The sequence below is a fragment of the Prionailurus viverrinus genome, chromosome D2, assembly GCF_022837055.1.
Source record: "Prionailurus viverrinus isolate Anna chromosome D2, UM_Priviv_1.0, whole genome shotgun sequence".
NCBI classification, from domain to species: Eukaryota; Metazoa; Chordata; class Mammalia; order Carnivora; family Felidae; genus Prionailurus; species Prionailurus viverrinus.
Window position 1 is genome coordinate 68349048 of NC_062571.1, and position 71147 is coordinate 68420194.

At 51.3% G+C, this 71147-nt stretch overlaps 1 long non-coding RNA gene across 2 annotated transcripts; it reads right to left on the bottom strand.

Annotated features, from left to right (window-relative positions):
• Window positions 1-27749: 27749 nt before the first annotated feature.
• On the bottom strand, window positions 27750-34224 carry LOC125147964 (uncharacterized). Of its 2 annotated transcripts, XR_007145362.1 has the most exons (4): window positions 34052-34224; window positions 33557-33678; window positions 29587-29865; window positions 27750-27980 (listed from the first exon to the last, which is right to left on the bottom strand). It is a non-coding gene; the product is annotated as an uncharacterized LOC125147964 (long non-coding RNA). The 2 variants fall into 2 exon arrangements; XR_007145361.1 differs by lacking the exon at window positions 34052-34224 and having other exon boundaries at window positions 33557-33756.
• Between the last annotated feature and the right edge of the window lie 36923 nt (window positions 34225-71147).

Genomic DNA, 71147 nt, shown 5'->3' on the forward strand with positions numbered 1-71147 from the left:
ATACACCCATCCATTCTTTCACTGGCTCAACAACATTCAGACCCATAGCGGCTACAGGGACATAGCAGGAAAGAGAGCCACATCCTGGTCTCGCAAAGATCACAGACTTTTAGGGGCGCCTGGGTGGCTCCGTCGGTTAAGCGGCCGACTTCGGCTCAGGTCATGATCTCATGGTCCGTGAGTTCAAGCCCCGCATCGGGCTCTGGGCTGATGGCCCAGAGCCTGGAGCCTGCTTCTGGTTCTGTGTCTCCCTCTCTCTCTGTCCCTCCCCCGTTCATGCTCTGTCTCTCTCTGTCTCAAAAATAAATAAACGTTAAAAAAAAAATTAAAAAAAAAAAAGATCACAGACTTTTACACACCTTGCACGGTTAGGCCAGGTTCACTTGAAGGCCTAGGGCTGTCTCGTGAGCTCAGTGATGGTGGGAAAGGACAAATGACTTGAGTTTTCTGGACCTTTCCCTCATCTGTGGAGATAGCTCACAGGGTTGACTGGAGGAATAACAGCACGTGAGATCATGATGGAAAATATTTACCATTCCCTGAGTGCCAGTAAATGGCAACTATTTTATTGACATTCATTCATGTATGCTTGAAATTTTAATAACTCAATACAAGTTTTTCTAAAGAAACACTTCTGTGTATGCACGAAGAGAAATGTATGCCTAATTGTCTACAATAGTCAAGTACTGAAAACAGCCCAAGTGCCCAACAGCAGGGGAACGTTTAACTGTGACGTGTGCATAAAGGACACACAGCACAGCACCTTACAAGAATGAGGTAGCTAGGGGCGCCTGGGTGGCTCAGTCGGTTGAGCCACCGACTCTTGATTTCGGCTCCGGTTGTGATCTCACGGTTCGTGGGATCGAGCCCTGTGTGGGGCTGCGTGTTGAGAATGCTAAGTCTGCCTGGGATTCTCTCTGTCCCTCCCGCACTCATCCTCTCTCTGTCTCTCAAAATAAATAAACTTTAAAAAAAAAGAAGAATGAGGTACCTTACATGAACTGACATGGAAAGATCTGCAAGAAATGGCATGAAGCATAAAGGGCAAGTTGCAAAATAGAACAGAATGGTTCCATTTCTGTAAGCCTACCAAAGACGATCTAGAAGAATTCACACAAAGTGATTTCACTGTGGTTACCCCCGGAGGAGGGGATGTGGTTAAGGAAGGTGGCCCAAGGGGGGTTTACTTTGTCTCCATCATTTAAGTTCAAGAATACCTGTTACCCTTCAGACAGCAAAAATGATTTGAAACGAATGGCTTTATTTTATTTTATTTTTTGCACCTCTCTGGGCCTCCGTTTATTTTTCTGCAGAATGAGGGCTTTGCACTAGGAAATAGTTGATGTTCCTGCCGTTCAAATTTTGTCATTGTGGTTAAAATACACAGCATAAAATTTACCGTGTTAGCCATTTCTAAGTTTACAGGTCAGCGGCATTAAGCACTTTGGTGCCGTTTGCTGTGTGACCGTCACCATTGCCCATCCTCAGAACTTTTACGTCACCCCCAACTGAAATTCTGTGCCCAGTAAATACTAGCTCCCTATTCCCTTCTCCCACCAGCCCCTGGCAACCACTATTCTACTTTCTGTCTCTATGAATTTGTCTGTTCCAGGTATCTCTTAAAATTTTGTAATGTTTTGGGAATGCAAGCTGGGGCAGCCACTCTGGAAAACAGGATGGAGGTTCCTCAAAAAACTAAAAATAGAACTACCCTACGACCCAGAAATTGCACTACTAGGCATTTATCCAAGGGATACAGGTGTGCTGTTTCGAAGGGACACATTCACCCCCATGTTTATAGCAGCACTATCGACAATAGCCAAAGTATGGAAAGAGCCCAAATGTCCATCGATGGATGAATGGATGAAGATGTGGTATATATATACAATGGAGTATTACTCGGCAATCAAAAAGAATGAAATCTTGCCATTTGCAACTACGTGGATGGAACTAGAGGGTATTATGCTAAGTGAATTAGTCAGAGAAAGACAAAAATCATAGGACTTAACTCATATGAGGACTTTAAGGGACAAAACAGATGAACATAAGGGAAGGGAAACAAAAATAATATAAAAACAGGGAGGGGGACAAAACAGAAGAGACTCATAAATATGGAGAACAAACTGAGGGTTACTGGAGGGGTCGTGGGAGGGGGGGATGGGCTAAATGGGTAAGGGGCACTAGGGAATCTACTCCTGAAATCATTGGTGCACTGTATGCTAACTAATTTGGATGTAAATTTAAAAAGATAAAAAAATAAAATTAAAAAAAATTTTAATGTTGCTTTATTTTTGAGAGGGAGTGATGTGGGAAGGGGCAGAGAGAGGCTGAGACACAGAATGCAAAGCAGGCTCCAGGTTCTGAGCTGTCAGCACAGAGCCTGGCGCGGGGTTCGAACTCACAAATCACGAGATCATGACCTGAGCCGAAGTCGGACACTTAACCAATTGAGCCACCCAGGTGCCCCAGGTATCCCTTATAAATGGAAACATATTTGCCCTTTTTTGTCTGGCTTATTTCCCCTAGCATAATGTCTTTAAGGTTTGCCTATGTTGTAGCAGGTGTCAAAGTTTCATTTCTCCTTCAGGCGGAATCGTATTCTATTGTATGTGTAGAGCAAATAGATAATCTATTCCTCCGCCAGTGGACGTTTGAGTTGTTTCCACCTTGGCTCTTGTCAGTAGTGCTGCCGTGCACCCTGGGATACAGATATTCTGTATTCTTTCATGTCTTTTGTGCATACACCCAGATGTGAAATTGCTGGATCATATAATTCTATCATTAATTTTCTGAGGAGTCTCCATACTGTTTTCCGTAGAGGCTACATTCCCACCAGCAGTGCACAGGGTTTCAATTTCTCCACGTCCTTATCAACACTTGTCATTTTCTGCTTCGTAAATAATTTCTCCCACCCTGTGAGCTGTCTCTTTGCTCTGTGATAGTGTCCTCTGACGCACAACGTTTTAAGTTTTGATAAAGCCCAATGTACCCGAAGGAACGATTTTTAAAATACCAACAATAAAAAGAGAAGAAAAGAAAGAAAAGGAAAGAACAGGAAGACGAGGCAGAGACGGTGGAACAAAACACAGACTCCGTGGGTCTTAGCCGTTGTTCCTTGGGCTACATCACCGGCCGGTCAGATGCCCCGGCCCAGGGCCACAGCCCAGGAGAGCAGCCCAGGAGGGCGAGGCCGGGTGGGCTCCGGGAAGCCCCAGCTCGGCCCGGCCTGAGGCCTGATCACAGGGAGTGGGCGTGTGTGGATGAGCCTGTTGTTGCCCTGGGGTTTCCCTGAAACCGATGCGTAGGGGACAGGTGGGTGGGCTCAAAGGCAGGAAGTCCTCAGTCAGGAAACCTGTGGGCGTGCCCACCTGCCTCTCTCAGCCTTGTTAACTGAAACTTAAATTCCAGGCCCCAGAGCCGTGGTTCCTAAAGAGCATGTATCTCTCTGCCCTTTGCTCCCCGCAATAATTCCCCACCTATCACTCACGGCCTTTCTTTGGTTTCAGGAGGGTTTTTTTTGTTTTGTTTTGTTTTTGTTTTTTTCAGATTCTAAAAATACTATGCCTCTCGCAAACGGACCAGAGTACAAAAGCTAAAAACTAACCACAAGGCCGGCACCCTGTGGTGATAATGGTTCCTTGACACTGCGAACCTCATGCCAGGAACCGTGCCTGGACTCCCCCAGCACCCCCTCCAGCCCCCAGGCCTTCCGGTAGACACGAGCGCCGTTTGAGGACAGAAGGAACTGAGCCATCAGTGAAGGGGTAGTGTGAGCAGAGTGGGGCTCACCTCGGTTTTTCTGGTTTGAAAGCACATTTCTACATTAGCTTCTATCCTGTTGCTGTTAATATTGGGGCTTATTGTTTTCTAGCCTTAAAAAATAATTGTTTTGGGGCATCTGGATGGCTCAGTCAGTTAAGCGTCCAACTTCGGCTGAGGTCATGATCTCGTGGTTCATGAGATTGAGCCCCACGTCTGGCTCTGTGCTGACAGCTCAAAGCCTGGAGCCTGCTTCGGTTTCTGTGTCTCCTCTCTCTGCGCCTCCCCCACTTGCACACGCGCATGTGCTCTCTCTCTCTCTCTCTCTCTCAAAAATAAATAGACATTAAAAAATTTTTTTAATTAAAAAAAATAATTTTACATTTCAAAACTCCCCTTGGATATATAGAGTCGTTTAGGTATTTTTGGAACAATAAGACATGCTATTTATAACATTTCCTCATAAAATGATCACATCAAATGTTATTTAAAGTTGTTTTTAAAAAATCGGGTGCTGTTTGCTCCTGCCCCAACCCTGCTGTACTGGGCCTTGTGGGCAGTTTCCTTCTTCCTGCAGGTCTCAAGGGGGCAGCTCAGCCAGGTCTGAGGACCTTCATGTTCTCTAGATGCCAATCACTAGGTAAAGTGTCCTCACCCTTCCACGTTCTGGAAAGGGGTGGAAGTATGGGTTTCCCAGAGGCTGCTGGGAAGGTGCCCCATTGGTCTCTTGTGGGTCTATTCCAACTTCCAACTCTAGACAAGGCTTAGAGACACCCCAAACACACTGGAGTCCCTACCTGGTCACCCGGGCTTGAAACAGGGCTGAAGATACCACACGTCCAAGACTGTAGGACCGGAGATGGCAGCCAGTTTTTTTCTCATCAGATCAATAACGTAACATGAAGCTGCAGGGAAGCAAAAGTAAAATAAAATTCATCTGCAATCTCATGACCTAGGAAGGATGACTAACATATATTTTCTGATACATATATATGTGAGGAGGTGGTGGTAATGCCTGTGTTTTTAAACAAACAAAAAAACGCAATTATACTAACTGTACTGTGTTCTTACCTTTCTTCTCTTAGCAATATGTCATGAACATCTTACTGGCTGTGTGACCTTGTGAAAGTTAATCAAACTCTCTGCCTCAGTTTCCTCATATGTGAAATGGGGATGCTCTGAGGATTAGAGAAGTTATGTCAAGTTCAGAATTGAGCCTGATACACAGTGTGCTCTCAATAAGTGTAGTTGCAATTTTTCTATTGTTAGTCATTCTTAACGGCTGCATAGAATTCCATCGTATAGACCAGTGGATGTGGTTCTCAACTGGGTGGATTGTAACGTCTAGAGACATTTTTGGTTTGTCACACCGGGGTGGAAAGTGCTATTGGCATCTAGTGGGTGGAGACCAAGATGCTTCTAAATATCCTACAGGGCACAGGACAGCCCCCAACAAGAAATCAGGAGTGCCAAGGTTGAGAAACCCTAGTCTGGATGATTCCTGGTTTGCGTAACCCTCTCCCTATTGTTGGACATGTACTTTGGACTGATCTCGCTTATTCTGCACCACACTGCAATGAACATGCCAGTGGAGGCTTTAGGCAGGAGGGAGAAGTGATCCTGGCCTGCCTCGTGGGGAGTAATTTGGTGCTTGGGGAAGGGTACAGAGTGGCTGTGCCCATACTCAGCCCACGACAGTGGGTGGGAAGGAAGTCTGATATGCATGGCCCTCAAGACCTCATGCACCTCCTGTGACCCCACTAACAATGACTGATGGGTCGTGTCAGTGGCAACAGAGGGACAGAACTCACCAAGAGCTGTCTGGCTGAGATAAGGGAGAGAAATGCAGGGCTCATATATGTTACGCTTCTGGGTGAGCTGTGGCGGGTGGGGGCAGGGAGGATGAGTTGGGGATGTCTTCCTTGTCTCCAGACTATGAACTAAAATTTATAAACTTTGTCTGGACACCAAAAAACCCCACATTTTAAAAAGCACTTCTCTGCTATTAGTTCTCATAAGGGGCTCCCTGGGTCCCGGAGGTTTTGACAGGCTGAATGCCAGGCTTCCTGGGCTATAGCACTCAGTCCCTTCCTCTGATCAGGCTGCTGCCTGCCTCCCTCCTGAAGGATCCCAATCTCGCCCTCCTGAGTCCTCCCCACGCCGGCAGCCCCCCGGTGGCCCCCAGTCTTTATTTTTTCAGCCTTCTCTCCACCAGGCACTGGGACCAAATGAACAACACAGACAGGGCCCCTGCCTTCACAGGAGCAGACCATACACATGGAAACGAGTCAGTAAGCAGGCGATTCTGAAAGATGGGGTGACACACGGAGCATCTTCTCTGAGGAGACCACTGGGCTGCTGTGACCCAATGATGAAAAGCCTGTGAAGATCTGGAGGAAGAAGTTTGTGGCAGAGGGAGCAGCAAGTTCAAGGACCTGTGCTCAGTCGGGGAATAGACGCATTTTTTTTTTTTTTATGAAAAAAAATTCTAATTATTTATTTATTTATTTAGAGAGGTGGGGGAGAGAGCACGTGAGCAGGCGAGGGGCAGAGAGAGAGAGAGGGAGAGAGAGAATCGCAAGCAGGTTCTGCGCTGTCGGCCCGGAGCCCGACGCAGGGGTGGATCCCTCGAACTGTGAGATCATAACTGAGCCAAGATCAAGAGTCGGCCGCCCAATTGACTGAGCCACCCAGGCACGCTGGAATAGACACATTTTATAGCAGAAAGTCTCAACCGCCTTACCCAAAGCTGCCATTTTGTGGACAAGCAGGCCGGGGCCAGAGGAGCTAGTAGGTAGACGATTCCTCTCCCCCCTGGGCCAGGCAAGTCTGCAACCCCCCCTCCAGCTTCAGCACACCCACCCTGGAGGCATAGAACACAGTCCTGGGAGGATCCTCTCTGGCTGGGTCCTCTCCCTCCTCTGTCTCAGCTGGAAAATGCATGCAGACGCGGGTAGGTGAGGGCAGCGTTTCGAGAGACCCTGGAGCCCTTTCTCCTTGTCTGTCCATGGGGCACCTTAACAATCACCAGCTGAAAAAACAAACTTGGGGGCAGCTCACCTCACAGCAGGTGCAGAGATGCCAAGGCTGTGAGGGTCACATGGGCCCCGATTCTCCTCTCAGGGTGAGACAAGCAAGCGTGACCTGGAAGAATAAAAGCATTTGTGGTTCTGATTGCCCCGTGTCCCAGTTTCCACATTAAAACCCCAACATTCTGGGGCGCCTGGGTGGCTCAGTCGGTTAAGTGTCCAATTTCCGTTCGGGTCATGATCTCTCAGTTTGAGGTTTTGAGCCCCGCGTCGAGCTCTGTGCTGACAGCTCAGAGCCTGGAGCCTGCTTTGGACTCTGTGTCTCTCTATCTCTCTGCTCCTCTCCCAGGCACTGTTTCTCTCAATCTCTCTCCAAAAAAAAAAAAAAAAAAGTAAAAACCCAACAAACTAAAATCTTTTAGGTCTTCATCTGGTCCTTAAGGAACCAGAATTCTAATTAACCAGTTTAAAGGTGCGATGACAATGCTTTCACCCAATGGTTAGGCAGGTTAAACAAGAAAATTCCTTAAAGGGGCAAGTGGAAATCCCGCACAAAACACCATTGGGTCTTAAACAGAGAAACGGTGTGCATCCATCTCCTGTTAAGAGAAACGGATAGTAAAACTGCTCTGAAACACCAGGCTTCCCCTGTCCATTTGAGAAAGACTGAAATGTGCTAACACGGGAGGGTGGGGTGTAGCCTGTACAAACTTGATGGAGGGCCAGTTGGCTTTATGTTGTAAATGTATGAAAGTTTGTACTCTGACCTGGTGACTACTTCCAGGAATTTATCCCCCAGCTAGACCCACAGGTGTCTTGTTTGTAAAAGCAGATGGCAACTTAAACGTCCTAGTGTGGGATTGGCTAAGACATCATGGGATGTCCACACATCAGAGGACCACGCGGCTGTGAAAATCATGAAGAGTGTGGCCACCTCTTCCTCCAAAGACTGGTCTTGGAGACCACAGCCTGCGAGGGCCCCCATCCACAGCGTACTCTCTAGCATAGCCCCACACCGCTGGTTAGAATGCCGGATTTGCCTACAGAGCAAGCGACACTGGTGCCCCAGTGACAGACCACGGGGACCTCAGCCCGATTTAGCTCTGCAGAGGGCGGCTGTTCCAGGGTACTCCCTCAGTGGTCAACCCCAGGCCCTGAACCCTCAGGCTGCTGGTCCTTCCCCGCTCATCCATCCTGACTTGTATCCTCAGGCTAAGCCAAGACTTTGCTCCTTCCCTCGAGGGGTATCCGCTCGGGACACAGCTCTTCCAAAATTATGGCTCTGCCAGCTCAGGGAGCCCACCCTGGGGTGGAGCTAATTCCCCAGGAACACTTGCCCTGTGGCTCAGCTTCCCTGGGATGAATCACCCAGGCTCCTCTGTCCCCTCCTCCCTGCATTTCACAAACCTATATTTTCTTGAGAAGCTGGGTGGCCTGGTGGTGAAGTGCAAACGCTCTGCTAATTAACTTCCTGGGCTCCAATTTGGGCCCCAGGATTTCCTAGTATGTGTGCGCTTAGTAGAGTCACCTATGCTCTCTGTTCTTAGCAATGGAGCTGCTAATAGCTTCTCTTGAAGAGCTCCTTAATAGCACTTGGCACAAAACACGTACCCAATAAATGTTACTATTATTTTATGGGCCACTGGGAAGCTAGCTGGAGTCAATCCACAGTGTATTGAGAGGAAATTTGTTTCCTCACTGTTTCCCTCAACGGAACTCAGGAGGAGAGTCATTGGGCAATGCTCCGCCCAGCAACCAGCAACTGTTGGGGGAGGTGGCCCTGGCTGCCATGTTGGCCTTTGTTCTTAAGAGGTGTGGCTGGAATCCAGATAAGGCCCAGCCGGCACTCCCTGCCCCCCACACCCCCCTGGTGTGAGCCAGCCCTCCTGGATGGCCAAGGAGCGTGGGGACCATTCTCTGCTGGGGTCTCTGACCGATGATGGAGGAATTAGGAGGAGGTGGGGCTGGTAAGGTCCCAGCAGCTTGTGTCACCCAGTGGGGACTTTTAATTCTAGCCTTACAACCTCCACGCAGGTAAGAGCACCTGAGAGGGACTTGAGTGGGAGAGGAAGCCCTCTCCCCTGTCCTCTCCCACTTCAGCTTCTTGATTGAGCATACAGGACCCCTCAACCCTTCACCCAACCCCAAGCTTCTGCTCCCCCGCTCCGGGCCCAGAGCACCTCTGGGCCAGCCTCTCCCATTCACCAGCCTCACCTCTGCTCCTTCCCCTCTCCTCCCCCTGCCTCGCTTCCTCCCAGCCTCACACAAAGGCACAGGCCCTCTCAGCCATATGGCTCCATTATCTAATATTCTCCAGATTTATGACAACAATGCTGAGAAGTCAGCTGCCCCAAGGCACCGTCCGAGGCTTGAGGACACATCTGTGATGGAAGCCGCTCTCTGGAAGCCAGGGATGGAAATCTCAGCAGCAATCTTCCTTGTAAAAAAGTGGCAACTCCACTCAGGGGATGTGTGCTACCAAGCCCTCTGCAGATTCCTTTGCTCTGAAAAGGCCTAAGGGGTGGCACCTTCAGCACCCCCAGGCTGAGGCATTAAACAAGTAGTGACTGGGCATGAACTGAGGACAATGAGCCCTGGGACGGGAACTCCTGCCCTCGGGGCAGTCGTGAGCACCTGACTCCGTGCACGGCCTGACCCTGAGTGGACACACTTTGCCCATCCGCTCAATGGGCCCGCGCGTGACACGCTTCTTTCACATCACTGTGGGGACTTGCCTGCCCAACCCACAGGGCGTCGACACACGCTGGATGCACACATCCCGCAGATAACCCACCTATTCACACACGCTCATCACTCACATCTGACAAAGCCACTTCGAGTTCACACTCAAAACTGCTCCCTTGGGCAACAGATATATCATTCTCCATTCACACCTCCCACGTTCTCACTTCCACCTACACCTGCACGCTCCCCCTCGCAGATGCAGAGCTGACTCCCAGCCCCCACTCTCGAGTACACCCGCCACTTTCAGAGCCTGCCCTGACCCACATTTTCAGACCCAGACCATGACTCACAGCTTCACGTCAGACACTCGGCCACACACACACACACACACATACGGAGTCATCCCCATGTAGCCACACACAGACACACTCCTGCCCTCCCTCTCAGCCCTCCGAATGCAAGCCCTGCAGGGGTGAGGATGGTCTGGGCTTCTAGGAAATTAGCTCCCACCCTCCTTGGAGGCAGGGGGATTCTGATCCTGATCTTACACCTGCTTTCTTACCCCACAACCACTGCCAGCCCCAGGGTGAGCCCTGGAAACCTCAGGGAATAGGTGACCATCCCACTCTGATCTGCCAGTGTCCCAGGAACCCTTTCTGCCCTGAGGAAACCCGCAGGGCTAGTTACTGTCTGCGGGAACCCAGTCTGGGCCTGGCTCGGTAAAGGAATACCTGACCGTCAGCTTGTGCCTGAAGGCCACTCATTTCCCCTGAGTTTGCCCCCCATTTACAAGCCTATAAAATGTCACAAGGCTTTTCCTCAACAAGTGGCCTTGGGTCCCAGCTGCTGTCCTCCACCCCTCCATTCCTCTCTGCCTCGAGGCAGGGACATGCTCAGGCAATCCCATACCGAGATGATCCCCCGTCCCCCAGGTTGATGGAGCCCAGAGCTTTCAGCAAGAAGCCTGGAGGCACGGCAGGCCTGACTCCAGGAGCAGGACACTGCTCCCTGGATATGCTTTGAGGGGAGCATTTAAGCTGGACTCCTTGCCCCAAATACCACCTACTATCCGTCATCCCACAGTTAAAGCTCCAGTCCTTTGGGTTTTGAAGACATCACCTGCCTGGTCAGACATCCCCTCAACTTCCCCCTGCACAGGTCTTCACATCCCTGGGCTGCCTCCACCCTGATCTTCAGGCCTAGGGAAGGTGAGATGACTAGACAGGAGAGGCAGGAAGGAGCCAGAAAAGAAATCCTCCCTCCCCCCCCCCCCCCCCCCGTTTTGCTGAATGTGTCGAACATTTTCATGGCAACCCTGTGGCTCACAGGACAGAGCCAGGCTCTAGGCCTTGCCTTGCCACTTGGTAGCCGTGGTACCTTGGGCAGGTGTCTTTATCTCTTTGCACCACTCTTCATCTTTAAAATGGGGACACTGTGCGGTACACGGTACGTTTGAGTGCATGTTCAGGTGGTAACTGGCCCACGCAGGAAGTACTCGGTAGCATCTGTGGTTCTAGGCATCCTTGAGGTTCAGGGTGGGAAGCCCCAGCCCTGGCCTTTTTCCAGAGCTTCAGGGACGCTGGATTTCCACCCAGAGCCCAGGCTGGGAGTGCCAGCCCAGGCCTGAGAGCAGAAGGCGGGGCCTGAGGGCAGCCTCGGAATTGGCCAACTAGAGCCAGGTGGAGACTAAGCCCCTGGAGGTGTGGCCCCTCTGTTGGAGACCAGATTCTCGTGAGTAGGGCTGGGAAGGCATGGAAACCAGGGGGTCCTATCTGCGGGGAGGCTTCCCTATACCTCACCTCCAGGGCCTTAGCCTGCAGGGACCTATCTCCTCTCCACCAGGAGGCTGCAGATTTCCCTGTTTTGCAGATTTAAAGGGATTTTCTATCCACTGTCTCTCCCAATTCTCACTGCAGCCCTTTGGAGGTAGGAATTTTGAAGCTCCCATTACAGATGAGGACCAGAAAAGCGAAGGGACTCACCAAGATCACACAAATCTGAGTGATCGCGCAAGTGAGATTCCAACCTGGATCTTCTGGCTATGATGCTAACCCCCTGCCCATCATGCCAGGGCGTCCCCAGAGTTCCCAAGGGCAGGGAGCACAGCATGGGTATGATTTGTCCCTCAGGAATGGCAACCTTGGATATCAGCCTTATTCAGTAAAAAGATGCTCCCCCAGACACCCTGGCCCGTCCCTTTCACCGTCAGTTCCTTTGGGCCCACACAGGGAAGAGGCTGGCCATGGAGTGCCAGCTTTGCATCATTGTCACCCACCAAGTCGTCCACTTTCTTTGCCACCTGGCCTCTCCCATGCCCTGTGCTTCCTGAGAATGTCTATAGGACCCTGGGCCCTTCACATTGCTTCCTGCCTCCCTGCCTTGGCTCATATGCTTCCCTCTGCCTGGGATACTCTCACCTGCACTGCTCGCGTGGTAACTCCATTGTCCTTCAGAGTCAGCTCAAGTGCCACCTTCTCCAGGGAGCCTTCCCTGACTTCTCTCCCCCAACGAGCCTCACTCTATTGGGGCATTACCCACTCACCATCATAATGGGCCTTCTTGTCTTCCCCTGGAGTCCACAAGGATGCAAATCTTGCCTTGCCCTCAGCTCAACAGCACCACGGAAAGGAAAGCTCTAAGTGTCAGCAACCCATTACACACTGGCTTAGGTAAAAGGGAATTAGTTGGCTTATATGGACTGAAAAGCCAAGAGGAGTTGAGTTGGCTTTGAACAAAGCTAGAGATTCAAAAGATGTGATCAAGAATCTTCCTCTCATAAGAGACTCTTAAAAACTGAGAATAAACTGAGGGTTGATGGGGCATGGGAGGGAGGGGAAAGTGGGTGATGGGCATAGAGGACGGCAGCTGCTGGGATGAGCACTGGGTGTTGTATGGAAACCAATTTGACAATACATTTCATACTAAAAAAAAAAAAAAAAAAGAATCTTCCTCTCTGGAGCACCTGGATGGCTCAGTCGGCTGCACATCCAACTTCGGCTCAGGTCATGATCTCACAGTTCGTGAGTTCAAGCCCCTCAACAGGCTCTCTGCTGTCGGTACGGAGCCTGCTTCAGATCCTCTGTCCCCTTCTCTATCTGCCCCTCTGCTGCTCATGTTCTCTCTCAAAAATAAATAAACATTAAAAACATAATAATAGGGGCACCTGGGTGGCTCAGTCGGTTAAGCGGCCAACTTCGGCTCAGGTCACGATCTTGCGGTCCGTGAGTTCGAGCCCCGCGTCGGGCTCTGTGCTGACAGCTCAGACACTGGAGCCTGTTTCAGATTCTGTGTCTCCCTCTCTCTGACCTTCCCCTGTTCATGCTCTGTCTCTCTCTGTCTCAAAAATAAATAAAAACGTTAAAAAAATTTTTTTTAAATAAAAAAATTTAAAAAACATAATAATAATAATGAGCCTGGGTGGTTCAGTCAGTTAAGCGTCTGACTTCTGCTCAGGTCATGATCTCATGGTTCATGGGTTCAAGCCCCATGTCGGGTTCTGCACTGTCAGCTCAGAGCTTGGATCCTGCTTCAGATTCTGTGTCTCCCTCTCTCTCTGCCCCTTGCCCGCTCACACTCTGTCTCTCTCTCTCTCTCTCAAAAGTAAATAAACATTAAAAAATGTTAATAATAATAAAACAAAAACAAAAAAGAATCTTCCTCTCCGTCACCAGCCCCCCACCCCCACCCCACGCACACCTGCTCCTCTCTGTGGGGCCTCCGTTCTTAAATTCCCCACAGTGGTGACTAGGATGGCGACACCCATCTCCAGGTTTCCATCCTGCAGATGAATAAAGGCGTTCACAGAGAGCTCCTCTTTGCCAAGAGTTCAGGCAAAATCCCAGGATTGGTTTTGACTGGCCAGGACTAGCTTTCATGCCCCCTCAAGTATCTGGAAAGCAGATAAACCCCACTGAAGCATTTACAACTGGGGAAGGGGGGGAGTGGGGCATGATTCTCCCAAAGAAAGTAGGATCACTTTTACCAGAAGAAGAGAGAATGGACCCAGGCCACACAAAAACAATGTCTATCAAAGCAGGGCTTTTTAAACTTCAAGGAGCAGACGGATCTCTTGGGGATTTTGTTTTAAAAAATTTTGTTCATGTTTATTTATTTTTGAGAGAGGGAGACGGACTGCGAGCAGGGGAGGGGCAGAAAGAGGGAGTCACAGAATCCGAAGCAGGCTCCAGGCTCTGAGCTGTCAGCACCAAGCCCGACATGGGGCTTGAACCCATGAACCATGAGATCATGACCTGAGCTGAAGTAGGTTCAACCCACTGAGCACCCAGGCACCCCTTTTGGGGATCTTGTTAAAATGCAATTTCTGCTGCAGAAGGTCTGGCGTGGGGCCTACGAGTCTGCATTTCTGCCAAGCTCCCGGGCTGCTGCCGCTGCTCCACTGGGAAGGCAGAGACCTCTTCTGAGTGGCGAGAGCCCTCGTGCACCTGACACCCGCCCGAATAGACAACACACAACACGTGAGGGGCACTGATAGGACTTGGCGCCCATCCTGGTCCTTCCTGCACCCCAGGCCGAGCTGTGTCTCTCAGATTGCCCCTCACCATAACCCAGCGAGGCGAGCAGGACAAGCCTTCCTTCTCATTCCTGTTCTGCAGACAAGAAAACAGAGGCTCCAATAAATTCTGCGACTCTCCGAAGTCACACCTGTGGCAAGGAGTTGGGCTCGTCCCAGCTGCCTGTCTCTCTGAAGGACTTACCACACAACCCCACGAGCAGAAAATTGTGTCACCTGCAGAGGTGCCAAGGTTTTTATAGCCAACACACACCTGGGTGACCTCCTGGCTCTGCTGTTTGTAAATCAACGTTGCAAAGGGCAAAGGTCATATGGGCAGCCCCTCCCCACCTCCGTGCCTTGGTTATTTTTAATCTTCTCTCCTTTATCAGTTTTCTCCTTCCTGCTCTCCAGTTGTTATCATTACATAACAGATACAGTTTCACCCGGGGTGGGGCCAGTCTCACCTGGGCTCCAAGGAACGAAATGCGTGTGTCCCTGGCTTCTGATGCCACCAGGGTTGGGCTGGGCATTTGCAAGTGATTTGGAGAAGGAATCTTCAGCAGATCTATAGGCTGGCACCAGTTAGGGTGATCGTATGAGCTATTGCAGAGGAAGAGAGTTCCCCGTCTGTTATACGTTGAATTGTGTGCCCCCAAAATTATCTCCTGAAATCCTCACTGCCAGCACTTTGGGTGACCTTAATTAGAAAAAGGATCTTGGCGGGGGGGTGGGGGGGGGTGGGCAGGTGGCTCCTCGGTTAAGCATCCAACTTCAGCTCAGGTCATGATCTCATGGATCGTGAGTTCGAGCCCACGTCAGGCTCTGTCCTGACAGCTCGAGCCAGGATCCTGCTTCAGAATCTGTGTCTCCCTCTCTCTTTGCCCCTCCCCCGCTCACACTCTGTCTCTGTCTCTGTCTCTCTTTCTCTCTCTCTCTCTCTCAATAATAAATTTAAAAATAATAAAAGAAAGAAAAAGGATCTTTACAGATGTAGTTAGTTATTAAGATGCGGTCATAGGAGACTGGGGTGGGCACCTAATCCAGTATGACTCCTGTCCTTAAACAAAGGGAACATTTGGACGCAGACACACACAAGGAGGACGCCGCGTGAAGATAGAGGCAGAGATGAGGTGATGTAGCAGAAGCTAAAGAACTCAAGGATCGCCAGCAAACCTCCGGAAGCCAGGAGAGAGGCCTGGAACAGAGTCCCTCTCGGCCTCAGGAGGAATCTGCCCTGCTGACGACACCTTGACCTCAAGCTTCTAGCCCCCAGAACTGTGGCAACGAATTTCTGTTGTTTAAGCCACTGCGTTGGTGGCACTTTGTTAGGGCTAACCTGGGACACGAACACATCATCTCTAGAGGTGCTCAAGCAGGGCTGACTTGGCAGGGTGTTGTTCCCTGGAAATATTATGCACACCACCTACATAATTTTAAATTTTCTAGTAGCCACAGTAAAAAGCAACAACAGCAACAACAAAAAAAGAAAGAAAGACCACAGATGAAATTAATTTTATGTTTTATTTCATACAATATATACAAAATACCATTTCCATAGGCAGTAAGTCCTAAAAAGAGCTATTAATGAGATGTTTTGGGTTTTTTTTGGGGGGGGGGTAAATGTTTAGTTATTTTGAGACAGAGAGAGAGAGACAGTGCACACATGTGTGTGCTAGCAGAGGAAAAGGCAGAGAAAGTTGAAGAGAGAGAATCCCTAGCAAGTTCCAAGCTGTCAGTGCAGAACCCGACTCGGGACTCCTTTTTATGACCCGAGAGATCATGACCTGAGCTGAAATCAAGAGTCGGTCACTTACGCAACTGAGCCCCCCAGGGGCCCCTACTAATGAGATGTTTTAGATTTTTTGTCTTGTGGGAAGTCTTTGCAATCTAGTGTGTTATGTTCCACTTAGAGCACAGCTCAACTGAGATTAGCCTCATTTCAAGGGCTCAACAGCCACCCGTAGCTGGCGGCCTCTATATTGGATAACGTCGGTCCGGGTCTTTCTCTCCTCCGTATCTGTGCAGCTTTAGGCATTTTACTGATCCTGTTAGAGCCCGTTTCTTTACTATAAAAATGGGAACAATCCTGACACCTCCACCACAGGCTGGTATGAGGATTAAGTAAGAAGAACGTGTCTATGTTTAGCGGGTTCCTGGCGCTGGGTAAACTTCTAGCCACGCACCGTTAGAAACTTGTTGGTGTCAGACCCAATATTTAAGGACCTTCCCATTCCAGAGGCTCAGACGATCACTGCATTTCTCACCAGGTTCTTCCTGAGCCCCCTCCACACTCACACCCCACCCCAGGCTCCCCACTCGGACCAACATGAGTCCACGTCCTCCGGGGAGGGTCCCAGCTCCCATTTTAAACTCTCAGAGCACCCAGGGAGAGCTCGCAATTTAACACTTAAGCGTTCGGTTACTGGTGTTCTTACACGTGAGTCAAGGTTTAAGTCCCTTGAAGGCAGGGATATGCCTTCTCTGGTTTCTCGTCTGGCCGCTGAGTTCTGGGCCTGTTCCATCACTCCACCAGGCAACAAACCTTCACTGAGTGATCACCCACCCCACGTCAGCCACTGGTCCCTGCCAGGCCTAGAGTGGGTGTCCATCACGACCCAGAGCCCAGTGTAGAGTAGCTGTACCTCTGGGCCACCCCAGGGAGCAGAGGTCCTAGCGCTGCCCAGGAAAAAGAGGTCAGAGGTGCCAGCAGCGATGCTGTGCAGCATGCCTCCTTGCTCACGGGCAGGGAAAGGCTCCCTGCCCTGGGCGGGGGTGGGCCTCACGCAGGGGCTCGGGGTGGCCGAGCTCGTCAGGGCCAGGAGGAGACTCTCGGGTCTGGTGGGAGACCGAGGGCTGCCCTTTGAGCCACGTGCCCTCCCCGTCTCTCTCTCGCCCGATGGCACGGGGCTTGTTTACTACAAGTCGCACCCTGGCAGAGGCACAGCTGACCGGGAAGGGTGAATGAATCACCAGCACGTCCAGGAGACGCTGATGTGGGGGAGAGTCACAATCACGGCAGCCCAGCCCAGCCCCTCCTAACCCACTGCTCCCACCCTCAACACACACAAACAGTGCTGTCGGCTGAGTGATCACGCTTGGGCCGTGCCTGGAACGGGACAGGGAAAGACCGGCTGGCACCACAAGGCCGGTGGGTGTGCGAGGCCTCGCCCACTTGCCCTTATGTGAGCACCTCTCTTTGCTGTCAGGGCTCTGACACAGCCATCCTCCTTACAGATTACAGGGGGGGCCTTTGTCCCCCCTCCCCAAGCCAGTCCTGTAGGTCCATCCCACCCCAGTCTTCCCTGCCGGTTCCTGTCTTATTCCACCGAGGTGAAAGCCCCGGGGGTAAAATCAGACAATGCCACCCACTAGCTGTGTGGCCTTGGTGAAGTTATCCAACTTCTCTGAGCTCCAGATTCCTCAACCATAAAACGAGGATAGCAATAATGTCTACCTCATTGGGTTGTTGTGACGCTTAAATGAGAAAATTTCCATCACGTACGTGGTGTAGTGAGTGGCACATTGGCAAGCATACAGGCTAAATGTTCTTATCTGGGGACGCCTGGGTGGCTTAGTTAAGCGTCTGACTTCAACTCTGGTCGTGATCTTGTGGTTCGTGAGTTCGAGCCCCGCATCAGGCTCGCCCTGACAGTGTGGCCCCTGCTTGGGATTCTCTCTTTCTCCCGCTCTCTCTGCCCCTCCCCCACTTGTGCACGTGCTCTCTCTCTCTCTCTAAGAAATAAACTTAAAAAAATAAATGCTCTTCTCTGATCACAGCAGTGATTATCATTTGCTTGTAGAGCATGGCACAAACCTCATTCTGCTACCGGATTGCACATTCCAATCCAAGGCTAAGCTAGCAAACACAATGTCAATTTCACCTGCTTTTCGGGGATCTCACGCCTATGACTTTCTGCTGAGGAATTTGCACTGATAGAAGCAACTCACTCATTCCACAAATATGTACCGAGCACCCACTAGGAAGTGACGTGTTCTTGGCGGTCCCAAGAGCAGAACTGGGGGATGTGGACAAGAGGCAGCTGCCCAGACCCACATCATGAAAGTTCCTTTCATGCTTTGTTGAGGTGACAGCAGGTTCTTCGCCTGTGTCTCTGAATATAGGTCCCAACGTGGCCTGGAGCTGATGTCTAAGGAGATGAGGCAAGAGGGACCCATGCTCAGAGATTTGGACCAGCTTTGGTGTTGGGGTCCCTGCTCCACCTAACTCTCATGATCGTGGGAAAGTCAATTAGTCTCACAGAGCCTCAGTTTCTTCCTCTATTGAATGGGCATAACAAGGGGCGCCTGGGTGGCTCCGTCGGTTGTGTCCAACTCTTGATTTTGGCTCAGGTCATGATCTCACGGTTCGTCAAATGGAGCCCCCTGTCGGGCTCTGCACAGAGTACGGAGCCTGCTTGGGATTCTCTCTCTCCCTCTCTCTGCCCCTCCCCCGCTCGTGCTTGCGCCCACATGCGTGTACATGCTCTCTCTCTCCCTCTCTCTCTCTCAAAATAAATAAAATAAACTTAAAAAAAAACCCAGGCATAACAATACCTAGCCTGTGACCTCACAGGGGGGCTGTCAGCTCATGTGTGCGGAAGCCTCTTAGTGACCATATTCTCCCTTCCTTCTTCACTCCCTCCAGCCGTCATCCCTCCACTCACCCATCCAATCTTTCTGTTTTTAATTACCAACTCCCTTCCAGCCATGTGGAGGAGCTAGGAGTAGAGGGGAACAGACTCAGGGAAGTACTGAGCACCAGGTTCAACAGAGAGGAGCGCCGGTCCATCATCCACCTCCACGCGCTGATGTTGGGACACCCGGACAAGTTCTTGGGGGGCTGACCCTTCTTCTGTCCAGCCCAGGTGACTGGTAGCCCCTCTGGGCCCAAACCTGGTCTAGGTGAGAAGCAGCCCATGCTCCTGGGCGGATGGCCAGGGTGGACCTCCCCTCGGCTTGGACCCCAGCCAGCCCTCCCCACTGGGCCTGTGACCCTCTGTTTCCTGTTGCTTGGCAGGAAATGAGCTCTGAAGGAAAAGGACGGGGTGGGCTCCAGACAGCACACCCCCGCTTCAGACGGAAAGTAGGAAAAAGGGGAGGTCCCAGCCATGTCTACCCCCTTCCCTCAGAAAAGCAATGCTTTTAAACAAACGTCCCCAGCGGATTTCTGCCTAGTACTCAGGAAAGAACTGGAACATGGGGCCATTCCTGGCTTCAAGAAAGCCTGGGGAGAAAGGGAGCAGGATTATGATGATTGGTTTAGTCCAGGGGTCGGCAACAATTTCTGAAAACGGCCAGAGAGGAAATATTTTAGGCTTTGGGGGCCACATAATCGCGGCTACAACTACTCAGCTCTGCCTGGCGGCGTGAAAGCAGCAGGCACATGAGAGCGTGGGTAAGGCTGTCGCCCCAGCACAACTTCACGGACGCTGACACTCGAATATCATGTAACTTTCAGGTGTCACAAAATATTTTTCTTTTGATTGTTCTCAACCACTTAACAGAGATCAAAAACCATTGTAGCCTGTGGGCCATACAAAACCAAGGGGCAGTCAGATTTGGCCTTCGGGTCATAGGTTGCCCATCCTTGGCTCAGGCCAGTCGGAACCCACTGCCTGGGCTGGGCACACCGTCACTCCAGGGAAGGATGCGTGTGTTTGGTATGTGGTGTGTGTATGTGTGTTTACTGGCACCACTTGGGGATGATGGGAGTAGCAGCAAGTAATAGCATTACCCCCAGGCCATATTGTCGCTGTACAGGAAGAACAGTAGCATTTGAACCCAAACCATCCAAACTTGAGAGCCTACCCTCTTCGCCTCCGCGCTAACATTCTCTGCTCAGAGACCTCACCTCACGGGGAAGGTAAGGCTGGGGGAGGAGGCATGTGATCAGGCATCAGGATCAGGATGTTGCCAAGAAGGCTTCTGAAGGGACACAAGCCTATACATTCCCAAGGCTTTCCAGTGGCCTCTTGGGAGGACCCAGACAGGAGATCAGAGGAGCGCCCACCTCCCTCCCTCCCCCACGTGAATGCACATCCCCTGGTGGGGATGGGGCGGGGGCTTCCCTCCGGCCCTGGAGCAGGATTTCCGTTTCCCTTGACATTGACAGACCGGAAATTGGGTCTTATTCTCATGGTAGGATGCGAAGCCCTCCCCCGTCTCCCTGACTCCCTTTTTCTCAGAGTTTACCTTCTGCCTGCCCCAGCATGGAGGAAATTCAGGGAAGTATCTAACCACTGAGGTGGCCTCAAAGACTATGTAAGCTCAGAGATGTCATCCTTTCAGCCATTAAAAATTCTCTTTTCAGCTCCCACTGGATGATTTATTTTTAAAAATCCATTCAGTTCTCGGGGCGCCTGGGTGGCTCAGTCAGTTGAGCATCCGACTTTGGCTTGGGTCATGATCTTGCAGTTCATGAGTTCGAGCCCTGCATTGGGCTCTGTGCTGACAGCTCAAAGCCTGGAACCTGCTTCGGATTCTGTGTCTCCCTCTCTCTCTGCAAACCCCTGCCTGCCTTGCTTGCCCTCTGTTTCTCTCTCTCTCAAAAATAAATAAACATTAAAAAAAATTTTTCTTCATTCAGTTCTCACTGAGCATGAGCTAGGCTCTCTCCCAGGGAGTTCTACATCCTGTAAAAGGATTCATGTAATCCTCCCAATAACCCTGTGAGGTAGGCATCATTAGACCCATTTCACAAAAGTGGCAACTGAGGCCCAGAGAGTTTATTTACATAATGGCAGAGCCAAGATTTAACCCAGGTTCGACCGACCCCAGAGCCCCTCTCTCTGCTGCCACACGCTGCCTCTGCCCCACAGGAGGCCCGGGAAAGAAGGAGGCACTGGAGAATCAGAGATCAGAGCTCAGGTGCTGGAGTCAAAGAGACTTGAATTGAAATTCTGGATGCAGATGTATACTAACTGCTTTTTGGGCAAGTCATTTACTATCTCTTAACCTCAGTTTCCCCTCCTGTGTGGGGGGGGATCTATTCTCTTTTCCTCCACTGCCATGATTTCTCCAAAACCACTGTTCTCCATTCTTCCCCATTCTTATGGTTCTCCTGGCAATGATCTCACTTGCCAGCTGCAGGAGTGAGCACAGTACAGGAAGAGTCTGCCTGAGAATAAAGCAAAAGCAAAAAAAAAAGAGGCAGAAATGAGAGACCCTCATAGGAGAAGATTGTCAAAGACTTCACCTGAGCTCCTGGCTCCCACTCTGCCTAAGATCTACCCTGTGTTGTCCTAGTTATAGAAACCTACCGGTGTTTGTCTAGGCCAGTCTGAGATAGTTTTCTGACACTTGCAATCAATAGACCGAAAGCCTCAAGAAGGCAAGGATATTTGTCTGTTAATGCTGTATCTCCAGCTTTGGGCACCTAGAAGGTCCTCAATCAATCTTTGTTAAATAGACCCAAAGAGCTTCAGATACGACATTCCACTTCATGGGATGTTGTGAGGATAAAGTGGGGCTGGATGAATATGCAAGGCTTGGCCCCCGTGCCTGGCATGGTGAGCCTCAGCAACCATGACTCTGAGCCAGAACCCCAGCCCTCCTGCAGCTTCCAGTCTGGTGGACTCTCCTCCCCACTGTCCGTAGGCGGGTGGGGGTAGGGCTAAGTCAGGAGCGATGATCGAAGACCACGAGTGGAAACTCAAGCTGTAAGGAACACAGAAAACACTGCAGACCTGGTCCCTACCCTCCAGGACTCAATTTGGCACCCTCCAGTCTCCGTGGCTCCCCGCCACGTGGCTCCCCACCACCCTGAGCTGGAACCACCATGCTGCTGTCGGTAAACAGCAGACCACAACCTCCATACCCTGTTTCCGGCCACCCCCACAGGCCTCCAAAGCCAGGAGTGGACACTACCTCCCCTGCCCCGTGCACCCTGCCGCAGCCTGCTGGATGTGTCGCGTTTCTAGTGTCCCCTGATCTCTCTGGGCCCCCCAAAAGTCTCATTGCTGACCTGCCTCACTTGCACCTTATTTCCTGCTGAGCACTCCTTTGTACTGTGACCAGGGAGATTAGTCTAAAATCCAGGAAGCCCTTCAAAGGCTGCTGATGGCTCACCGGGACAGAGTTGCTAGGAGCCCTCCCGGATCTGTCCCTTGCCCTCTCCTCCAACACCATCACCTCCAGGGCCAGATGAGATGCTAGGACATAACATCGAAGGGGGTGCTCACTCTCAGGCTTGTGCAAGTGCCCCGGTTGTCTCCCTTGCCTCCCCCCGTGTGCTGGCCCAGACGCCCCCCGGAGTCGCTCCAGCAGGGTCCTCAGAAGACCCCAGACTATCGTGGGTTGCCCTGCTTCTGTTCATGGGGATCTTTGGCCTGAAATGCCCCTTCCACCACCTTTGCTGCCTACCTTCCTTTCCTTTAAACATCACCTCCTCCAAGAAGCCCTCCCTGAACACTCCTGGTCCAGTTTGGTCAGCCTCAGCTCACCACACCTACTACACCACATTGTCTGCCACTCAACCGTAGCCCCTTGAGAGCAGGATCCAAGTCGTAATTTGTATTTGTAGCTACGACACATAAGTAACTGATGCAAAGCACTGGTAGAGTGTCTACGTCTCCCTTAAAATGCCCTGGGCTACAAGGAACGGAAAACCTTCTTTAAGATGACTGCAGCCACATAGACTCTATTACCTCAGCTAACAAAAGGGTCTTGGGTACGGTGTTCCGTATTGGCTCATTCAGGAGCATAACCGAAAACCCAGGTTCTTCAGGCTCTGCCATCCTCAGAATATCAGCCACATTCTCGAGGGGATCTCCTCATGGTGAAACAATGGCTGCCCAGTTCCAGGTTTTAAATCCTCACACCAAGATACAATACCTAGTAGAAGAGGGGGGCATCTCTTGTGTGTCTCATTTTGAGAAGCAAAAAGCCTTTCCAGAACCTGCCCCCTCACTTTTTCCCACAACTCATCGGTCAAGATGGCATCACATGCCCACACCTACACCAATCTCTGTAAGGAAAATTGGATGGCACCTGGTCCTAGGGCAGGTGCCCTAGGCAAGACTACCCATGCCCAAACAGGAAAGGGGAAGGGCCATCTGGGGCAACCATATCGATTCTCAGTTGCTACTGGCTTCTGGACTTGGACAGACATGGTGACATAGCATAAAGAGCACTGGGTTGCGTGGGTTGATGAACAGCCTTCCTCTACCACCGAGAACTTGAGGAAAGAAGGTCCAGGACTGGGTCCTACTTCTGAGTTTTGTGCTTGGGCTTCTCCAGTGATCACATTTTCTACTTCCTCTCACCCCGAACCCTACTGCACCCCTACTGCAGAGCTGGGTCTACTGTGGGCTTGCTGGACGGCCAAGACATGCCCCCCAACGGCCTTCGGAAAATACATATGCTCCCCATTCCCAAGAAGCACCCCGAGAAGTTACCCTCTGAATCCTGTTCTCCTTGTCATTTTCAATCTGGGTAATTAAACTCAACACCTCCAGGGTGATTAAAAATTAATTCTGCGTTCAACAGGCCCGGAAATGAAATGCAGTGGGAAACACACTTGGCGTTCCCGGCTAGATGTAATTAGAAAATCGTCCTGCCAGGGGGAAGGAGGGGAAGGAAGGCACTGTTGCAGCCACAGAAGGTGCTGCTTACATGGTAACAAGCCTCTTCTCAGCATCTAATTGATGAGGCTGTTGCTGACAGTTGCAGGGTACAGGCAGTTGGCTTACACCAGGGGTCTTCTAAATCGACAAGGGACTTAGAAGTGAGTACTGCTCCTGCCCAAGCCTGTTCGAGTCCCCACTGTCTGTGTGGCACCCCCACCCCACTGCCAACAGCCGCTGCCAGCCCTCGCTCCCCCTCAGCAGTGCCATCTGCAGCAGGCAAACCCTGGCACCGTCCCAGCATCTCCTCGCCTGCTGTCCCCCGATGCCCCATCCAGCCTGCTCTGGTCCTCTCCTCAACCCTCCCTTTGCTTCCAGCTACTCTCCCCCAGGGGTGGTCCCTCTGCAGGCCGGCGGCCCCTGGGAAGTCTCCAGTGCTCTTTGTCTCCCAGGTAACAGCCTGTTGCTTGGGATGCCAGCCATTCCGGGATGCCACAAAAGGACATTTCCTTTCCCCATCCCAGAAGCCACTAGGGGCCTTCGCACCTCCCACACCATCCAACTTTCCCATCTGGTGCCTCTGAACACCGTGGGCAGCAGGAAATATCTATTTAACCCTCAAGGGCTAGAATGCCTTACTATTTTGAGGAGCTCAGTAGCCTGTGGCAGAAACCGTGTTTTGTTCAAGATGATCCTGACCCTAACTATGAACCATGTAACTGCAACAAGGCATGAGGAGAAGTTCTGGGTCTTTCTTGACTTTCTGGAAGGAAATAGGACAGTGCTGTCCAGCATGGTGGCCACCACCCCCATGTGGCTATTAAATTTAAATTAAGTTATGGGACTCCTGGGTGGCTTAGCCGGTTAAGCGTCCAACTTCAGCTCGGGTCATGATCTCACAGTCTGTGAGTTGAAGTCCCGCATCAGGCTCTGTGCTGACAGTTCAGAGCCTGGAGCCCGCTTTGGATTCTGTGTCTACCTCTCTCTGCCCCTGCCCCGCTCATGCTCTGTCTCTCAAAAATATAATAAACATTTTTTTTAATTTTTAGAAAAATTTTAATTAAGTTAAATAGAATAAGATTAAAAATTTGGTTCCTCATCTGCCTATGTGGCTTGTGGCTACCCCACTGAGCAGTGGAAAAAAGCATTCCATCATCACAGAAAGTTCTATTGGACAACTCTGCCCTAGCACATACACTTCTGAGCATGGGCACAGAAGTTGGGCAGACCCGTGGCCATTTACTCCAAAACCCTGGGCAACACGCTTAATTTCCTGAAGCCTCCCCCTGTTTCTTCCTCTGTAACAGTAGCTATCTCAGAGGATCATGAGGTCCAAAAAAGAGAATCCAGGTACCTGCTCCAGCATAGCATCTGACAATAGGAAGAGTTGATACATAGAAGCTATTGACTCTTGGAGTAAGAGAGTAGAGCCTGGTGAAGCAGAAAGATTCGGGATAAAGGAGACTGAGTTCTAGCCCCAACTCCATCACTACCTGTAAGCCATACACGAAGGCTGTGACCCATACAGCCTAAGTTAAATTTTTTTTTAAATATGTATTTACTTTAGAGAGAGAGACAGAGTATGAGCAGGGTAGAGGCAGAGAGAGGGAGACACAGAATCTGAAACAGGCTCCAGGCTCTGAGCTGTCTGCACAGAGCCCGACGCAGGGCTCGAACTCACAAACTGTGAGATCATGACCTGAGCCAAAGTTGGACACCTAACCGACTAAGCCACCTAGGCGCCCCATACGGCCTCAACTTAAAAGAATGGATCAGAAAAAGTCTAAATTAAATGGAAAATCCAGCACGGATTTTTCTATGGAGCCTAGGACCCAGCATCCAACTGCCTGCTGAGCAGCTCCAGGAAGATGCCTTACACGGGGTCCTTAGAATGAAGAATCCCAGATGGGATAGGGCGTCCTCCACCCCAAACCCACCTGCTCCTCCTGTACTCCCTAGTTCAGGAGCCGCACATGGTGCTCCTTCTTTCCAGGAAGCTAGAAACTATACTTGCTCTGTCTCCTCAATTTATAATCCTATGATGTAAAATTATTACCACCATTTTACAGACAAGGAAACTAAGGTCTTGCTACATAGTGGTAGAATCAGGTTCCAGAGTCTGTGCTCTTTTCTTTCTTTCTTTTCTTTTAAGGAATGGGGAACTTCGAGTGCCCAATGGGGGACTCGAACTCATGATCCTAAGATCGGGAGTCAGATGCTCTATCAACTGAGCCAGTCAGGGGCCCCCTAGAGTCTGTGCTCCTGAGCACACCAATAAAACGCTTTGACATTACGTCTTCAGATCTGGACCCATGGCCAGCACCCTATTCTGGAAACCAAGGCCTCCTACAGGGCTCAGAGATACAGTCCTCTCACTGGTCCTCAGTCCCCACCCCCCATGCCCAACCACAGTCCTGTATATAAGCTGAATATCTGGTGACATCATTTTCCTGATAAGAGTCCCTCATCATCTTGTTCACCAATGGGTCCCCAGAGTCTGGCGCTTAATGAATGTACCAATACTTGATTGAATGTATGAATCTTTTGAAACAGTCCAGTCTAAGAGACTATTGGGATTATGTGATTGAAATGGTTTTGAAGCACCCAGGACTCTGAACAGGGCAATCTGGGTGGGACCTCAGAGATGATGTGATGGACGAGTAATTATAACTCGGAAGGCACAACAAATTATACAGTATCCATTCTGAGAAAGAATGGGCCAAAGAGGATAAGAGAGAGGGACTGGTGTGCAGGGGGTAGAGGAAATGAATTCAAAGAACAGAAACGTGACACTGTGCCTCCTGGAAGGAAGGTGTGCCAAGCAGTCCCCAGGGAATGATGAAATTGATTCACTGGACTGTTTCATTGCCACTGCCATTGGTACAATGGACTCTAGACTTTGGTCTCCAGAATTTGGCTTAATGTCTGCCAGGGCCAGGGTGGCAGTCACCTCTGGGTGTCCTCAACAAACCTAGTTTCTGCTTCTGGGAACTGCGGAGCAGACCCTGACACATGGGATATGTTCAAGTGCTGTGTCCCTTCCCCACCCGCACCGCCTCCACGAGACCTTCCTAGGCAGCCAGCCTAACCCTCCCTGGCAGGCATTTCAAGTTTGTGAATCCTCAGACAGGTCATTTCATTACTGTGGGGCCTCACAATCCTCTTTGGAAGATTGGGGTTGAACTAGATGCCTCCTAGAGGTCGCGTCATCTCAGTGTTTGGGGCCTGGTGTCCACGGAGCATAGCCATGGCCCCTTGCGCACTCTATCCCATGGTGTTTCATTCCTACTCCTAGTCAGAAACAGACTCTTAGGCTGAGAACTTGCCAAGAAATACAGACCCTCGCCCAACGAAGGCTCAAGGACGAGCCCTTCTCAGCATTTGCTCAGACACGATCAGAGACAGGGCCTGGGGTGGGCACTGAGCTGGGTGGGCATCAGGACGACCTGGGTTCGGGCCAGCCTCAGCCCTGCCACTGACTTTCAGGGGATTTCAGGTATTTCTCTACACTCTACTGTCTTCACCCATAAAATGGACATTAAACACTTGGACACTAGGTCGGCAATTCCCAACCTAGGGTCCCCAGAGACTTCCAAAGGGGAACAAGATATTTAAATTGGAGAAATCTGGTGGACAGCACCACCTATGCAAACTCAGCACCAATAATGGACCAAACCGGCATTCTGTGCCTTCTGATATGATGCAATGGGAATATCACGCATGCAGTATTCTTGCCCCCAGACATGTTTCATCCAGTTCTAACCATGAGACAGTCGGATCCAAATTAAAGGCTAGTATCTAGAACAAGTGACAATGATTCCTCAAAAATGTCACTGTCATGAGAGAAAGAAAAGGCAGAGGATAACCAGTTGACCTGATGTACGCCTCTTGTTAAGATTCTAGATTAAAAAGGGGCGCCTGGGTGGCTCCGTCGGTTAAGCGGCCGACTTCGGCTCAGGTCATGATCTCGCAGTTTGCGGATTTGAGCCACACGTCGGGCTCTGTGCTGGCAGCTGGAGCCTGGAGTCTGCTTTCGGACTGTGTGTCCCCCTCTCTCTCTGCCCCTCCCATGCTCATGCTCTGTCTCTGTCTCTCAATAATAAATAAACGTTAAAAAATTTTTTTAAAAAAAGATTCTAGATTAAAAAGAACACGGAGAGAGTTTAATATGGAATATATATTAGGCAATATTGCATCAATTTAAATTTATTGAGTGTGGTAATAGTGATAATAGAGGAGACCGTCCTTGCTTTTGTGAGATAATAGCTCATCTGGTCAGAGGAAATCGTCAGCAAACTTGCAACTAACTTCCTGTAAGAGAGAGGGAAAGAAAGCAAATGTGGCAAAATGTCAATGGTTGACGAATCTAGGTGAAACGTTCATAGGTGCTCATTGTATTCCTCTTCTAATTTTTCAGTAGGTTGAAATTTTCTGAAAAAAAAAAAAAAAAAAAAAAAAAAAAAGGTGAGAGGGAAAAAAGCTTAACAGAAATTGCACCCAGGATATGGTTGCTTTGAGTTGATCACTAAGAAGCAGAGCAAACATTTGAGCTTTTACCGCATGCCACACACTGTCAAGAGCTTTATGTGAATTATTTCACTTACTCCTCATATCATTCTTATGAGGAGGGACTATTAATAGAAAAGAAGATCCTAGGGCACAGAGGGGTGAAGTAATTTGCTCAAGGTCACACAGCTAGGAAGCAGCTGATCCAAGAAATAGTGGCTTTAGGCCTGTTCCCTTTTATTTTTTAATGTTTATTTATTTCTGAGAGAGGGAGAGAGAGAGAAACACACAAGCGGAGGAGGGGAAGAAAGAGAGAGGGAGACACAGAATTCAAAGCAGGCTCCAGGCTCCGAACTGTCGGCACAGAGCCCAATGCAGGGCGCAGGGCTCCGACTCACAGACCGTGAGATCATGACCCAAGCCGAAGTCGGGCGCTTAACCGACGGAGCCACCCAGGCACCGCAGGCCTGTTCCCTTTACTACCTTCTCCTAAATTAAGTCTCTCAAAACATGGATTCTCCAGGATGAAAATAATAAAGTTCTGGGAGAAGAAAAAAGGATCAGTGATTGTCAGAGGTTAGTGGGGAGGCGGGAACGAATGGGCAGAGCACAAAGGATTTTTAGGGCAGTGAAAATACTCTGTATGATACTATATTAGTGGATACATGTCCTTATGCATTTGTCAAAACTCATAGAATGTGCACACTGAGAGTGAGCTCCGATGTGAGCTAGGGACTTCGGGTGACTGTGATGTGTCTGTGGGGGTGCATCAGTTGTAACGAGTGGACCTCTCTAGCGGGGGAAGCTGACAGTGGAAGAGGCTGTGCAGTGTGGGGCCAGGGACGGTCCAGGAACGCTGTGCTTTCTGCTCAGCTTTGCTATGAATCTAAAACTGCTCTAAAAAATACTCTGTTTTAAAAACACAGCTACTGGGGCGCCTGGGTGGCTCAGTCGGTTGGGCGTCCGACTTCGGCTCAAGTCATGATCTCGCACTCCGTGAGTTCAAGCCCCGCATCGGGCTCTGTGCTGACAGCTCAGAGCCTGGAGCCTGTTTCAGATTCTGTGTCTCCCTCTCTCTCTGGCCCTCCCCCTGTTCATGTTCTGTCTCTCTCTATCTCAAAAATAAATAAATGTTAAAAAAAAAAAAAAAAAAACACAGCTACTAGGGTGCCTGGATGGCTGTTAGTTGAAGCATCTGACTTCGGCTCAGGTCATGATCTCACGGTTCGTGAGTTTGAGCCCCGCGTCGGGCTCTGTGCTGACAGCTCAGAGCCTGGAGCCTGCTTTGGATTCTGGGTCTCCCTCTCCCTCTGCCCCTCCCTTGCTTATGCTTTGTCTCTCGCTCGCTCTCAAAAATAAACATTAAAAATTTTTTTACATAAAAATAAAATAAATAAATAAATCTACACTCTCCTAGATTCCAGACACAATTCAGGTCTGCCCACACAACTCACATGAGATTTGAAAGTGGAAGGATGGTGGGGGCTAAACGTCTAACTACCTCTCCTTTGGTTGGCAAGTCTGCTTTTACCTCAATGGTGTCAGCAAAACTCAAGGGTCCAGGTGCTGGCTTGGTGGGTGTTGAGAGGAAGGACGTGGGCACCCAGTGTGCCTGGATCATGTCAGGTACACCGTGCTTCTGGAGCTGCTGGAAGAGGGTTTCACGACTGGGGTGTCTTCTGAATGCATTGTTGGCAGTGCCTTCTGATTGCAGAAGACACAGCCGCTCTCTTGGTGGCCCAGTTCCTCAGTGTGACTTACGGGGACGCTCCGAAAAGCTCAACCTAGAGCCTTGACTTTCACAGTGATTCTGTAAGTCAGGTAATATCCAGTCAGAAAGCCCCTCCTCTTTATTTATTTCTTTTTTTAATGTTTATTTATTTTTGAGAGACAGAGACAGAGACAGAGTGGAGCAGGGGAGGGGCAGACAGAGGCGGACACAGAATCCGAAGCAGGCTCCAGGCTCTGAGCTGTCAGCACAGCGCTCAAGGTGGGGCTCAGACCCACGAACCGTGGGGTCATGACCTGAGCCAAAGTCGGACGCTTAACTGACTAAGCCATGCGGGCACCCCTCACCCCCTCTTCTTTAAGATGGCTAGAATGGTTCTCTTCTCCTCAGGTCAATCCTGACTGATAGAACTAACACCATGCTAGATGCATCAAGTTCTGAATAAACATGTCAGTCAAATGAAAAGCATATCCTTGGCACCCATTCTTTTCCAGGGGCTTTAGCAAGCACTCGGGGACACACAGAGGGCCCTTGGCCTCAAGGAATTTGCTGCCCAGCAGAGATGCCCAGCAGAAAAAAAAAAAAAAAAAAGGAATACAGGAATTCAGAAAAGGGGAAAAGTAACAATAGCTCGAGGACGTCCGCAGTTTTGCCATCAGCATCCATTCACCTGTCTCCCGGTAAGCATGCCTCTGTTTCCCTCTACAGGAGCGTGGAGCCCATCCATCTGCATATCCAAAGATTCAAATGATTTAGGTCTAAGCTAAGCCATGGACTCTGGCCCTCTGGACATAAGACTGTTTCAGGAATGGGCACCTGACCCATGTCAAGCCGATCAGGGACAACGTGTCTCGATTTCAGGACTAAATTTGGGCTTTGGAGAAATTAAGACTCGTTTTTTTTTTTTTTTCAACGTTTTTATTTATTTTTGGGACAGAGAGAGACAGAGCATGAATGGGGGAGGGGCAGAGAGAGAGGGAGACACAGAATCGGAAGCAGGCTCCAGGCTCCGAGCCATCAGCCCAGAGCCCGACGCGGGGCTCGAACTCATGGACCGTGAGTTCGTGACCTGGCTGAAGTCGGACGCTTAACCGACTGCGCCACCCAGGCGCCCCAAGACTCGTTCTTTCACCATGCCTGAAACTTGGAAGAATGTTAGAGCTGGAACTACCATGTGGTGCCTGACATTTCAGCCTTCATAAAAGAAGGCAGAGCCAAGATTTAGGCAAAAGGAAAATACTGACATTAGTTGAGCTATTAGTTAACCTTTCCGTAAATAAGATCACCTGGCCTTTTGGGTTACGAACCAAAACTTCCATTTTTTTTTTTTTCATAAGCCTGTTTGGGATGGAATTTCTTACCACACGCAACCACAAGTGTCCTCACTGATTCAGAAGGTGTTCTGGAGGCAACAGAAGGAATGAGACCCTGAATGACTGATGGAATCCAGAAAAGAGAAGAAGTGGGAGGACATTCCAGGCAGAGAAACCGTCCATGGAAGCCCATGGAATGGGGTTCCCATTAGTTCTTGAAGACCCAGCATCAACTCTCGGCTCTACTGGCTGGTAGCCTTCTAACCCTTACTCTCTCTCCAAGCCACAGTGGCCTCTGGAATCAAATGAGCTTAAAGGCATCAACTTCCCAGGGCTGTGGAGATAAAGGTCACGGTGCCTGGTGCAAAGTAGACTCTCAGCACATGACTGCTGAACAAACTGATCATTTTGGCCAGAGAGGAGATTGGAACAGAAAAGTCATATGTGATAAGGTGTGCAAGGGCAGGAAGGTTTGTCTATTGACCTCTGCTAGGAGCTTTGATACTTATCTCCAGTCCTCATGACAACCCCATAAGGCACTGCCATACTATTTCCAGATAAGGAAACTGCGTCTCTGAGAAGTAAGCTAGTTTGTCCAAAATCACATAGCTGACAAGCCCAGGAGCTATAATCCAGTCTGACTCCACACCCATGCCTTTCCCCCCATAGTAACTGCTGCCTGTGGACAGGGTCTGAGACCCCCAGGGGCCTCCAGTACCAGCCAAACAGAGTGGCCTTTCCTCGGCAAGTAAGAGCAAGCTGCCCAGTCTGGGCAAATACGGGAAGGAGTGTTTCCATCCAATAGTAGTTGATTCACAGGTGGACCGAAAGGCCAAGTGTGGCAGAGAGAAGACATTCCAACCAGCCAGCTCTCCAGGGGTGGTGTGGACTCTAGCTTGGGAAGAGTATAGAGGGAACCCAGAACTTGGGGAAGGGATGATCTGAGCTACCCAGAGGCCTGGGTCCCTGTGACCAGCTGCATTCTGGGAATCATGCCATCCCCAGAGGGCCCTGCTGGCTGGCTTTAGGGAGAGGCCAGGAGGAAGTGCAGATTGGGGCCCAAGAGCACCCCCGCCCAGTGCCAGTGCTGTAGAGGAAGATTTGCATCTGTCTGGGAGGAGGTTGTTTGTATTCTCTTTTCCCTCTCTCTCTAGCCCTCCCCTTCCCCTCGGCCAACAACTGGTAAAACCTGCAGGGCTGATGCCCAGCCTGGGTCCCTTCCTCTGACTCAGTGGCACGGAAGGGGAGTGTCCCAGAGAGCCACCCACATCCCTAGCTGGCAGCCTGGCCCCCAGGGTCTCTGTGTCCACCAACTTCCCCTGGGCACACTTGTTCTTCTCGGCTTCCCCTCAAGATACAAAGGCCTCCAGGCACAAACGCGCCCAATCGGCTCCCTCAGGCCTCCGGCAATCAGGATGGAGGGTGTTAGCAGGCCCTGACCGTCCTCAGCACTTTAGCTTTTGCCCATTTCATCTGCCCCGGCTCGCCGGATTCCTACATCTACTCTTGAGGTTGGTAACACACCCATTTTAGAGGAGTAAACTGAGGCCAAGAAAGGGAGAAGGATTTGCCTAAGGTCACAGAGCTAACAAATGGTGACCAGAATCCAAATCTTTTGACTCCCAGCCTAAAGGGTCATATCTAGCAAAGGTACACATACCAAGGATGCTGCCCTGCTCACCGATATGAAAGCTTGTATACTTGCCACCCCACCCCCACCGTCTCTGGAAGTTCCTTGGGTGTCAGGTAGGTGCCCACGGCCAGTCTGCCGATGTTTCTTCTGTTGACCCCCTGGCTGATGTCTGCTGGGTACTGGGCAACTGAGGCAGGGACCTCATCTCTCTCACTGTCTGGGGTACCCCCACGAGATCCCTGCTTCTCTACGAAGGCTGTGATGCCTGGAGCTGGCCGAGGCGACAGGCCCTCAGTCCTCACCAGCAGAAAACGGTTCTGTGCTCTGAGCCGAAATAGGCAGAAGGCCCCTCTCTCTGACTCATGTCCCAGTTTGCAGCCTGGACCCCAAAGAACCCTCTTAGCTGTTCCCTGCAGCCCTCTCTCTATGGAGAGTAAGGGGTCAGTGTTTCTTGTCAGCTTGTCCCCATTCACTCACTGACACTAACAGCCCCTACTCAGGTTATGATTCCAGGACAACCACCTCCTTCGCCATCATGGCCACGCTCCCTGTGAAGATCCCGGTCCCACACACCCACATCCGGATCCCGAGGAGACTGTGTCCCACCCCCTCTTAGTATACTCCATCCCCCTGGTTGTCACCGGTTAAGGGATGGGTACACGACCAAAGTCAGACCAATCAGAGCCAGTGAAACTCAGTTCCAGCATTTTGAGCTCTCAGCAAAGCAGACTGGTTCTTTGCCCTGGGGGGAGAAGGCGTGAGGCTTAAAGCTTCTGCAGGCATCTTGCCCCCAAGGTGTGGAACCTGTCCTGGCTTGAGCTGTTACCTGGAGAAGAGCTGAGGCCAAAGACAACAGGGAACACCGGGTCCTGATGACATCATTTAGAGTTCCTGATGAAGCCTTATCTGAAGCCAGCCACACCACTTGGACTTCATTTCCAAGGCCAGCTATTAAGCAAAAAATAGGATTTGCTTTTACTTCCAACCAAAATTCTAGTGATACAGAAGGTCAGGCCTGTGCCCCTTTCTTCTCTCCCTGCCCCACCCCTACTACTCACCAAACTTCCTCCTCAGAGGCCTACCTACCTACCCCTATGCAAATAACGCACACAAATTGATACCCAGGATCACCACTACTGGTCCATAAGTTCCTCTGTGCTATTTAGGACTGTTTGTGCCATATAGAAAAAGCTGTCCCATTAACAGTCCCCTGTTGGCTTGGTGAGGTGGGGACGAGTAGAGAGGAGAGAGTAGAGAGAACAAGACGTGATGGCAAACACTGGCTCTGCCCAAGTGGATCTGGAAACCCAAGTCTGCCTACCTTCTGGGGGATGGTACCCACAGCAGGACTCCGCCCAGGGCTCGGGAAAGGCATCCTGCCTGACCTGGCCAGTGGGGCCTCCTACCACCACTTCCATTGGGAAGGATGGCTCAGAAGAAAGCAGAGACCACTGATAGAGTTGTGTTTTTGAACGGGCCCTTCCCAGGATGATTTATCCCCGAGCTAAGAGGCCTTAAGCACCCTCGTTTTTCACTGCGTCCTCCGGCTTGGCTCCCTTCCAGCCACACCCCCAAGTAAATCCTTTCCTTCTGAGAGCAGAAGCCTGAGGATGAGTCAGAGCCTCATTCTCGTCATTCCTTCCTCAGTGGTCAGGCCTCACCCCTTCTCCCTGCCAGCCCCTCCTCTGGGCAGCCATCTGCCCCGTGTACAGGGCTCGCTGTGTCCACAGAGCCGCTCAGAGGGCCCTCTGAGTGTGAGGCCAGGTGGTCAGGGCTGACCTCTCAGCTCCTGGAGTCTCTTAGGAGATCTGGGGCCTCCAGGGGTGGGCTACGGCGACTAGAGTCTGTCCCAGCCCCTCCAGGACCTTCCCTGGGGTCTCTGCCAACAGGTCCTGTCTTCCTCACCAGTGTCAAGTTCATGTCTGTGTCTGTCCCAAAGAAGAGGAACCAAAACCCCTTTAGAGAGTTCCTCCTGTGCCCAGGCCCTGCTGTGAACTCCGAGTTCTCATACCCACCCTCAGCACTGAGAGCGCTAGCCACACTTCTGAATGAGGAAACAAGGTTCTCGGGTGGCAGAGCTCACACCTGTGCCATCAGCACATCATCTCTGCTTGTTCAGGCTACACTGCACGCTCCCCAGGGGCTGCAGTTCCAGGCCCCTTCCATTCCCTCTCTGCCCTCACCTCCAGCAAGCTTCCTCCGGGCCTGAGGCTGATAGGCCCCAAGCCCAGAGTGGATTCTTTCATACCCTTTGGTGTGAATCAAGCATGAGCAACCCCCAGGGGCCTTCCTGTCTTATGTGGAAGAAGGGTGAGAAACCAGATAAGAAATTGTCTGTGTACCAGCACGTCTCTTCTCATGGCCACACCACAGACGCCATCATTGTCCTCACAGGGGGGGATCTATGCCCCAGAGGTCCTGGAGCTGGGGTGTCAGACGAAGAGAATAAAACCGAGAGGCTGCCTTGCCTGCCTACAGGAGGGTGACGTTTGTGGGAAGAAGCAACTTCTCCCAGCAGTTAAAGGAATGCTCTACTTTAAAACAAATAATTAAGGGGGACTTGGAAGCCATGGGGAGCCCCTGCAGGGGCCCTGGGAAAGTTATCTGGGGGGGGGGTGGTCTGTGAGGAAGGGTCCGTTCAACCTGGGGTGAGTCTCTGAGCAAGGGTTTACCTCAGGCTCAGTTCAAGCCCTCCCTCCACAGTATTAAGTCACTGAAAGAACAGTTTAATAAGCACCAGGTAATCCTGATAGCTCAAAAGAGATATAGAAAAACAGTCTGGGATGGGGCCCCTGGGTGGCTCAGTCATCTGAGCCTCCGACTTCAGCTCAGGTCATGATCTCATGGCTCCTGAGTTCGAGCTCCCGCGTCAGGTTCCATGGTGTCAGTGCAGAGCCCGCTTGGGATCCTCTGTCCCTGTCTCTCTCTGCCTCTCCCCTGCTCATGGTCTCTCTCTCTCTCAAAAAGAAATATTTAAAAAAAGAGAAAGAAAGAAAGAAAGAAAGAAAGAAAGAAAATCAGTCTGGGACCTTGTAGAATCTTCTAGAATTAGATCCAAGCCTGCTGCACATTAGAATCACCTGAGGAGCTTTTAAAGGTGATTTTTTTAAAGGAGCCTCCGGGTTTACTCTAGACCAACTGAATTATAATCTCAGGATGGGGGCTGGGCAGCTATGTTTTTTCATCTCCTCAGGTTGACTCTACTGAGCTGTGTTTCTCAAATTTCTCTGATGAGAAAAATCATCCAGGGGGCACATAAAAAAAAAAAAAAAAAAAAAAAAGATGGCCAGGCACCCAACCGACCAGTGAGGCCCAGGAATATGCATTTCTCACAGTTCCAGGGCAAACCTTTCGGACGAGCCTCCCTCAGCTCATTGCCCCTTCTATTCTCTGTGCTTCACAGAGCGCTTCCCTGACAAGTGGGCTTCCCTGGGACTAAACATAGCACCCGTCTTCTTCCCAGTACTCACCACTCTTTGTGTGTCCGCGCCTTTCTGTGCGCGTTTCATGTCAGTCTCCCTCCAGACTGTAAACTCCACGAGGGCAAGAACCACGTCTGTTTGGGGCTAACAGTGCGGGATCTGAAGGCTGACCTGCCTGGCCTCCAACCCCAGCTCCACGACTCACCTGTTCTCCCATCTTGGTCAAGTTCCTTCTCTTTCTTGTGCTCTCATCTGTAAAGTGGAGATTCCGATGACAATGCCTGCCACACAAGGTTGATGTGAGAAATAAAGGAGATTACAAGCGTAAAATGAGTTTTTTTTTTTTAATTAAAATGTTTAAATGTTTATTTTTGAGAGAGAGAGAGAAAAGCGAGCAGGGGAGGGGCAGGGAGAGAGAGGGAGAGAGAAAGAGAATCCCAAGCAGGCCCCACACTGTTATCGGCACAGAGCCCCAGTCGGGACTCGAGCCCCAGAACCTTGAGATCCTGACCTGAGCCGAAATCTAGAGTCGGACATTTAACCAACTGGCCACCCAGGCGCCCCACAAATGTAAAATATTTAATATAGTTGCTGGCGCATAGGCAGTGGTCAATAAATGTTAATTACATTGATTATCGTTGGCTACAGAAGAAACACTCCAAAACAGTGGCTGGAAACTATCGCCGTTGAACGGCTCACAATTCTCTGGATTGGCGACTTGGGCAAGGCCTGGCTGGGATGGCTCGGCTCTGCTACCAGTGGTTTGGGCTGGACCCATGCTAGCATTTGCAGTCAGTATGCAGCAAGTTCATGGCTTTTGATCAGTGAGTTTGGGGGAGGGGAGCAGGGACAACATCAGCTTGCCTAGGAGGAGTCAGGAAATGTATACTACGTTTCTGTCCCTGTCCACCAGCCTTCCTGTTGTCTGCAGGGGAAACCAAGGCCTCCAGGCCTCATGTCTTCTCTGCCCAGGAGCTTTCCTAGGGCCTGCTGAGTCACCCACCTGCTGCAGAGAAGGCACCTATTTTTAGCCTGAGGTAAATGAGCTCACAGTCACCCAGACCACATTCCCTTGTGTCTCTTTGTCACAGCTGTTGCGACTGGATGACTGGACGGGGACTGCGTCACAGGGGACCCCCCTCCCCCCCCCCCCATCAAGGTACCTCCATCTCCTTCCTTTCCTTCCTCTGAGATACCGCACTGCACGGCAGTCTCTCCCGTCACCGAGTGTGGCACCAAGGGGGACATAGCCAGAGCGGCCTGCTCCTGGGTGGGGGGAGTATCTCATCACTGGCACCATTAAGAATTCCTGTGCATCACTGTCAGTGGGTTTTATTATCGTTTTTAACTCTTCTGTGCACAATACACCCCCTTCTTGTGCCCACACGGCCACTCCCACGACCCCACCCTCGGAGCTGCCACTGCGTGGAAGCTAGGACTGTGGGGCCTGGAGGCCAGCGGACTGATGAAGCTCCACCCCGCTAGCTGTCCGACCCGAGCAGGACCCACAACCACTCCGACCCCTGACCTCTCCCAGGTCACCCAGGCCGGCAATCAGTCACAGGATGTCAGAACAGAAAGGGCACCGAGATGTCATCAAGTGCAGCCTCCCTCTTTACCGACGGGGAAAGGGAAGTGAAGGAGCGGCGGCTTGCCTGTGTGCCAGGTGCCAGAGACCCCTCTCCGACCTCGTTCAACCACAGCCACCTCATGGATAAAAAGCCAGTAAAAAGTCAGTGCTTATGAGAAGGCCACTGCTGGTCAGAAATATTAGCTCCTGAGCCCAGAAGCCCAGCACCTGGAACGGGGTGCAAAGTAGAGTATTTCTCTGTGGGTCACCCGAGACACCTGAGTGCTTATCAAAAGTGCAGGTCCCTGGGCTCCACTCTGGATTGGGGTTTGAGTCCTAGCACTCCTGCTCATTCGCCGCAGCACTTGGAGGATGTAAACCATCTCTGCCTCAGTTTCCTCACCTGTAAAATGAGGCTAGCCCTCCTCATGTAGATGTGAGAGACAATGCACTCACGCGGGGGGTGCGGGCAGCACAGTGCCCGGCATATTGGACCTGTGCCCTGGAGTTATTAGCATTTATTTCTCTGACCCCAGGCCTGGGGGCCTGAGCCATGGCTCCAGGCAGTGCCCGGGAAGTTCTGTTCCCCCCACCAAGGCACTGAAAGCAGGCTCTACCTCTTCCAGATCAGCCTAGCTGGGAGCTAGCAACTCCCAGAACTGACTGCAAACCTCTGCCGATCTGTGGCACTGCTCTGACTAGCGTCTCAAGACCGGTCCACAATCGATTGGCTGAGGAGCCCCCCAGCCTGTCCCCCAACACAGGGGCTAGACGCAGATGGCATTCCGCAGGAAAGCACTCCTTTGATCTCCTCTCCTCCTGTCCCCCTCTGGTGACAGAGCCTGAGGTCTGTCAGACCTTTTTAGGACCAAAACTCTTTTCCCAGACAAAACCTGACAGCACACAGGTCCCCAGGCAATTGACAAAATCTGCTCTCCATGAGTTGAAGTTGATTTTCTAAGTTCAAACTGCCGACATATTACTGTGCTAATGAAACCGGTGTGAACGCAAGTGGGCTCTGATGTGTGACAATCATGTATCACTTCTAAATCTATGTGTTGATGCCTATTACAAAGACTCAAGTCGTTTAAAATACATTCGGAAATTATATTTGAATTGAGCATTGGCAAAAGTCACGAAGGTCCCTGAAAAAATGCCAGGGTTTTGGTTAGCACACTTTGCAGCCCTGGAAGATTCCAAAGGCCTTTTATTGGTCAGGAGACTGAGGCCCAGGTGGGAAAAGGGACGTGCTCTGTAGGTGGCCACAGCAATGAGAACCCAGGTCCACCGAGTGCCAGGCCACTGCTCCGTGGCCACACCACATTCCCAGCCTAAGCAGCGGGGTGGGCTGCCCACAGCTTAGGAAGCTGGCATGGGTGGCTTTAGCTATTGGCCAAATTGTCTTAAGTGACAAAGGCTCTCTATGACTCAGTATCAGTGGCTGATAGGGGCTCATGGGGACAAAGCCTGGGGTGAGGAAGGTGGTGTGTGGGGGCCCCACCGGGGAGGAGGAAGGATGACACAAAAAGGGTCTACATTGCCTCCCCTTTGTGGCTAAACCTTAGGTCCAGCCAAATTCTCACTCGGCAAACAATACCTGAGGTTTGCAGGGCTTTGAGATGCTGGATCCTTAAAGGCTCCAAAGAAATGTAAATTATTTCCATCAGCGATGACAATATCCTCCCTGACCTGCACACAGCCCTCTGTGCTGGAGGAGACAAAGGATTTCCAGGCCCAGGGAGTCCTGCCTGACCTGGGGACCAGCCAAGGACTCAGCTGCCTTTTCCACCACCCCGCCCACCATGCAGAATATGGCTTCTTCCTGCGGGAGAGCCGCTGCCAGAGTGCCCAGTCACCATGCTCCCCACCCTGAGAAGAGTGTTCTGGGAGGGTACGGCAAAGCACCTCGTGCAAACAGGCCTGTGGTGACCTGCCCTGGGTGGGTGGGTGAGGAGGCTATATCCAGGAAGGAGGGGTGCATGGCCAGTGGGGGGGAATCTCTCCCCAACACTCGCCTCTGCTCCCTATGGAGAACATCTCCTGGGGCCTCAGTGCACAGAATCCTTGTTGGAAAGGAAGGACGGAAGGAGGCACAAAGTACTTGAGAGTCCTCCCCACTTACTTAATAGCTGTGGGCTCTGGATGGTACTTCCATTTTGTTTTGTCTGTTGTCCTTCGCTTTTTCAAAGGCACATGCAAACAGTTTTTTAAAAGCAAACAAAAACAACACTCACAACTCCTCTGATCCTTTTACCCAGTTCTCCAAGGCTCCTATTTCCCGTCCCTGAAGGGACCGCTGTTACCAGTTTGGGGACATCCTTCTAAAGATACTCTCTGTATATATATATGTGTGTGTGTGTGTGTGTGTGTGTGTGTGTGTGTGAATCTATCCTTTTATTTTTTACATAAATGTGAACACACTACATACATTTTTCTGGAAATTTTATCTTATTTTTCATTTAAGGACAAATTTTGGAAATGAGTTCATAATGGCAGCTGGAATCTATGTATGTCCTTCCTAATGGCTACCAACAAGGCCCTCAACCTACCATAAACTATCTAACCAGCTCCCCCCTCTGTCCCTCCCCACCCACCATAGACATTTAATGAGTCCTCAATGTTTTGCTCCTTTGATGAACACTCTTGTGACTGTGTCTATTTTAACTCTCCTCCTCCTACATTTCTAGGGGGTCTGGAACATTCTGGGCATTGGGTAGGGGGCTACAGGGGACAAGGGGGATCACACCGCAGGAGAGACCCCCCTGGCTCTGACCTTTAGGGAGCCCTCAGGTGAACAAAGAAACAAAAGAGGTTTAAAGAGGAAAGAGGAAGTGGGCAGGCTGGATGAATAAGATTCTTTTTTTGAAATTATTTTAACAAGTTCTTTTCTGATTACACAGTAAAACACACTCACTACAGGAAATTTGGAAAACATTGAACAAATGTAAAAATAAAAGTCACGAGGTGACACAGCTAAGAGCCAGGATGGTACCTGGCACACAGAAAGCACCTAATAATTGTTGAGTACAGAATGAGAGCAACAAAAGAGGTAAGGTTAAAACTGTGGCAGAGGATGCAGGGAGAAAGGGAAGCCATTAAAGTTTCCAGAAGAGAACATTCTTCTGGACAGGAAGACAGTGGCGCTCCCCACCCCTGCCCCCAGAGCAAAGCAGGGCCTCAGGGGTTTTATGAGGAAGCCTTGGGGTCAATACCAAACACTGCCTGGGGCCCAGGAAGGGCTCAGGGCCCAAAGGTCCCCGGTGAGTGACTACCTCACAGCAGTTGCTATGGTGATGCGGGTGGAAGGCAGAGGCTGAGAGGTCAGGAGGCGCCAGGAGAAGAGGAAGTCCAGAGGGTGAGTTTACAAGTCTTTCAAGAAGTTTAGCGGCAAAAGGAACGAGAGGAGTCCCAGCTCAGGGAGAAGGTTGTAGGGAAGAGGGAAAGAAAGGTTTTGTTTTGTTTGGGTTGGGTTGGAAGGTATTTCAACACATTTATAAGCTGAGGAGAAGAAATCAACAGAAGTGATCAAAGAGAGGAAGTGACGAAAGATGTACTCCACTTCTGTAGACTTCAGCTTCCTCATTTGAAAAATCAGAATGTGGATAAGGGATCTCTGAGGCCCTGCTTGCTTTTCAGTTCCCTGATTCATCCATCCATCCATCCATCCATCTTCCTTTAACACACATTGCAGACCTTGCCCTGGGCTTGGTGGGGGGAGGGGCAGAGGACGGGTGCAGGGAGGCCCTGGAGGGAAGTAGAAGCAAGGTCCCTCTCTCCAGGGTCCTGTGGTTGAACGGGAAGAACAGAGAAGACAATCAGGCAATGTAACTATATCACAAAGCAACTTCAAAACCCACACCCTTATAGTCCTTTGAAACATTCTAGCACTTACCAAACCCCTGCCTCCCCCATCCCTGGTGTGCCTGCCCATCCCTCCGCCTTTGAGACCCTGCCATCCACTTACTGTTTCACTGAGTATCCCCCATACCCAGCAGTGTGCCGGATCCATGTAAGCAACTGGTGAACTGGTATTTTCACATCCGCTTATTTAGTTACGTCCATTGATCCTGTGCCATGTGCCAGACATGAGGAGACAATAGTGAGCAAAAGAGATCCCTGATCTCCTTGAATTGGCTGGGGACCAAGACCATCAAATAGTTACACATGAACTTATAATTCCAGCCGTGATGGGAGAGAACAGGGCATTTCCATGGGTAGGAAGATCACAAAAGGCCTCTCTGAAGACATAACTCGGGATCTGAAAGAATAGGTCGGTGTTCACTAGGTGAATCGCCTTCCAGGTGGGCACAAGGTCAGGACACAGACTGCTGCAAAGGTAGTAAAGCATAGAGAGGGGGAGGGAAGGAGGGAAACAGAGAGGAGGGGAAGGGGTGGGGGAGGACAAGGGTCTGACAGAAAGGCAGTGTGGCTGGGTGTCCCTAGACCAGACAGGAAAGACAGCAGGGCCTGTATGTAGCCAAGGGAGGGAATGTTCTTTATCTGGGAGCAGTGGGAAGCCGTGCCTTGGTTTCAGCATGGAGACAACATGACGGGTTTGGGTTTCAAAGAATTGTCCCGGAAGAAGTTGCCAGTGAGAACACTTAGCGTGAGCCCATCACACATATTCTCTATTGGGGTGGGGATGGGGGCTGGCTTTCACCCTGTACTTTAAACCAGTCCATAATATTTTTTAACAATGAGCCTGTTCTGCTTTGGTTATCAGGGGAAAAAAATATTGAAACCGTAGAACAGCTTGGGGAAGGAGTGGATGCCTCAAGGCCACTGAGAAGGCCCTGCCACCCCAGGATGGTGTGAATTGTACCCGGACCAGACAGGTGGGGTGGGGAGGGGCTGGGCTTTGTTGCCAGCGTCAGCTGGCCTTGGTATCCACCGGACCGGACCGGCTTCTGCTCAGAGAGCTCATCCAGAGTGCTTGGGGAAACAGGCCCAAAGGGGGCTCAGTCTCTGCCTGGGGTGCCCGCCCTCCCAAGAGGCGTGAGGGGAGGAAGGAGGTGTATAAGACCTGAGGAGGAGACCGCATCTCCTGAAGACCGGTCCCAACACCAAGGCAGCGGGAGCTGGCTCCAGCTAGCCCCGCCTCTCCCTCTGAACTAGCCTTGGAAATGGGGCTGCTCCCCAGAGACCCTTGTTCTCAACCTCCAGCAAGGACTCGGCCTACAGGGAGTGTTTTGTTGATGGTGCCCAGCAACCAGGGCTGCTGTTTCAGCGGGAGGTTGGAGCCCCAGGGAGGAATGCCCTGCCCAAGGAGTGCCCAGCTTCCATGGAGCAGAGGGCAAGCTGACAGAGCCCAGGTGGGGGTTCCCTTTGCTCCCTGCCCTTAATGCAGAATCCTTGAGAGCAGGCTGACTTGCTGAACAAGGTCAAGGGAAGGGGAAGGAGGAAATGAGAATTCTTCGCACCAGTTAGATCCTACTTTGCTATGTGATGTTTGAGAAGTCACCAGGAGCGCTCACCAAGTGTTGGGGAAGCGAGGGACCCCTGTGAGCGGTGGGGGGCAGTCAGGCTGCCCCAACAGTTTCACTGGCTGTGTGTGAAGGGGAGATGAGGCTTCCAGCAGCCTGGCTGGGACACTACGGGTTCATCCCCTCCTGGGAAGAGAGTAGGTGTCTTACTAAAGCCAAACTCTGGGGGGAGGAACACCTAGAAGTGCTGTTGGTTATCTCCAACCTGAAAGCTGCAGCCCAGATCTCAGACAGTGGAGGCTGAGGGAAGAAGAAGGACAGGGGAGGTTCTGTCGTCGGACAGATCTAGTTTGACACCCTAATCTGCCTCGGTTTCCTCACCTGGGAAAAGGGAATGACAACTGCCTCCATCTCATGGCATGGTGACCGGGGCTGACCAGGATAGCTTGGTAAAGGGCCTGGCACACAGCTCCCCTCCCCGCCTCCATACTTGCACCTGCATTCTCCCGTGTGTCCTCAGACCCAGGTTATGACCTGGTGGCCAGGGGGAGGCCTTGCACAGGCCACTTCCTCTCTAGGTTTCAGTTTCTTCAGTTTATGAAACTGGGAGCTCTGTGGAAAGACCAAAGACAGGACAGGTCGTCCTTTCTGACCTGCAAGTCATTTTTGCCTCATTGGAGGTACAGGGACGATACGGGCTCAGGCGTGGGCTGTGTCCAGATGCCCCCTAAATCTCAAATGGCTGATGCCCGTTTGTTTTCCACAAGAACTGATAGCAAAGGAGGATTTGATTATTTCAGCCACACAGAGGAGACACTCCAATTGTCTCAGCCTAACTCAGATTAGACGTTCTCTGGAAAAGTGGTGGGTTGGTGGAGGGAGGTGAGGTGGGAGATAAGGAAGCTGGAGAGAGTCATCGCGCAGGTGGGTAAGGAAATCACCAATGAATCATTCCTGAACTGTTTTCATCTGCACTCTGTAGAAACCTACCTTGTAGGACTCTGGTCTAAAAATACTAGCACAAGGGGCATCTTTGTGGCTCAGCCGGTTAAGCATCCAACTCTTGGTTTCGGTCATGATCTCATGGTTTCATGAGTTTGATCCCCACATCAGGCTTTGTACTGACCTCACAGAGCCTACTTGGGATTCTCTCCCTCCCCCTCTCTCTCTGTCGCTCCCCTGTTCACACTGTCTCTGTGTGTCTCAAAAAGTAATTAATTAATTAAAAAAGCAAAAATACTAGCACAAATACAGAAAGATATACCTAAGAGCATGTTCATTACAAGATTGCTTGTCTTGGTAAAAATGGGAAGCAGCCTCCCCCCGCCCTTGCCAAAAATACACAGCATTCTGGCAAAGCTACCTAGATCAGCCTGGAAAGTGTTCCATGATACGGTATTATGTGAAAAAGCAAGTAACAGAATTGAATTATGGCGGTATCTCAATTTTATTACTGTACAGGTCTTGTAATATACACACGAGTATAGTTTATGAACCATTCTACACACACACAGAGACACACACACACACACACACACACACACATTTTAAAGAACAGAAAAGAAAATCCTAGAGTACACAGTAAACTGTTAACAGCAGCCACCCCCAGGGTGGAAAAAAGATATTTAATTTTTATGTGATACACTTTTCCACAGCACTGTTTGAATATTTTTGGGACAGAGAGAGACAGAGCATGAACGGGGGAGGGGCAGAGAGAGGGAGACACAGAATCGGAAACAGGCTCCAGGCTCTGAGCCATCAGCCCAGAGCCTGACACGGGGCTCGAACTCACAGACCGTGAGATGGTGACCTGGCTGAAGTCGGATGCTCAACCGACTGCGCCACCCAGGCACCCTTGTTTGAATCTCTTAAAATTAGCACATATTAGATCTGATTTAACACCGTCCCCTCAATGAACAAGAAAGGAACCAGAGAGGAACAGATGGCCAAACTTCTCCTAGGAGCGAGCAGAGGAATGAGACTACAAGAGTGAGGCCCACGTTGTGGAGTGCTGCTCCAACAGTGAAGTGGGGTCCATGAAAACAGGGCGGTGGCGGGAGAGACAATTCCTCTCCCTGGTGACCAGGTATCCTACACCTCTCTCCCCCCGCACCTGGCTAAGGCCCCACATAACACTCAGGGACTGTACTCCTTGGAGAAGCCCCTCAGCTCTCAGGGAGACAAGGTGCATGACCATTAACCATTCTGCAAGTCCTGGGGAGAACTGAAGCATGCTGTTTCTTCATTCTGGGATCCCCACTAAAGGAGCCCCTGCTAATAACCAACCTGGTAGCAATAATAATGCTCACCATTTGGTAGGCTTTCCATGTGCTCAGTAGCTGTATGGCAAGTATCGTCTCGTTTTATCCCAGTCAGGTTCCTCTAAAGTGGGAAGTTCCAACTTTTGTTTCCATTTTATGAATAAAGAGACTGAAACTCAGAGGGCAGGTATGACTTACTGAAGGTCTCATAGCCATAGAGGGCAAATGCTGAGTCCAAAGTGGGTTTGGGCTCTGACTCGGAAACGTACCTCAAAGCCACCATTCAGTGATTTCTTAGTGATGCGCAAGGCAAGTAAGTAGACCCCAGTGGTTTTTTGGGACCGTGCCTTCTTCATAAAGTCACCATTATCTTGACTGCAGATGAGTCACAAGAATCTGGGGTTGGATTGGTGATTGATGTCAGTGGCTGGGGTCAGCTGAGGCAAATTATCCCTAGGCTGTGATGCCTGACACTGCCCATGAGCTGGTTATGACCCAAATTTAAAGAAAAGGTGGGAGAAAAAGAATCTTTGTCCACTCCATGGCTCAGCTAGCCATTGTGTTTACATGGTTATAAAAGGTCAACTATGAATAATGACATAAACCAAAATTGCCGTTTATTACTCTATTGGGAAGACAGAGGTAAGAGAGAGGAGATGATGCATGAAGGAGATGAAAGAACTCGTCTCCCCAGGCAAGAAATCAAAAAATTTTCCCCAAGCCCCAAAAATCAGGAAGAAACTATATGAGGTGTTATTGAGAGACAGAAAAACAGATGACCCACAGAATTAGTTTTAAGCATTGAAGGTGGCTAATGCCAGAGATGGATCAAAGCTGCAGTTTTTGATGACTGTGTAGAAAACTTTGACTCTCATTATATTCTTGGGTCACTTTGATTCTTAAAAAAAAAAATAATAATAATAATGTTAATGAGGAGAAAAAGAAAAAAGAAATTAAATAAAATCCAAAGGAGAAGCCAGAAGGACAATTCTGGCCCCAGATGGGGTGGGACAGAGAGGAATGGGCTTGGGTCAGAGAACAGGGGTCTGGGAGACAGGGTCTCCCTTGTCAATGGAGCAAAGGAAAGGTGAGGGAATGAATGGCACTGGCAGGGAGATTGTGAGAATGGATGCTTCACGTGGAACAGGTAAGGATTTGGGAAGGCAAGAGGGTTAAAAAAAAGAAGAACCAAGGAAACAAAGAAAAGAAAGTCTGGTCATTCCACAGACAAAGTCATGCACCTCTGAACTCTCCTGCCCTTTGCTGGGAGGGAAATGACCAAATGGGCCTTTTGGTCGCACAAATGTAAAACACACCAGTGGTCTTCCCCCCAAACAGGGACATTTCTACCATGAAGCCAGTGTGTCATTGAGCGATATGAATATGAATTGTTGGACTCAGACATCGACGGTTAGGCCCACACATTGGACTCTGGGGATGTTGCAGCCTGAGGCACTGAGGATGTGAATGTGGCCTCAGGCGATTCTGAGAACAAGGGGACTATATACGTAGGTATCAAAGGTGTCGGGATAGTGTGTGCTCTTCCAGACTCCTGAGGACTGAACACCCACAGACCCAGAAGAAATCCAGGTAGGAGGAATCAACAGGCCTCGGTCAGGGCTGTGTCCCTCTGGAAAGACAGCTCCCCTGCCCCTGAGGGAACCAGGCAAGCCCAGAGCTTGCGCCCAGAGAGGCCAAGGCCTACAGACTGGCCCACCAGGTCCCTCCTCCAGAATTGTACTTCCTTCTCCAGGAAGCATTTTCTGATGAGCTCACTAACTCTCACTTTGCCCTGACGTAACTGACTTCTTAGTGTTCTCACCTCCAGATGTGCGGTGTGCAGAGAACAGCTCAGCCAGTTTCTAAGAGGTTAGGTGCATGAAACAGTGGGAGAAAGCCCAGCCCTTAGCATCTGAGACCTAGGTTTGAGTCCCAGCTTTCCCACATTTCCACATGCTGGCTGTGTGGACTTCCTGATGTTATATTTTCCCTGGGAAAATTAAGATTGACAAACTCACTTCCTGGAGTTGTGAGGCTTCAAGCTCCTGACATGGGTTGAGCAATGGCCCCGAGTGAAGCTGGGAAAATGACTGAGACCCAGGGGCTGAGAAGGGTTGGAGTGAGGTGGGTGTGGGTAGCCCCCTCGGGGAACGCTGCAGGAGTGATTCCTGCCAAGGCAAGGAGTTGGACCAGACGTCCTCAGATGTCCAGGTCAAGCTCACGTCACTCTCGCCTCAGGGACTCCGAGCGCCTCTGGCTGCAGTGTCTCCCACAATCCTCTCCATGCTGGAGAAGAGCCTGGTGCTGGTCCAGACTTCCGTGAGAGGCTGGCTCCAGTCAGCTGCCCCTGCAGCTCTCTAGAAAACAAAATTCTGACCATTGGGTTCTCTCCGGATGGAGAAACAGGCCTGTTGGCAGTCCTGTTTCAGATGAGCCTTTGAACTCTTTCTCTCCCTGTCTGTGTCTGTGTCTCTGTCTCTCTCTCCCTCTTTCTCTCTGTGGATTCAGATGGCACATGCTTCCTCCTATGCATGTTCTGTATCTTCTTTGGATGCCCCTGTGTCTTGTGGCTATGCCACTGGGGTCTCCAGCCAAAGTATATCGTTGTACACATGGCTCCCACCCTCTGATTCTGATTTTCTCTATCCCAACGGTCTCACCAACACCCTTTCCCGTCTTCCATTTTCTTCCATCTTCACAACAAGCCTGAGACAAATGTCAGAGAGGGACAATTATTTCCATTTCCACTGGCCATTTCCCAGTGCTCATCAAGTAAAGAGGCCTTGGTGGACCTTTCCTGTGTCATCTTTCCCTCATGCACCTTACACTGGGACCCAACAGACCACCCACTGTGCCACATAGTAATGTGTTTCCTGACCTCAGTGATTTCACTCACGTTGTATTCTCCGCCTGGTATTTCCCCCTCCTTCTTTGAATATCAGAACTGAATTCATCTACCAAGATCCAGCTCTAAGGCCACCACCTCCTTTGGGGCCTCTGCCCAGCACTCCCTAGTGGGCTTCAACTGCTTCTTTCTCTGCACGTGCTAAGCACTTTGTATTTACCTCCCTTGGCACGCTGATTTCATTCTGCTTGGAGCTGCTGGTGGTTTGTACAAGTTAGTCTCTCCCAGGGTCTGTGAGCAACCTGAGAGTCAGAACTCCAATTTAGTTCTTGTTGCTCTGTGACCTTGAAAAGTCCCTTGACCTTTTATGGTCTGTAAATTAGGGATGACACCAGCTTATCCTGGTGGGGGTGAGGATTAATCAAGTCGTGCAGCCCAGTGCCCCCAGGGCCCGCTTGGAGAATGTTGGGGTATGGTAATGCAAGTTAGTCACAGCCAGGTGGGGCCGGGCCCCCAGCCACTATTCACCTACTTCCTTCCCCAAAATGCATCAACCAACCTGGGGTGGGGGTGGGGGTAAGATTGCCGTGGTGCTTAAAAGCAGCTGCACATTGAAATCCCCAGTGACCTGTTCCATTAGAATCCCTTGGGGAGCCTGCTGGAAATGCAGAGCACGGGGCCTCACCCCAGACCTTCTGATCAGATTTCTAGAGCTGGGGCCCAGGAACCTGTGTTTTTAACAAGCTTCCCAGGAGCCTCAGATGCACCCGTTCTAGTCACGCTGGGCCATAGTAAACATGGAGGGCAGCAGGGGTGAGGACATGATGCCCACAGCTTTCTCTTTGCTCAGGTGATAGTGGAAGTGGATTTGGAGACTAAGGCGCCAACAGCTAGAGCCCCCGCCCAGGGCCGGATATGGTGGTGGTGATCCTCAGTCAGACGCGGTTACCGGATTCACCTCTGTCTCCCCAGCCAGTCAGCAAAGTACCTGGCCCAGCCTGGGAGCTTGGCAAATATTTGTCGAACCAACTGAACTTCCCGGGAGCCAGCTCTGGCAGGAGACGGAGGTCCTGGTCTCCTGGGCTCGACCCCAGCCCCTGTGCTTCCCCGGGGCCTGGCTGTCTCCCCATAAATCCAATGCCAGGCTGCCAACTGGCTCCACTGGGGAGGGCGTATATGGGGTGGGCAGACGGGGGTGGGCAGAGGGGGAAACTTTGGTCCTCGGCCCAGTTTGCCATTCCTCAAGGAAGGGAATATGAGGGTACAGAGGTAAATGTTTGGGGACATGCTTCCCCCTCCCACCCCCCGCCCCCAGCAAAGAGTAGTAGGAATGGAAACCAGTCAGCAAGAATTTACTGAGGTGAGACCTTGCCCTTGGATTTAGAGCTCACCCAGGGCCTCTAGGTTCCAGCTGCACATGAGAATATCTGAAGAAGCTTAACAAAATAGTTTTAATGTTTATTTATTTTTGAGAGAGAGAGAGAAAACAAGCAGGGGAGGGGCAGAGAGAGAGGGAGACGTGGAACCTGAAGCAGGCTCCAGGCTCTGAGCTGTCAGCACAGAGCCCAACCTGGGGCTCGAACTCACGAGCTGTGAGATCATGACCTGAGCTGAAGTCGGAGGCTTAACTGACTGAACCACCCAGGTGCCCCAGAACATCTGAAGAAGTTTAAAACTACCCATATGCGTGGTCTCACCTGAGATCCAAAGAATCAAAATCTCTGGAGGGGTGCCTGGGCATCAATATTTCTGTAAAGCAATTCTGTTGTGTGGCTGGAAGTGAAAGACTGCTGGGCTGACCCGTCCTTTCCTCTCTTTTCTCCTCCCAGCACTTGCATCTGGCATGACCCAGACATTTGTAATAATGGCTGCAAATCATAATTAGTGAGCCCCTTGTGTGTGCCAGGCACCACAGTGGTTACTGTATATCTAGCAGGGATCGTGCTAGACTTGGCCCCTGCCCTCATAGGGCCTCAGCCTCTGAAGATTGGGAGGGATGAAGGGAGGCTTTCTGAAGGACATGGAGGCTATACAAAGGTCTGATGGACGATAGGACAGGTAGGGGTTAGCCAGGAAGGGCAGGGTGGCAGGAGGGAGGCGGCCAGGGGGGACAGCACATGCAAAGCCCTGAAGCAAGAAAGAGCTTGGCTCATGGAAGGAGTGAAGGAAGTTCAGGTCCACTGTACGGTGGATGGAGGGATTCCCATGGGAGGAAGTAGAAGCAGGAGAGGCAGACAGGCCTAGATCGTAAAGAAGTTTGTAAGCCACGTTAAGGAAGCCAATTTTGATCCTAAAAATAAGAAGCCAGTGACGGATCTGTAAGATGGGAGGGTAGAGGTTGATATGCACAGATTCATGTTTTGTGTGCTGCTGGGGCAGAATGCACTGGAGATGGAGGCCATGAGGCAGGGCGGCCAATGAGCAGCTGACGTGGCCGCTGGGAGGGAGATGACAGCTGCCTGGATGCGGGCAGTGGTAGCCATGGAAAGAGGTGAGCAAAGTCAAGAGCTACAAAGGAGGTGGCATGAACAGGGCTTAGTGATTGATGGGACAAGGGCAAGAAGTAGTGCCTGGGATGATGCTTAGGTTTCTGGTTTACCAGCTGGGTGGATGGGCTACCATGTCTTGAGCTGTAGAACCAGGTAGAATTGCAGGTTAGAGAGGGGAGATGATGGGTCTAGTTTGAAGCCTGCTGAGTTTGAGGATCAAAATTGTTCTGGCAACAACTGTTCCTCTCCCAACAGGCAGAGGAAGGTAACCAGGTAGGCATGGAGGGATAGGACTAAGATGTCCAGAGAGCATGGTCTAGGTTTCCCTTAAGCACGACTCCCCTTGTGACATTGGACAACCCCTCGCCTTCTCGGGGGCCCTCTTGTAATAGAAGGGATTGGTCTTCTGTGTTTGGCACCACTGGGGCCTTAGAGGCCCCTCCCCGCCAGCAGTGCTCCTGGGATTTCGTGTCAACGCCTCTCGGGGGAAAGGGCTGTTGTTCTTGGTCCTCACATCCAGGATGTTCACCAGGAAGGGGGCCTGTGCCCGAGGGAGCTGGTGAAGTGCAAACAACTCGGAGTTGGCCGCAGCGCCCCGTTCCTCCAGCAGAGCCTCTCTCCGGGAGGGCGGCTCCAACAGATCCCCAGGCAACCTCACCTGAGCCCCAGGAGGCCCGGAGTGGAGCCCAGGTGCCAGGGCTGCTAAGTGCAGGGCCCAGCCAAGTCCTGTTCCTGCTCCTTCAAACACTCAGGCCTTCCCTCCCCCTCATTTCACCCTCCTGCATGCCCCAGCGTTTCAACTGCCAGACTTAGGGGGTAAAAAAGGGACACCCATCTAAATCTGGATTTCAGACAAATACAAATACTTTTTTAATAGAAGTATGCCTAGGCATGCCTGGGTGGCTCCGTTGGCTAAACATCCGACTTTGGCTCACGCCATGATCTCGCGGTCTGTGAGTTCAAGTCCCGAGTCAGGCTCTGTGCGAACAGCTCAAGCCTGGAGACTGCTTCGGATTCTGTGTCTCCCTCTGCCCCTCCGCCGCCCACACTCTGTCTCTCTCTCAAAAATAAATAAACATTAAAAAAAATTTTTTAAAGGAGAACCTGGGTGGCTCACTTGGTTAAGCATCAGACTTTAGCTCGGGTCATGATCTCGCATTTTGTGAGTTCGAGCCGGCGTCGGGCTCTGTGCTAACAGCTCAAGCCTGGGGCCTGCTTCTTGTTCTGTGTCTCCTTCTCTCTCTGCCCCTCCCCTGCTTGCACTCTGTCTCTCTCTCAAAAGTAAATAAACGTTAAAAAAATTTTTTTTAATTAAAAAATAGAAGTATGCCTGGGCAATATTTAGGACTTTTTTTATATTGAGATATAAATTTGGTTTTTATGTAAAATTCAAATTTAACTGGGCATCTGTATTTTACCTGGGAATCCTACCCAAAGACTCCAGGAGCCAGCCCATAATCCCTAAAGAGGAAGAAACAGTTCCCCCAGTCCCTGCAGTCCCTCCCCCACCCTGCCTTACTTGCTCTCACTAGAGGCCCGTGAGAACTTGTCATTCCCCAGATCCTTGGCCCCACCAGATGTTAGGTCCTGGCTTTGGAGCCAGGGGTATCTTTGGAAAGGTGTCGCATCTAATTAACCTAATAAGTAGGTTGTAAGCTCTGACCGGAACCGGCGGAGGATTCACCGTGACAGATGGGGAGGAGTGGGTCGTGCCTGCTGCAGGCGTGCTGGCTGTGGCCTGCAGAAGGGCTAATAGGAGGCCTTGACTTCACATCAGATACAGGGCAAGCAGCAGTCACACCAACACCATATTAACAGTGATAATAACTGCTATTTATGGAGCCCTTACTGTGTGCCAAGCTCTGAGCAAGCATTATCTCACCGAATTCTCACATCAACTCAGAAGGCAAAAACTATTATTATCCCCATTTAACAGACAACAACATGACAAAACTGAGGCCCTCAGAGGTTGAGTAAGCTGTTCTAGTTCACACAGCTAGAAAAGGGTAGGGATGAAGGTTTGAACCCAGCCATTTGGACTCTGGAGCCCCCACTGGTTCCTTTCCCCCGCACCTCCCCTCCGCCTCCTAATTTCTAAGCCATTTGGTGGATGACATGTATACAGTGGGATGGAAGGAAATTCATTCATTCACTCTACCAACTGTGAATCATTTACTGAGTTTGAGACACACCTCCCTCCACTGGCCTCAGGGAAGTGGCAGTCTGGTGGGAGAAACAGATGTCAGTAAGTGATTGTCAAATAAATGAAACAAAAAATATTCAATGAAATAGGATAATTGCTTTGATATGGTGTTGCTGTCAGGAAAGGCAGTGGGAGAAGGGCAGTCAAAAGCCTGGGCCCCAGAGCCAGGCTGCTTGAGCGCAAAGCCTCCCGTCACTGGGTGTGTGTGCCTTTTTGGGTAGATTATTTTGCTTCTCCGTGCCTCAGTTTCCCTGTATGCAAAATGGAAATAATGCCACCCATCTCACAACGTTGTAAAGAGTCAGTGAATTGATATTTGAAAAGTACTTAGATAGGGCTTAGCATATAGCAAGCACTTTATTCAACAAACACCTACTGTGTGCCTGCAATGTGCCAAACACTGGTCTAGGCTATCAGGACACATGGGTGAGCAAAATAGATAAAGATACCTGTCTTTGTAGTTTATATCGTTGCTTACATTCTAATGGCAGGTATTATCATTTTTAAGTGAACTATTATTGTGTAAATAATGTTAACTGTTAGTGGTTTTAAGTTGATATTTTTAAAAATTTTTTTTAACATTTATTTATTTTTGAGACAGAGAGAGACAGAGCATGAACGGGGGAGGGGCAGAGAGAGAGGGAGACACAGAATCGGAAACAGGCTTCAGGCTCTGAGCCATCAGCCCAGAGCCTGATGCGGGGCTCGAACTCACGGACCGCGAGATCGTGACCTGGCTGAAGTCGGACGCTTAACCGACTGAGCCACCCAGGCGCCCCTTAAGTTGATATTTTTAAATGATCTGTTAAATCATTATTTTGAAAACTTTTTAAAAAACATTTATTTATTTTTGAGAGACAGAGACAGAGAGAGGGAGATACAGAATCTGAAGTAGGGTCCAGGCTCTGAGCTGTCAGCACAGAGCTCAATGCGGGGCTCAAAACCCACAAACCATGAGATCATGACCTGAGCTAAAGTTGGACGCTTAACTGAGCCACCCAGGTGGACCCTGATATATTTTTTCAGTTTATTTATTTTGAGAGAGACAGAGAGAGAGCACAAGTCAGGGAGGAGCAGCGGGGGCGGGTACAGAGGATCTGAAGCGGGCTCCGTGCTGCCTGCAATCGGGGCTCAAACGCGCAAACCACAAGATCATGACCTGAGCCGAATCAGACGCTTAACCGACTGAGCCACCCAGGCGTCCCAAACCAGGTAGAAATTTAGTTCTCTGAGTTGGTACAGACATTTCATATGGTTTCAGAGATGGATGGGTGACTTTATTTCAAACCCCCACTGGGTCTGGGGTTGAGGCTACTGATAACCTGCCAGCCTCAAGGCAGACAGGTTGAAAAGCTGGAGATCAGCTGGGCCTGCCAGCACCTAAGTCTGCCGGCAGCTGCTGGGTGGGCAGAAAAGCAGGGGGCTGGAGGGGAGGGGTGGTCTGTCCCACTGGGGCTGGAGGATGAGAACTGGGCTTTTTCTGAGAATCTCTTGTGATACTCTGGTCTGAGAAGAAAGCCTGGCCCCAAGTAGGTGGCTAAGTTCATAAAAGCTAATGGGTAAGGTGAACGTGGCATTGAGGCGGGGGGGGGGGGGGGGGGGGGGCAGGGACGGTGGAATCAGCCACTGCTCCTGGCAGTTCTGACTGATTGCTAAAAACAGGGTTCTGGACACGGACCCATGACACTCCAGGGCCCCACAGCCTTCTAGGAACTCCCACCCCAAGCGTGGCCTCCTGCCCTGCCCCCTAGGCTTGGTACACACCTGCTCAGGAGAATGACTTGTGATTTGTCACCTGTCCGGCCTCCTGCCTGCTCCAGGGGGTGGGGAGGGCGCCGGAAGCCCTGTGGGAAAGGTGAAGCTGTCGGGATGATTCCAAGGGGGCAGAGGGGGAGAGGCAGGTGTGCCCAGGGAGCACCAAGAACAGGTGCTGCCTTCTCACGTTCTCATTGTTCCAAGAGAAGCAGCCTCTGGCTGAGAGCAGAGTGTCACATGTGCAGCCCGTGACCACCTCCCCCAGCCCATGTGCAGGGTGTGGGGGCTTGGGGCACCGCAGGGTGTTTGGTTTGCAGCCAGTGAGGGCCAGGGAGGACCCTAGGACTATTTTTGTTTGGAAACACACAATTTAAACTTAGGCTAATGGAAGGCTTCTGGTTTAGGAGGACAAGGGGGCCTTCTGGCCACTGGTAGCTGGTGATTGCACATGTGTAGATATGGTCATGCGCCCGCACCCAGGGGGCCACATCTGCTTTATGCGTCAGGGTGTCCGTGTCTGTGCCCCCATCTCTGGGTGGATCTGCCTGTGCGTGTCTGGGTGCCTGCTGTATGTGAGTCCACGTACATACACGAGAATGGCTTGGATGTTGACTTGCAGTGGGCAGGAAGGAACTCTACCAAGCAAGTCAGAAAACGTGAATTCTCTGGCGTCTCCTCCCAGCTAGGCCTCCCTCGGAGCGGGCCCTTGGGGTCTGTCCCTTTGGTCAAGCTACATTGGCCGGTGCCGGTGACCCTGGGCGTGTTGGAGTCCCGGTGCCATGGCCTGCAGTGGGAGAGGATCTGGGGCTCAGGGAGCCTCCGAGCATTGGCAGCAGGGTCATGGGATTCACCCCATGACTGGCTAATTGGTCCCTTAGCACCAAGCTCAGGCATCATCATCCTGGCACTTCTGCCCCTGCTGCTGCCACACCCTCTCTGCCAGACTGCACTGGGGACAGGAAGAGAAGCTCTGTCAGCCCAGGGACCCACCCAACCACCAGCCAAGCCAAGGAATAAATCAGTATTCAGTGCTCAGCCTGGCCCCGTGGCCTTGGCCTGCTCTGGCCACTTCCTGTTGGAGGCAGCCCTCGTGCTCCCTGATCTCACAGTGAGAACATGTTGTTTCTGGAGAAGCTGCCCAGCGTGGCTATTAGCAGGAAGTCAAAGGTGGTGGCCATCCTTGAATCTGGTCAGCAAACAGTGTCTGCAAAACAAACATAAAACTCCATGCCACCCTCCCATCTCTGCTCAGACTTCCTTGTTCTTCATCCCTCCCTCTCCTTCCCACTGGTCATCCTTTTGTGGAAACCCTAGTGCAATGCTGTCCAGTGGAACTTTCTGCATCGAGGCAAATATTTTCTATCTGTGCTCTCCAATATGGTAGCTACCAGCCACACGTGGCTATCGAGTGCTTGAAATGGGGCTAGTGTGATTCAGGAACTGGGTTTTTAATTTTATTTACTTTGGGATGGCACAGCTCTAGGGAACCAATTCCAACCGAAGGGGCTAAAAATGACATCCTCCAGATGCACGCTCGATGCTATGCTGGTGGTAAAGTTATTCCATGTCCTTGGATCCCCATAAACCTCTCAGCAACTCTGCCAGGCCAGGGCAGGAACTGCTAGCCCCACTGCACAGAGGGTCAAGTGACATGCCCAAGGTCTCCCAGCCAGCAGGCAGAGGGGCGGGCTGGAGCCCAGGTCTCCTAATTCTGAAAGGGAGGCTTGCTCCATCACTGGCCTCATCCCAGCAGACCTGCAACACGGCACTGACAGTTCAGCCACAAACAATGAGTTATGCTGGAATTGCAGACCCAGCCTTGACCTGTGGAGAAGAGGCTGAAGGGGTGGTGTATGGAGGGGTCATTGGAACCTAAAATTTCTCCCTTTATTTGTAGATAAAGAGAGAGGAAAATGGATATGTATGGGGGCCACTTATATGCCAGGCTCTGTGTAAGGCTCTTTACAAATGCTATCTCATTTGCTTTCACAAGGTCAGGTGTTATTCTCCCCATTTTACAGATAAGGAGACAGAGGCTCAGAGGCGTGGCTTGACTTGTCCAAGATCATACCACAAACAAGTGGCAGAGCTGGGTTTTTGAACCAGGCACTTGGGCTCTAAAGGTTTCTCTTCTGCCAGGCCCTGGCTCTGGATGAAGGCCTGACATAGAAGAAGCTGCTGGTGGGAATCAGACAGCTCTCTGAACTGCACCCTCACTATTTGCAGAACTCTTGCAGGTGGTGGTGGGGCGGGGGGGGAGGGGATGGGGCCGGGGGGGTGGGTGGGGGAGAACCACAGGGAATCCCTTGGCCCTGGCCCCAGGGAACCTGCTGCCAGGGCTCAGGAAACCTACATAAGTGAGTCAATTACAAAGACTGAACAAAGAAGGGTGACTGGGATGGCCTGGGTGAGCCACTCCAATCCACGGGGACGAGGAGAAAAACATCTTTGTTGGTGATTCACACACATTTGATGCTTTCGTTCAGCACTTCCAAGGCCAGGTGCCTGACCAATTTGTTTCAAATATCTGTTGTAAGTCACAAAGCACCCCAGACTTCATGGCTTATGACACCAGTCACTGATTTGTTCATGATGCTGCAGCCTGGGCAGGGCCTGGTGGAGACACCTTATCTCTGTTCTGCTAGAGTATCAGCTGGCCCACGTCTTCTACTCATCCTGACAGGGATCCTACGTGTGGTCCCATCTGGCCGGCTGGGGGGGCCAGCCGAGGCCTGGGACGGACACCGGGATGACTGTGCTTCTCTCCCTTGCCATCAGGCTCACCTCCTCTCCACGCAGCCTCTCCAGCAGGAGCTGGGCTTCTTACCCGGAAGCTCAGGGCTCGTAGGAAGCTACCAGGCCTCACTGATGAAGGTCCGGTCTCACGGGGTGTTGTGAGGGCGTGGGGGCAGAGCGTGTGTGCCCCACATATCCTGGGGTCTGGCTACCACGACCACTGGCTAGCCCTGAGGCTGCAGTGCCCAGAACCTGTCTCAGCCTCCACACCTGGATGAGTGATGAAGCCCTAATGCTCTGTGTGGGCGCCTTCTAGTTTTATCTTTCAAAGCTCATGCCCTTTACGCCCAGTCTCTACCTAACTGAACTGTCCTCTACCATGTACCACGTGCCTCAGGGCCTCTCCAAGCTCCGCTCTCGGCCCAGAGGACCATTCCTCCCGTTGTCCATCTGGCCAATTCTCCACCAGCTCTCCTCCTCCCCAGGGCCCTTCTGGACCATCCCCACCCCCGGCGCTGGCTTTCTCTGTTTCTCCCCCAGTTGCTCAGAGGTGACCACGGCTCACCTGGATGGTAGAGGCAGGTGGGGCCCAGATGCTTATGGAGTGCTTCTTAGAGGCTGGAGAAAGCAGCCCCGTGGGGAAGTCTTCTCAGAGGCCTAGCCTTGACCCTGACAGTGGGTCCTGGTGATCAGACACAAGGGAGGCCAAACCCAACTCTGGAGCCGGCTCTGAAGCTCAAATCCCACTTACAGCCTAATTTTTCCGTGCCTCTGTTTTCTCGGCGGCACAATTAAGATACAATAGTACTTAGCCCCTAAGTGTTTGTAAACGAGAAAATTACACGAAAGGCCCCTGTGTCCCATGCGTGGTGAACGCTCCTCAATTTCTGCTCTTACTGTTAATATGTGTTCCTTGTAGGCCAGACTGTGGGCGTCTGACTCCCTTGTGAGCTGGGACGGCACCTCAGCAGGGCAGAACCAAGGCTGACTCCCCTGTGACCTTCAGCCCACTCTGGCCTCCCTCTCCCAGCCCTGGGAGGCCAGCTGGAGCCAGCGTGACCTGACACGCTCTTGCTAAGCACCCCATCCCCACCCCTCTCGTCAGTGCCTCTCTGCCTGGACTCCAGTCTGGGGATGTCAGCAGGAGGCCATGGTCCTCCAGCAGCCTGGGCTTTGGTACCCCACAGCCCTCACTGCATGTCACAGAGAAGGAAGGGTCTGACACTGAAGGCAAAGAGGCTACTGAAGAGAGTAGGGATCGTGCCCCTTTCCAAAATCTGGCTGGTGGCTCAGTGTTAAGCTCACACCATTTGTCACGGAGCCCCGAGACAAGTTTAGGGAGCATCAGTCTTGGAGTATTGGGGCTTCATCTACTTAGAGAACCAGCCATTTTTGCTGTCCATTCTTTTCTTTATTCCACAGAGATTTCCTGAGCACGTACTATGTGCCAGGCGCTGTTCGAGACACTGAGGACACTGAGAGAACAGGACTAATAAAAGCGGACCCCAAGAGAAGGATGCCTATGCTTGTGAGTGGGCAGCCCTTTTGTGGCCTTGAGTTCTTGGGGCCCTGTTTGGTCCCCACCCATGCCTGGCATAGGGGCCGAACAGAAACTCTGAACTCCACAATCAGACTCCAGTCCTGGCTCTGCCTCTTACTCACTGAACAGCAAATTGGCTCAACTCTCTGCGCCTCAGTTGCTCATCTGCAAAGTGGGAGTGCATTTGGGAGAGCCAAGGAAGCAACACCTGCCAAGGACCAGCCCTGTGGCAGATGCTTCTTAGCACAGGACAAATGGCCTCCATCCACCCTCTGCCATCCTCAGCCCACCCACAGCCCACCTGCTTGGGCTGGAATCTTGCCCTTCCTTCTGGTTTCCCGGGGCTGCACGCGGTTTTGCTGACAATAGCCAAGTCACCTTCTGGACCTCGGAGGACGCTAAAGACCTTTCTTGTGAGCCATTTGCCCTCTGAGGCCGGGGTCACGGAGGTCTTACAACCTGAGATCAGAGAAAGAAGAGGGGGAGGTGACAGGGGCCATATATCAGGGGCCTGTCCCAGCTGTTAGCAGGGATTCCTTCCCAACCCAGGACAGATGGGTCCAGCCTTCCAGAGTCGGATCGATTGAGCACCTGGGGTGGGAGCCAACACTGAGGGTGAGGAATTCGTGTGACCCCGTCATCTCCTGTCAGGAGACTCCCACGCTCCTCTTCCTGCAGCCGGGAAACGAAGTGACAGGTCATTCTGAGAGGCAACTGCTGACAGGCCCTTCTGTAACATTTATTTAGAACTGGCGCCCCTGCCTCCTTCCGAAAGGGGCTGAGGGAATGCTCTGACTTTTGTGGAACGCCTACCAGCTAACCAGGCCTTGCTGCAGTCACATTATCATTGCACCCCCACCAGAATCCCTGCTTTTACGATGAGGAAATTGAGGCCCAGAGAGGTGAAATAACCTGCTGCTGTCACCCAGCTGGTGTAAGGCCGGGGAGCACAAGAAACCTGGTTCCTCTATTTTTTAAATGCAGATATGACAGGACAGGGGGAAAAACATAAAAATCAAAGGGCAGAGAGAGCAACTTTTCTTAACTTCTGGGAGAACCTTCTAAGAATAGGATATACAGGGGTGCCTGGGTGGCTCAGTCGGTTAAGTGTCTGACTTCAGCTTAGGTCATAATCTTGCAGTTTGTGGGTTTGAGACCCCAGCGGGGTTCTGTGCCGAAGGCTCGGAGCCTGGAGCCTGCTTCGGATTCTGTGTCTCCCTCTCGCTCTGCACCTTCCTCGCTTGCACTCTGTCTCTCTCAAAAAAAAAAAAAAAAAAAAAATTAAATGTTTAAAAAAGAATAGGATATATAGAATGCATTTATAATGCTGATAAATGCGTTAAACCTTTTTCTGGAGACATGGTTACAGAACCCTTAACAGCACAAACCTTTAGGAAGAGAAACTGGTTAATGGGGGAGGGAGGAATGAGAGAGTTTTACTTCTTGTTCTGTGTCTTTCTATAGCATTTAAACTCTTTGCTGTATTCATTTAAGAAGAAACAAGGGTCATCTGAGCAGCAAGGGTGTGGGTCATTGAAAATTTTCTTCTTGATTCTTTCCTGAAATAAAGAAGAAATAGGGGCACCTGGATGGCTCAGTCGGTTAAGCATCTGACTTTGGCTCAAGTCATGATCTCACGGTTCATGAGTTCAAGACCCATGTCAGGGTCAGGCTCTGTGCTGACAGCTCAGAGCCTGGAGCCTCCTGCTTCAGGTTCTGTGTCTCCCTCTCTCTCTCCCCCTCTCCCACTTGTACTCTGTCTCTCTCAAAAATAAATAAACATTAAAAACATTTTAAATAAAAATAAAGAAAATCTTGTTTTCTAGGTTTATTTATTTTGAGAGAGACAGAGCCAGTGTGAGTGGGGGAGGGGCAGAGAGAGAGGGAGAGAGAGAATCCCAAGCAGGCTCTGTACTGACAGTGCAGAGCCTGACATGGGGTTTAAACTCACGAACCGTGAGATCATGACCTAAGCCGAAAGCAAGGGTTGAATGCTTAACCTACTCAGCCAGCCGGGTGCCCCAAAAATAAAATCTTAAAAAAAAAAAAAAAAAAGAACTCTTTGTAGGGAGGATCGGAGGGAATAATTATAGTTAAAAGCCAGGTCAAACCAAGATTTTCATGACTGAGAGCAGGAAGCAGCTCTCTGATATCTGTATTGAAGCTGCTGTCATCAATAATTAAAAATGGAAAAACAAAAACCTAGGCTAATGTGGTTTCTGGAACCAAGCATTTCATTTTACTTTGGCCTTATAAGAGGCCTTGAGCACAGTAATAGATGCTAAAAAAAAAAAAAAAAAATCCATTGGTAAATGGATAATTTGCTTGTTGCGTTCACTGGGTCCTGAGCAGGTACCCCGTCAATACTCGTTCATGGAAACCAGTAATAAAATACCGTGGATTGCAAGAAGCAGTATTCCTAGACCCCAGATACAACTCTAAATTAGGTGGGGGCAGGGGATGAGTGGTCAGCATTGGGCTGGGTTGCGAGACTGAGCTCCCCTCCCCGACAAAGGGCCTGGGTAACCAGGGGGACTGACCCCATCACCATCCAGTGTCTGGGAGTGGTGAGCACAGTCAAGGTCTTCCTGACCCGACTGCCATTTCAATGTAGTGCACAGAAGATGTGCACACTTCCCTAACCACCTACCCTCCAGCCTGAGGTCAGCCACACCTCCCCTTACTTGCCCTCAGCCCTCACCCACGTGCTCTTGTCCACAGACTGGATTGCCACACCTCTTGCGGAGTCCAGAAAGATGCTATCTTCTCAGTTCCTCGAGGGCAAAGGGCGAACATGTTGCAATTCTCACATACCTCTCATTCTAGCTGGGGAAACTGACAAGACTGCACCAGTGAGGCAGAGAGGGTTTGGGGGCTTCCTAGAGGAGGTGGACAGGCCTAGACCCCTGGGGCCTTGCAAGTGGAGAAGGGAGGGCTCTAAGGACTGGCCCCTGCCTGCCCCTCCCGCTTCGTGATCTCCCCATAGCCCTTCTCCCAAAGGCACACTGGCCTCCTCCTTCCTGTCCTAGAGGGTGTGAGACCTCAGCTGATGGTCATTTTGCCACCCTGTGGGATGAAGAGCAGGGCCAGCCAGCATCGAGTGTGTGTTGAGCCGAAAACCTGATGGTGCCATCGAAATGACGGGTTCGGCCGTGTCTGACACCAGCTCAGTTCAGTCTGTCACCGGTCACAGCAGTTCCAATAAGAGTTTTCTGTCACTTGGAACCAGAAGAGTTCTGAGTGGGATGTCACCGTCCCATCTGCCCCAGCGGTACCTCAGAGCATCATGTGCTCCGGATGGAGGCAACAGAGAGATGCCTCCCGGCGTCCCGGATGACCCGGAACCAGGATGACCCGGATGGCCACGAACACCGGGCACCATCAACAGTCAGAGAGAAGTCTGGAGAGATGGTGGGCTTGCCCACGGTGGGCTGAGCTCTGGCAGGATGCCCAGATGGACATGCCCAGGAGACAGGGGAAGCAGTGTGGGTACATCTCTGGAGGGCATGGGAGCCTCTGATCCAGATACGGGAGGTGTGGCACGACCTGAGATCGTGCAGGGGTGGGCGTGGGGACAGGGTTGGAAAGAGGACAGAGGAGACAAAGGAGGCCAGAACCTGGGGACCAGGAATCTTAACTGCAGGGAAAGGAACAGTTAGGAACGAAGGGCAGTCAAGGCGTGGATGGGGGTGGGGGGAGGGGAACTGCTGAGTCACTCTCTCCCTCAGTTTCTTTTTCTGTTAAATGGGTTCACAGTCTCTCTGTGTTGTGTTATGATGAGGATGGAGGAGGCATGGCAAGCCCTTCTCTGAGAGCCCGAGCTCAAGAAACATGAGCTGGCATCAGTCAAATGGGAGAATAGAGACAGAGCTCACAGTGCGGATATGGAAGGAGAGGCTTTCCGCAGACATGGCTCTCACAGCCTGTTGTGCTGGGCTGCCTGTGGCCACCTCTCTCTGTCCACACCGCTGGGAACCCCTCCAGTAGGAGCCAAGACTCGTTCCCTTTGCACCCAGAGCCCGGCACAGTGCAGGCCAGAGCGAGCATGGGGTGAGTGGTAGGGGAGTGAACGGAGGGCTGGCCTGGGCTGACCTCTGCAGAGGAGGAGGGGGAGCAGAGGAGCCGTTGAATTGGTCTCCTGAGAAGTCACTATTGGCTGTTGGGCCTTACAACGTTGACCTCGCATCGGCAGCTGCTCTGTGTGTCCCTGTCCTTCCACAGGTCACTACCCACAATCACCTGCCCACCAGCAGGTGCAAGGAAATGGGAGGCGGGGCGTATGAGGCTGCACCCCTCACTCAGTCTCCCAAGGGGCAGACCTGACGGCCGTTTCTGCGGCTCAGCTGGCAGGCAGCCGAGGCCTCTGCCTTCCTACTTGGTAAGGGCGCTTATCTCTGCCTCTGCCGGGATTTGGCACCGGGGCAGCCCAGCAGACGAACACTCCAAACAACAGCTGAGCTCATCTCCAGGAGCGCCTCTCACACACAGGGCCCCCTCAGTGGGGACACCAAGGACACTTCCCACAAAGCAGGTCTCTGGGGAAACTGCACCTTGATCACTCCCCCTGAGGCCTGAAGAGATTCCAGAGGGCTAATCTGATGTGGACTGGGGTGGAGAGGCCTTCAGGAACCCACTGCTCCAGAATCCTGACCTTGTACAACAACACCAGCCCTGAGGCCCCAAATTCCATCCTTGGGGTTTAATTCACTGGGGTGGGTGGTGAGTCCTCCCTTAAACTGAATATACCCCCAGGGTGGGATACACTCACAGTAGGGAAAAAAAAAAACAAAAACAAACAAACAAAAAAAAAACCCCACAGCTGCTCCCACAGACAGAGGGAGAACTGGGAATTGCCAGAGGGCGGGATGCAGAAAGGGAAGGAGTGGAAAAGTACCTTAGAGAACCTTCTCCTCCTTCCAGCTTTGGGTCCAGCCTGGATGTTTGGGCTGAGCTCCCACCTCTCTGTCCTTCCCTGTACATTCATTCACAGGGCGCTGACTCCGTGCCAGTTGCTGGGCCGGGTGCCAAGGACACGGATTCGGTCAATCAAGTTCCTTGAGGGGAGGGTGGGGTAAGACCCTCTCTCTCAATATTCGAGAACCTCAGAGCCTGGAAGAGAGTAAAGGGAAGCTCAGAGGCTCTCTTACCTTTCGCTCCTCCTGCCCTTGCCTTTCCAGTCCTATTTTCTGTCTCAGGGCAGAGGAGAGGCACCGGCTGATGGGAGAAGCAGAGCTCTGGGCAAGATGGTCTCTTCTACAGACAATGACGTCTTCCAGTGCAAGCACCTTAGCCCCAACCCCTAAGAGCAGAAAACTCCTCCCCCCGTCCCTGCCCCCAAGCGATTCCCAGGGATACTGTCCTTTCTCCTCACCTCCACACAGGAGAGGGGACAAGCCTTTGTTCCCCACCGGAGCCCCGTTCAGATTCCAGGTGAACCCTAAAAGGCACAAGTAATGCCCTTTACCTAGAGCAGTGGTTCTCAAAGTCTAGCAGGAGGATCCATCATATCAAATTACCTGGACACTCGTTAGAAAAGGAAATCTCAGGGATGCCTGGGTGGCTCAGTCGGTGAAGTGTCCAACTTCGGCTCAGGTCATGATCTCGCTGTTCCTGAGTTCAAGCCCTGCATCAGGCTCTGTGCTGAAAGCTCAGAGCCTGGACCCTGTTTCAGATTCTGCGTGTGTCTCTCTCTGCCCCTCCCCGCTTGCATGCCCTCTCTCTCTCTCAAAAATAAATAAACATTAAAAAAAAGAAAAGAAAAGAAAAGAAAACTCAGACCCCACTTTAGGTGCAAGGTTGCTCCAGCAATCCACCTTAACAAGCCCCTTAGGTGAGTCTGATGCCACCAGTTTGAGAATTACTGGCCCAGAGGACAGTTAGGCTGGAATTTACTGGGGGCTGGGTATGCGTTGGGGAGAGGGGAAAAGCAAATCACAGTGGCCCAGATGGAAAAGGAGGTGGGCTTCTGTGAGGGAAGGAGCAAGATCAGTTTCAGGGATCTGGTTCTCCCTCCAGCTGGGGATTCTTCTAGCAGGCAGGGGCGCAGGTGGGGAGCAGGTCCATGGTTTTCAAAAGCTTTTCAAAGGGGTCTGAAACCCCAACATATCAAGAGCCTTTCTTTGAAAAGCGGTTACCTTATTTAATACACAATCAACACATTGTTACTGAAAAAAGTCAAACCATACTAAAACATGGGGAGCACCAAAGACCCCTCCCCAGAAGCAGCCGTTGTTTTCTGTTTACCCTTTGGGAGCTCCCTGTACAGGTACGTTCATATGCCTAAGTACACAGTTGGGTGTTTTTATGTCAACAGGATAATGGTGGGTGTGTAATGCTTCAACTCCCCACCCCCTCCCGTTTCATAACACATCTTAGCCACCCCAGGTCTGGGCCTCTTGGCAACAGCATCTCCAGTGTGGTGGCTACTGGGGCAAGAGGAAAAATACACGTTCACACCACATCAGGCATCCCGCTTTTCCTGGGCCCTCCACGTCCCCCCAGTCATGCCTACCCCCCCGCCCCAGCATGCAAGGCATGTGCACGTGCACGTGTGTGCATACACGCACACACTGATACTGATCCAGTTTGAGGAAGCCCAGGGTGATAACCCCTGAACTCCCAAGCTTTAGGGTGCTGAGGAGTTGGGGCCTCCGTGGGCTCCGGGGAAGGCATTCTTCAGCCCTGAGAAGGCCCTCCCTGGAACCTGTGGGCACACAGGCATCGGAAGGCTGTGTCACCACTGAAAGAGGGGTGTTTGTACACACATTTATCCTGGGGCGGGAGTCCAAAGCTTTCCCCCCAGATTCCCCAAAGCCTCAGAAACCCTGAAAAGGATCAAAAATCACAACTGTAAGTTGGTTGTCTCTTAATGAGGAAGGACCTATTAGTAAAAATAATTCCTGCCTCTCTAGACTACTTTCTCTCTAAGTAGTGACTTAGAAGTAGTGACTGACCCCAGGGTCAGGTCTGGGAAAGCGGCAGCCTTCCCCTCTCTGCCAGCTTGGGCCTGGGCACAGGGAAGTGGCAAAGTGAGAGGGAGGAAAAGTTAAAGATGGGGGGGGTGAGTGGGGGAGCACCCCTCGTGTGCTGGGTTGAACAGTGAGTGTCCTCCCTGGAACCCCAGGATGTGGCTTTATGTGGTCCTAAATAGGGTCATTACGGATGCAGTTAAGTTGAGGTCACCCTGGAGTAGGGTGGGCCCTTAATCCAATAACTGGTGTCCTTACAGAAGAGGACGAACACAGGGGCCAAGGAGGGGAGGACACCAAGTGAGCATGGAGGTGGGGGATTGCATGATGTATCTACAAGCCAGGAACCCCCAGGAGCCAGGAGAGAGGTGTGGAACAACGTTTCCCTTGGACATCAACCCTGCCCACCCTTCATTTGGGACTCCCCGGCTTCCAGAACTGTGAGAGAGTACATCTCTGTTGTTTGTGGTGCTTTGTTCTGACGGCCTTGGGAAACTAATACAGCAAAGATAGAGGTGGCAGAAAGTAGAACTCAACAACGGCTTCGGGGAAGACCCTGAAGCTCCCTCCCCAGACTGTCCAGCTGTCAACAACTAGAAGCGCCCAGCGTCTTTGGGTCGACGAGTCTGCACCGTGTCCCACACCGGCTGGGGCTGTACTCCCTCAGGTGTGCAGGCAGTTCTCAGCCTGGAGAGACCTCCCCTCATAAACAGCCAAACCAAACACATGTTCCCCTCCAGGCCCCCGAGTCACCTGCCACTTGGCAATGAGAGGACGTCAGCCCAGTTCTTGGCTGGCGGCACTGACAGGCGCCCATCTGCTCCGGAAGCGCCAGCCTGGATAAACACAGCCGGGCTCTGCCTCCCACGGGTGGACCAGCCGGGCCAGGCCGGCAGTGCGGAAGCCCTGGGTCTCAGGCCCCAGGCCCCCGGGGTCACTTTCCACCCCTACCTGGCCAGGCTGGCTGCCCCCAGGAGCAACAGCATCCCTGGAAAATGGGAGGAAAAGACACACAGGAAAGGAAAGCTCATTGCAGGACTCAGCCCACCTCCCGGGTCACTTCCTCGAATCCCTCCCTGCTGGGCCCAGGGTCACTGCCCCCTCCCATCCGCCCTCCCCTCACTCACGCCCACATCAAGCCATCTGCCACCCTGGCCCCCCCTGGCAGGCACCACAGCCTTGTGACTCAGCGCCCAGCCCTGAGGCTGCTCTGTGGGTGGCCACTCCGGAACCTTGGTGGGGAGGGAGGTAACTGGGAAGGGGGCCTGTGCTACGGGTGGGGGTGGGGAGGGAGAAGACACGTGCAGACCCCAGGCGGCCCTTCCCAGAGCACCAAACCCTGACAGCACTGCCTTCATCCGGTTTTTAAAGCAGACCAACTCTCCAGCGGAGGTGTTGCCCAAAATGTAGCGGTCTCATTAGAAAGCACCTAATTCAGTTCCTGTTTTGCCTCCAGGGTCCACCGCCTGTTCTACTGGCCCTGACCCCAGGCCAGATTGGGACCCGTTTCTCTGGTGTATTCCCCCTTGACCCCTTCGTGGACCACTCCCAATCCCTTCCTGCTCCTGAACAGCGTATTGGTTCCCGCACACTCCTGAGTGGATACATTCCCAAGAAGGTATGAGACATTTCACGTCCGCTTCCTGCAGACTTTGAGCAAAAGGGTTTGACTTCAAGTGCTTATCCCAAAGGACTAGCAGTAATGGCGAGATTGCAGGTGTCCTTCTGGGGAAAGGAGCGAGTCAGGGTGGAGGATGTTACCCCTACAGTGTGGCAGGACAAGGGGCCGGCCCTCGGCCTGCACATCTTGGGAAGGTGGTTCCAAGTGTGGTTCTCAGTCAGGCTTGGCCCCTAGGACTCGGCTCTGGAGGCAAAACCCACGGGCTGGGCCTGTCCCATGGCCGGAAGGTTGTGATTTGAGGCCCGGCCCCACCCCCAGAGGGTCAGGATTGGGCTGGAGAAGCGAGGCCCAGAAGGCCTGTGGGAGTCTGTTTGGGGCACTGCTCTGCTCACTCGGCCGAGCCCCTTCCAAGGGTCCGGCTTCCTCCAAGGCCCTTGTAAGCCGCGTGGAGATTTGCCGCCTCACCTCAAAGCTTGAAGGGAAGTCCTCGGGGTTTGGCCCCGGTTCTCTCCCTCACCTAGCAGCTCCTGGGGTCCACCTCGGGATTGTCCTGCAGAGCCAGGCACTGGGGCTCCCTCTTCTTCCAAGCCCCGTTCCCTCTGAAACAAGCCGATAGCCCCCTTCGTTTCAGAGTGGCAGTTCTCCTGCTTATAACTGCAAGGAAACAGATCATCCCAGCAAAAGCAGAGAAGGCTGGGAAGTTCCAAGAAACTTCAAGATCGTAGCAGGAAGAGTCTGCATGGGTTTGATCCTGGCTCTGCAGCAAGACTCCTTCTCTGCCTCAGTTTCCTCGACTCCAAGCAGGCCTAACAAGAGTACCTGCCCCAAAGGCTGTTGAGAAGGTGAGATGAGGCAGAGAAGCGTGCAAACGCAGTCTGTCTGCTTCCTCCCTTCGTGGAAGTGCTCGTGGCCTCGTAACAGTAATAATGTATAATAGTCACGTTCCTCTTCTTTCTGCGTCGACACAGGGTGTATCAGACACTGTCTGCGGGTTCAGCCCACACCACCTCCCTTACGTCTGAGTTCCTTTACCCCTGTCTTTCTTCCCACACTCTTTTCCAAGAGACAGTTCAACACCCCCAGAGATGCCTCTCCCCTTCCCCTGGGCATTGGGATATTTTCCAGGCCAACCCTCCCTCCCCCTCGGGACAGTCTTGCAGGCCCATGTGCTGCTTCCCAGAGCAGGAAGGTGGGCAGAAAATGGCCCCAGCTGGAAAATCAGAGGCTGTGTTTCTTTGCAACTTCTTTAGAATAATAGACTCGGAGACGAAACCAGAAAGCTCCATTCAGAGGGGTTCTCTGTTTGCCTGGGTAATCCCAGCCTGCCTCATTTCACAGCTGCGGAGGCTGTGATTTTCCCGAGGCCACACAGCAAGTGAGCAGAGAGATTCCATCGACACTGAGCACCCGCAGTGTGCCAGGTACTGCATCCATCCACTTAGTAAACACTCAGGGCAGCCCCACAGTGCTCCAGGCACTGGTTGGAGCACTGGGGACGTACAGGCAGGAAATGGCATTGAAATTCTATGGAGAAAGATCAGGCCCCAAACAAGTCAAAAAGATCACTCCAGACACTGATAGATACTACACGAAAATAAATCTGGGTATGGGATGGAGCGGTGTGTAGATTTAGGGGAGGGGTGCCTCTTTACCTAGAATAGCAGAAAAGTGACACCAGGCAGAGAACTAAACTTTAAGACACGAGTATGCAAAGAGCTAAAGGGGTGTCCAGTTAGAGAGAACAGTATATGCAAATGCCCTGGGGCAGAAAATATCCTTGGGGTCTTCAAGGAACAGGAAGAAGGCCAGTGTGGCTGGAGCAGGGAGAGTGAGGGGCAGTGGGAGAGGCAAGGAAAAGAGAGAGGCAAGGGCTAGGTCATGCTGGGCCTCAGGGCCATGGTAACATGTCTGGACTGTATTCTAATGGCAAGAGGAAGCCACAGGAAGGTTTTTAAGCACAGCAAAAACTGTTACGACATTGTTTAGAAAGATCACTCAGGCAGCTGTGTGAAGGACGGATGGAAGCAGTGTGAGCAGCTGAGGAAGCTCCGGAAGCCTGGATCACCACGCCAGCTGTGGGGATGGGGGCAAGTAGAAGACAAATGCCTTGATACTAACCTGTCGGAAGCACTGAGCTCGAGGCCTGGCATCCACCACGTGACAGTCAACATAGGGTTGGGAGCCTGAGAAGTGGGTGCTGGCGGCCAGGTGAGTGGCCAGGGTCAGGAGACAAGGTGGGCTCAATGCCACAGGAGACCAGCAGCCATGGGGTGGCAGTGGCCAAGGGCAAACTTTGGGGATCCCACATCCTTCTTTCGGTTCCCTCACGTGTATAATGTCCTTCTATTCTCAAAAGATCGTTAGCAGAACCACTATCTGTGCCATATAAGTGTTCCAGAAATAAAAACCTGAGAGTAATTAGAGTAAAAATAGCTTAGGGGCACCTGGGTGGCTCAGTCGGTTCAGCATCTGACTTCCACTCGGGTCACGATCTCGCGGTCCGTGAGTTCGAGCCCCGCGTCAGGCTCTGTGCTGACAGCTCAGAGCCTGGAGCCTGTTTCCGATTCTGTGTCTCCCTCTCTCTGCCCCTCCCCCGTTCATGCTCTGTCTCTCTCTGTCCCAAAAATAAATAAACGTTGAAAAAAAAAAATTAAAAAAATAAATAAATAAAGTTTATTGCTAGAGAGGCGCCCAGGTGGCTCAGTCGGTTGAGGGTCCGACTTCGGCTCAGGTCATGGTCTCGCGGTCTGTGAGGTCTGTGAGTTCGAGCTCCCCGTCGGGCTCTGTGCTGACAGCTCAGAGCCTAGAGCCCGCTTCAGATTCTGTGTCTCCTCCTCTCTCTGCCCCTCCCATGCTCATGTTCCGTCTCTCTCTGTCTCTTAATAATAAATAAATGTTAAAAAAATTTTTTTTAAGTTAGAACAAAAATAGCTTATATTCATTTTTATATTTCAAAATTTTGTTTCACTTACACATGCACATGACAAAAATTTCAGAGCACAAGAGCACACAGCAAGGAATAACTCCTCCTCCATCCCATTCCATCCCTAGAAAATATATTCTGTTATCTGTTCATTTTTAATTTGTCTAGAAATGTTGTCAGCATATACAGACATATATTCCATATCCTATTTTTAAACATGGAAATCGGATGGTATACAATTTTGTACCTTTTCATCAAACAATATTTCACAAAGATCATTTAATAGAAGTCCATCCATGAATACTGTTTCATGCTTTCTTACTGGCTGCATAGTATAGCATTGCACAGCTAGATCCTATAGAAAAATAAGTATTCAGGGGCGCCTGGGTGGCTCAGTCAATTGAGTGTCTGAATTTGGCTCAGGTCATGATCTCACAGTTCATGAGTTTTGAGCCCCACATCGGGCTGTCTGTCAGCACAGAGCCCGCTTCAGATCCTCTGTTCCCCCTCTGCCTCTCCCCTGCTGGTGCACGCTCTCTCTCTCCCTCTCTCTCTCTCGAAAACAAATAAACATTTACAAAAAGAAAGAAAAATAGATGTTTAGATTATCTCCAAGTTTGGGCTAATATAAACATGTCACAACAAACGCTTTCATATATAG